This window comes from Ambystoma mexicanum, chromosome 6p, assembly GCF_040938575.1.
Source record: "Ambystoma mexicanum isolate Mex_15411 chromosome 6p, UKY_AmexF1_1, whole genome shotgun sequence".
Taxonomy (NCBI): Eukaryota; Metazoa; Chordata; class Amphibia; order Caudata; family Ambystomatidae; genus Ambystoma; species Ambystoma mexicanum.
Window position 1 is genome coordinate 1,223,162,349 of NC_090935.1, and position 72,089 is coordinate 1,223,234,437.

The following is a 72,089-nucleotide window of genomic DNA, read 5'->3' on the forward strand; positions in this document are numbered from 1 at the left end:
AAAAACAGTGTCCCACTCTGGTAGGTCTGTGGAAGCAGATGGAGGAACAGGCTAAGGACGGTGCCCCTGGACTGTTCAAAGTGTACTGGGAGTATGGACTCCTGTAAAGTGAGCCAAAGGATTCTGAAGGTGAGAACACCAGAAGGTTCGTAGTTCCCCAATGCCACAGGATGTTCCTTTTGGATTTACTCACCATATCGCTTTAGCGGGTCAATTGGGAGTGACTAAGACATCAGACCGATTGTATGCACACTTTTACTGGCTGCAATCCGGCGTAAAGGTTACAGAACTTGTCAAGCTTCTGGCAAGTCAGGTGGTGCCACAAATACCCCTTTAATTCCACTACCTGTGGTTGGGAAGCCTTTCAAGAGAATAGGCATAGATATTGTGTTCCTCAAACCGGCTCAGGGAACAGATATGTCTTGGTGGTGGTGGACCACACTACAAGATACCCTGAGGCAGTTCATCTGAGGAGCATCAAAGCCCCTGTGGTGGTGAAGGCTCTGATTGGGATATTCTCCCATGCTAGATTTCCCAAGGAAGTCGTTTCTGACAGGGGATCAAACTTCATATCAGCATATATGAAGGCTATGTGGGAAGGTGTGGAGTTACCTACCTGTTCTCTACCTCCTTCCATCCACAAACCAATGGGCTTTTGGAGTGGTTGAACAAGACCCTGAAAGGCATGATAGGTGGCTTGGAAGAGAACCTGAGGAGAAAATGGGATATTCTTCTTGCCTTCTGTTTACCTACAGGGAGGTGCCACAGAACAGAGTAGGTTTTTGCCCCCTTGAGCTTCTGTTTGGACACCCTGTATGAGGTCCCCTCAGTCTAGTGAAGGAGGGATGGGAAAGCAAACCCTCATCCCTGTCACAAGATATGGTGGACTATGTACTCGGCCTTCAGTCTAGAATGACAAAGTACATGGAACCGTCTACCAAGAATCTAAAGGCCAGTCAGGAGCTGATGAAGCACTTTCCCGACCAAAAGACCACAATGACAGTCTATTCTCCAGGCCAGTGGGTGTGGATTATGGAGCCTTTCAAACCCAGTGCACTTCAGGACAAGTGTACTGGGCCGTACTGTGTGCTAGAAAAGGTCAGTGAGGTGAAATATCTCATTGACATGAAAGGACCTAAACAGATGTGCAGGGTCTTTCACGTCAACTGACTAAAACCCCATTATAGTCAGATGACTTGGTCACGGTGTTAATGACTGACGAAGAGACTGAGGAGGAGACCAATCTCCTCCCAGACCTCCGGCATACTGAAGCCACAGGTGTGTCAGTTGAAGGTGTCAGCCTTGCAACGGACCTGTCAGAACAGCAACTGACAGACCTTCGCTGTTTACTGGGACAGTTTGCCGGTCTGTTTTCACTGACTCCCAGTCACGCAGATTTGTGCACCCATGATGTGGACACTGGAAGCAGTAAGCCGGTGAAGAGTAGGATTCACCAGTGTCCGCTCAGGGACACCATCAAGGAGGAAGTTTCCAAGATGTTTTCCCTAGGAGTGAAAGAGCCATCTCAGAGCCTCTCGGCTAGCCCTTTGGTTCTGGTCCCTTAGAAGACCAGTAATGGGAAAACTGAAGTTCGATTTTGTGTGGAATAGAGGAGCTCAGTTCTGTCACAAAGACAGATTCTCACCCCATTCCCCGGGCAGATGAGCTCATTGACATGCTCTGAGCTGCCAAGTACATGAATACTTTTGACCTCACAGCGGGGTATTGGCAGGTCGGCTTGACAGATGAAGCAACAGAGACGTCATCATTCTCAACCCTGAAAGGACATTCTCAGTTCACTGTGATGCCCTTCAGATTGAAAAAGCCCCTGACACTTTTCAGAGGATGGTTAACCAGGTTTTGTCTGTACTGGAAAACTTCAGCGTCCCCTATCTAGATAACATTGCTGTGTTCAGCCACACCTGGAAGGGTCATGTATCCCACCTGAAACAAGTGCTTCAGGTGATGCAGAATGCAGGCCTGACTATCAAGTCCACAAGGTACCAGATAGCACAGGGTACCATGACTTACCTAGGCCACTTGGTCTGTAGAGGTAAGAAAAACCTCTAGAAGTAAAGGTACAGGCTGTGAAGGAGTGTGACATCCCAACCACACAGATGCATGTGAGAGCCTTTTTAGGTCTCACCAGGTACTACCGATCATTCATCAGAGGGTATGGGACCATTGCCATGCCCCTGAATGATGTAATGTCCAAAAATATGCCAAAGAAGGTAACTTGGACCCCCGCATGTCAAACCTCCTTTCAGGATTTAAAAGATGCATTGTGCAGGGCCCCTGTTCTGAAAGTGCCAGACTATGGTCAGGAATTCATTATCCAGACAGACGCCTGTGATTTTGGGATTGGAGCAGTGTTAGCACAGCTTACCTCTCAAGGGTTAGAGCAACCTGTCACCTACATTACCAGGCGGTTGACAAAAAGGGAAAGGAACTGGGCTGTCATTGAAAAAGAGGCAGATATGGTCATGTAGGCCATAAAGAAGCTGAAACACTACATCTTTGGGTCTCCCTTCATGATCCAGATGGACAACAGGTATCTGGAACGGTTAATGGCCATGCAAGGGGAGAACCCTAAGCTTTTGCGGTTGGCAATATCCCTACAGGGATTAGATATGGATTTCCAGCACAGGCTCCAAACATGAAAATTCAGAAGGCTTCAGCCGTAACTTTCACCTTGATGATGAACCAGACCCTCAGTAGGGTGGTGGTTCACATGTTGAGGCTGGGGGGCATGTGAGGAATTTGACCATCCACACAGGGAGAGTGCGTTCACCTGTGATTTTTAGTTTTTTCAGTAATGAAAAGGAATGATGGGAATCCAACCTCCGAGTACTGTGTGAGGCGTTTCCACACAGAGTCCATCTTCCTGTCTGGAAGACACAGCATACAGTTTCCATTTACCCCTGTCATATTCAGCTGGAATGTGACAGCCCTGGGTACATCATAGCATAGGAGAGTGAAGGCACACCTTCCTCCAGCATGGGGAGCCTTATTTAAATATCAAAGGACCCATGGATCTACTTTCCTTTGTCTTCCGGCTGGTGGCAGTGCATACTAATGAGAGATAACTGTAGCAAGCCTGGACAGGCTTGGTTGCTGGAATAGACAACAGGAAAGGTGGGGCTAACACCCCTTTGGTATGCAATTTGTCAACTTGAAGTTAGTTCCCACCCCTTTGTATGAAAGGATTTGAAATGCATGTCTGGGTCCACTATTTACTGTAGGAAACCTCCTGCAGAGCTGAGCCTTTTCAGAGGGAAGAAGTATTTGGTTTGGGGGAGACAGGAAGTCTGCACCCAGCACAGACATCCCCGGAAATATGCACTTTATTCAAGAATCACAGAGGGCTCAGTTAACCTCAGAGACACTTTGATCTACAACAGACAGGGCGATGGGTGGGACTTAGGTATATGTTGTCACCCCTTGCCTGTCCTTTTGAAGAACACTCTTGTCCTATCCTCATGCATAATAGAAGATTATTGATGGGGACCCAGGATTAGTTCATTAAGGTGGGCTTTTAGCCTGCACCAATCACGGGGGCCCTTTTGGCTTTAAAAGAGGGCTGAACCCTTCACTTAGCAGATCATCTGAAGACTTTGAAAGGAGTAAGAAGAAGGACTCATTTGGACCCGATCTAAAGGTACAGTCTACCTTACATGTTCCGCCAGTGAAGGAAGGCCAGGAGTTCCAAGAGGGAAGCAAGATCCCTCCCCTAAACATCTTCCAGGGAACAGAGGGAGATACCAGACTCAGAGGACCCATCCAGCAGCTCCAGAACCGGTACCTAGTCAGCTCACAGATTGCGGTGCTAGGTTCTGCCAGAAAGATTCCTAGGTGGGAAGTGCCAGAGAGTATCTGAACTAAGGACAAGGTTGTTGCCTGCAAACACTCTCCTGAGCGTTGAGCCATCTGCTTTGAAAGGACACAATCCCTGTGAATAAGCTAGGAAGAGTGCCACACAAGCATCATACAGCATTTATCTTTAAGGACATTTTTGAGACAGTCGGGTTCTCAAACTGCATCCGGCTGCACTGCTGATGTTGTCATGCCGCAGTCCCAGAGAATTATACCATTCTCAGAGCTGACAGACCAGACTCGCGCGGTGGAGGAATTGCAATTATCGCCAAATCTAATCTCTCTATGAGAATCACACCCACACCCTCCCTCAAATCCTGCGAGCTTCTCTCTATCAAACTACCGACTGCAAACTCCCAAACACTAAATATCCACCTTATCTATAGACCCCCTGGCCCCGTCAGCACCTTCACTGAAGACATCACCACTGTTATCTCTGAGAAGCTAAAAGAATCCTCCCAAACACTAGTACTAGGAGATTTCAATCTAGGGCTCAACGATATCAACGACCATCATGCTACTGCCACAGGCAATACTCTGTCAGTGCTAGGCTTCACGCAGTTCGTGAATACTTCCACACATATCAAGGGAAGAACACTAGACTGGATTGCCAGTCACAACTGCTACCCCTCTATAACAGCCATCACCCCCCAAATATGGTCTGACCACTACCTTATCTCTTTCACCCTCAACACCAAAAGACCCACAGTCTTAACACCCACGCCAGCCACACCCACCTTAACGAGAAACAAGAAAAACATCACAGCCGACAATATTCTGCCCCACATCCTACCCAAACTAAATTCCCTACCTGACCACTCTGACCCAGGCATCCTAGTGGATGCATTCAACGCAGCCATGTGCTCTGCTCTTGACAGTATTGCTCCATTTAAACTTCGGATCAGTAAACCCAAAAAGCATTTGAACTCATGGTTTACACCCCACCTAAAAAACCTAAGACTACAGAAGAGAAAATGCGAAACAGCTTGGAACCGACATCCGACCGCTGAAAATAAAACTAACCTAATTAACATCTCCTCGCAATACAAAAGAGACATCATCCTGGCCAAACAAGAAACCTATAATAATAGGATCTCCCAATCCAACTCCAGCATGAAGGAGCTATTCTCCATCCTAAAGGAATTGGAAACTCCTATCACAGTACAGGATGACTCCATCAAAGACAAAACTTGGTGCACAGACATACAACTGGCACTAACCAACAAAGTATCCAACCTCCAAACAAAAATTGCCCTAAAGAAAGCCTCTCTGCCAACTCAACCTCTGATAGTCAAAATTCCCTCATCCAACAACCCAGAATCCACCCAATTCCGTTTCTCCAAGGTCTCAGTAATTGAGGTAGAGAAGACCATTTTGACTCTCAAACCTTCTAATTGCAAAGGCGACCAATGCCCCGCACAACTGATCAAGGATGCGGCTAGGGATTTAGCCCCCTTTATCACAAAACTTATCAATGCCTCCTTTACTACGGGCACCATCCCCCACAATCTAAAGGAATCTTGGGTACTCCCCCTCCTAAAAAAGCAAACATTGGACCCCAACATTCCTACTAACTACAGGCCCATCACCACGGTTCCCTTCCTACTAAAAATATTAGACAAGGTAGCATACACCCAAATCCAGAACTTCCTTGAGATGAACCATCTCCTCGGCACCCGCCAATCCGGTTTCCGTCCGCAACACGGCACAGAGACTGCCCTTATCGACCTAAAAGCCCAAATAGATTCACTCAGAGACGAGGGAAAACTAGCTCTCCTCCTCCTTCTAGACCTCTCAGCCGCCTTTGATCTGGTGGACCATAAAGTCCTATGTAATCACTTGGACTCGGCTGCCCACTTCTCAGAGGAGGCTATAGTCTGGATTCAATCATTTCTTAGTGACAGGACCATGAGGGTGTTCTCCCCCGCAGCGGCAGCAGACCCTATCCCAATCACCTGCGGAGTGCCCCAGGGATCCTGCGTCTCGCCGACACTCTATAACATCTTCACCAAGCCACTCTTTGACGATCTTGATAATCTGGGTATCACCTACACTAACTATGCAGATGATACTCAGATTCTCTTACCACTTACTGGGGATTACGTCGAAGATCTGGCTCTGGTGAATAGAGTCTACAGCATCGTTCAGGCATGGATGGCCAACCATGGCCTATGCTTGAACGATGACAAAACAGAGCTCATCATCCTGGGCACGGCAGCCCGTATCTCCAAACTTAACCAAAACTACTCCGCCTTCATCATCGATGGCAACACTATCAAGGTCGCCAGAGAAGTAAAAACCCTAGGTTTTTACCTTGATGCGACACTATCTTTCACCAAACAGGTGAACTCACTGTCATCATCCACTGCCTATACATGCAAGTTAATACGAGCTGGGAAACCATTCCTTTCAGAGGACAGCTGTCTTATTCTAGCTAGAGCCCTCATTTTATCGAAACTAGATTATTGCAACACCCTCTACATAGGGACTACCAAACAAATCATCCACAGAATCCAAGTGCTCCAAAACAATGCACTTAGAGCGGCCCTAAGTATCCCTAGAAGTGCACACATTTCAGAAATAAGACGAAAACACAAATGGCTTTCCACCCAAGAAAAAATCAACCTTAAATCTGCGTCCCTTATCCACAAATGCCTAAACAACAAAGCTCCCCGATACCTCTCAGAACGCTTCAACAGGAAAAATCCAACGAGACTCACAAGGACAGCCAGCCCCAACTGCCTCCTAGTGCCCAGATTCAAACTAGCCACCATTGGAGGTTCCAGCTTCCCAGTTAAGGCAGCACAGTTATGGAACTCCCTACCCCTTGCACTCAGATCTGACCAAACCTTCAATAACTTCAGAAAGAACACCATAAAATGGCTTATTGAGAATGCGACATAGCGTATGTCACTTTATACGTAACGTCTTCTTATAATGTTTGTACTAACCTGCTTTTACTGTTTGATCGCCATAGATTTGACTGTTTAGCTACGCCTTATCTGCACTTGCACTTGCCCTACCCTGCAGATTCGAAATGTCCACTATGCCTGTAACCTGTAACGTTAACTAATCTGTAACCTGTAAACGTTAACTAAGCTGTAAACCTCCTTGTTCTCTTGCGCCCTGCTACCCTAGGGTCTGGTGCGCACAATAAATAAATAAACAAACAAACAAACAGAGCTCTCCGATCCGCCTTGACCAGCATTCCAGATCCGCAAACCAGCACATAGACAATGTTCCGATCCCTTCTGGTGTACTAGTGTGGAGTTGATTGATGATTTAGAAACCTATATTGATCCCTGGACCACTGGTGCCACGGAAGTTGGTTCGTCATAGTGAGCTCCACCCACTACACTTCCCAGCTGTCACCCAATGGCATGTGTCTCATCCGCTCCCTTCAAAGAGAAACATTAACTGGTGTGTCACCCACCTTAATGAATCTATTCTCTTCCCACCCATAAAAAAACAGGTGAGCATGTCCATCCCAGAATATGCCCTTAGTGATTGATAGCCCTGACCTCCCCTTCTTTCAGCTGTCAACTTGTAGCAGGAGTCTTGTCCATTCACTTTGAAAGCAGATGCAGACTGGTGTGTCATCTCATTCCCTGAATTTGTATTGCTTCCTCCCAGAAAAATCAGTTGAACGTGGCACCCCACAAACTGACCTCAGGGATTTCCAGCTCCCCCACACCATCTCAATGGTGTTAGCCAATGGCATGTGCTTTGTTTAATCACTACAAGAAAAGGGCACCGACTGATATGGCACCCTCCTCCCCAAATCGATGATGCTTCTCATCCACTGACTTCAAGATACAAACACCTGGGTGCTTTGTCACCATCATCCCCTAATCTCTTCTTGTTCATTCCAACAAAATATGGCAAGCATGTCTCTCTCTCATGCTGCCCTGAGGGATTTATAGCTTTGCTGTGTCCTTAAAAAGTGTCAGACAATGGCATTCGTCTCATCCACTCACTTCAGAAGCTGGACAGAGACTGGTGTGTCACCCACCTACCAAAATCTCCCTCCCAGCAAAACCATGTTAACATGTCTCTTCTGTTCTGTATGGACTTCTGGCTCATCCTTCTCTCTGGTGTCATCTGATGGCCTATAGATTCTTAACTCACTTCAAGAAACAGTCACTGAGTGGTGTGTCACCCACTTCCCTTAATCTTTGCTTCTCCGTCCCAGAAAAATTAGGCATTTCTCTCCACCAAGGATCATCTCAGGGATTCCAGGACCCTGCCTTTCCTCTGAGGTGTCACCCAAAGGTAAATATCCCATCTATGCACCTCAAGAGACAGACACTGACTGATGTGTCACCCACTTCCACAAATCTCTGCTACTCAATCCCAGACAAATTAAGTAATCATGTACCAGACATATGCTGCACGCAGTGATTCCCAAATCCCCCCCAAGGTGTCACTCAATGCCATGTGTCTCATCCACATACTTACTTCAAATGAAGGACACTGAATGGTGTGTCAGAATCATTTGCAAGTTTTTGCTGCTTGCTCTCAGCAATACTAGGTAAATGTGTCCCTCCCTCAAACTGTTCTATGTGATTTTAGGCTCCCCTCACTCCTCCTCAGAGCCTTCCACTGATGGCACATGTCTTTCCCACTCATTCCAAAAGACACACACTAATTAGTGTGTCACCCAATTCCCCAAATCTCTGCTAGTACCACCCAGCACAATCAGGTGAGCATTTTATTCCTTCTTGCTAGCCTCAAGGATTCCCAATTCCTCTCTTCCTAAGTGTCCCCCTAATGGCAGGTGCCTCATTCACTCACTTCAGGATTAGACACTGGCTTGGGTGACACCCACCTCCCAAAATCTCAGTTGATGGCACTTGTATTGTTCACCCTCTTCAAATCATTGAATGCATCACACATTGCTGTGTAAGCAAAAGCAACCCTAAACCAAACTCTCTGACCGTGTTTCCAGTCACTCACTACCTCTCCCTTACCCTTCTTCCTACTCAAATACACTAAATGCACTTAAGTTTATTAACCCCTTTTTTATCGTCCTAGGTCTGCCTCCAGCAATGAACTCTTGCCTCCCTGAAAGCATCCTGAGATTTATTGGGAGTTCCTACAACGTGTCCCACTTTAAGTCATGTGGTTAAATGGCAGGCAATGTTTTCAAACTGTTTGTCAGAGGTTCAACCTGGTCAAATCACCTGAAATTATTGTGATTCAAGGTTTGTGAAGCGAAAGTTTGCTTTGTTGAATCCTACTCCTAAACAGCTTTTCACAAGTGTCAGTTTGTGAGCTGCTGGAAACAAGTTCTCATCAGATCTCTCCTACAATCTGCCCTTAGAGATTCTCAACTCCTCTTGATCCTCCACCCCAGTGTCATCTGATGGCAGGCTTGTCCGCTCAGTTGAAAAGGTGGAGACTGAACAGTGTGTCAACCATCCCCTACATTCTCAGCTTCACCCGCCCAGCAAATTGAGGCAAGCCTGTCTCTCCAACAAGCTTACATCAGGAATTTTCAACTCGCCCTGCTAGCCCTAATTGGGGTCAACCAATTACATTTGTCCTTTACATTCACTTCAAAAGATGAGCATTCATTAGCATGTCACAGACATCCCTAAATCTCTTGTTCCCTTCCAGCAAAACCATGAGAACATGGCTCTTCCTCTATCTGCTCTCAAGAATTATGGGCACATCCTGCTCCTCCTCATGGGTGTCACACGATGGCCCATAACTTGTCCACTCACTTCAAGATACACGCACTGGCTGGTTTGTCCACCACCTCTCTGGGTATCTGCTACTCCCTGCCAGCAAAATCAGGTGAGCATGTCTCTCACAAGCCGCTGGCTCCTGCTGTGTCTTCCCCAGGTGGAATTTGAATGACATGTTTCTCATCTATTCACTTAAAGATCACAGACTGCTGTTTTCCCTACCTCCTGAATCTCATCTGCTCCCTCCCATCAACATTAGGTGAGAATGTCTCTCTGACATTCTATACAGAAATATTCATTTCTCCTCTCCCCCTCCTCATCTCAGGTGTCGAATTGTAGGGTGTCTCTCATCCATCCATCTTAAGAGACATACATGGACTAGTGTGTCACCTGCTTCCCTAAATTGCTGCTGCTCCTCAGAGAGAAATCAGGTGACCATGTTACCTCCACTATATGCATTCACGTATTTCTGTCTCCTCCTGCTTCTCCCACATGTTCTCGGATGGCATGTGTCTCATTTACTCACTTCAAGAGACGGTCACTGATTGGCTTGCCAACCAGCTTTTGATTCTTTGCGGACCCCTTCCACCAAAATTAGGTGAGCATGTCATGAGGAGCTGCTGTCAAGGATTCGAGGCTCCTACATCTCCTTCTCCCAAGTATAAACCCATGCCACATGTCTCATCCACTCACTTCAAAAAAAGGACACTGGCTGGTGTTACCCACTTCCCTGAATATCTCCTGCTCCCTACCAGCAAATCCACATGAGCCTGTCTCTTTCTCAAGCTACCCTCTTCAGGTCAGCTTCCACTCTTCCTCATTTGTATCATCTGATGGTACATTTCTCGTCCACTCAATTCAAGAGACAGTCACTGACGCCTGTTCCTTATAGTGCAACCTGATGGATTTTATCTTGTGCACTCACTCTATCAGATGGACACTAGCTGATGTGTCATGTACCTTCCCGGACGTCTGCTGCTCCCTCTCAGCAACTCAAGGTCAGGGTGTGTCTCCCAAAAGCTAACATCAGAGATTTCTGGCTGTCCCTACTCCTCCTTCCAGGTATCAACTGGTGACACCTATCTCGTACTCTCACTTCAAGAGACAGGTACAGAGTGATGTGCAACCCACCACCAGGAATCACTGCTGCTCCCTCTCAGCAAACAACATGAGTGTATCTGCCCCTCAAGCTGTGTCCAGGGTTTCAAGGCTCAACCCACTCCTCCTCCATGTTATCAACCAATGGCATGCATCTCAACCACTCACTTCAAGAGATGGACACTGACTGGTGTTTTAACCAACTCCCTGAATCTCTATTGCTACATCCCAGAAAAATCAGACGAGTATGTCTATCTCACAAGTTGTTCTCTGGGATTGTGGACTCTCTTTTCTCTCCCTAACTGTCATCCAATGGCATGTGTCTCACCCACTCCTTTCAAGAGATTAACACTGACTGATATGTCACCCACCTCACCAAATCTCAGTTGCTCTCCCCTAGATAAATTATGTGGGCATGTGTCTCTAAAAAGCTACCTTCAGGGATTCAACTCTCTGCTTCCACCTTCCATGTGTCAACTGGTGGCACGTGCCACACCCACTAATTTTAATAGTCATACGCAGAATGGTTCTTCCCAAAATTGCTGCTGCTCCCTTCCACCAAAATCAGCTGAACGTGTCTCTCCCACTTCCATGGGGTTGCCAGATGACTTGTGTCTCATCCACTCACTTCAAGAGATGGACAATGACTGGTCTGTCATCTGCCTTGTCAAATCAATGATCCCCCACCCAACAAAATCAGGTGAGTGTGTCGCTCCCAGAAACTACCTCTAAAGATTCCCAGCTCTGCTGGATCCTCCTTCCAGTAGTCAACCAATAGCATGTGCCTCATTCACTCCCTTCAGTATAGATAAAGTCACTGATTGTTGAGTCACCAGCTTCCCCAAATATCTGATGATTCATTCCAGCAACATTTGGTTCGCATGTCTCTACCATGAGCAGCCCTTAGGGATGTCCATCTATTCCCTCCCTTAAAGATCCAGACACTGACTGTCCTGTCACTTGCCTACCTAAATCAGTGCTGCTCTCTCCCAGCACTACACTGCCCTCAGCAATTCATAGCCATTCCTCATCTTCCTCCAGGTATCACACAATAGCATGTGTCTAAACCACTCACTTCAACAGCCAGATACTGACTGGTGTTTCAGTTGCCTCTCTGAATCTCTGCTGCCCTCAGGGATTCCCAGCTCCTCTTGCTCCTGCTCTCAGGTGTCACCTGATGGTGCATGGCCTGTTCACTCACTTCAAGGGCTAGATACTAAATAGTGTGTCACGCCCGTCTCCAAATCCTGCTGATCCCTCCCAGTAAAATAAGGATAGCATGCCTCTCCCACAAGCTGCCTTCAGGTATTCCCAGCTCTTCCAGCTCCTTTGGCCAATTGTCATCCGGTAGCATGTGTCTTGTTCACTCACTTCAGGAGGCAGAGTTGTGAACCACCTACTTCTTTGAATCTCAGTTTCTCCCTTGACGCAAAATCAGACAAGATAGCCTCTCGCCATTCTGCCCTCAGGGTTTTCCACCTCCTCCCGCGTCTTTTCCCGGGTCCACCTGATGGCATATGCCTTGTCCACTCACTGTCTACGCGACATCAACTTTAAATATAGCACTCTGTAAGGGTCCACAATCAATTACTATATCTCCCTAACCTTCTGCTCAACTACACTCAATGCACTTAAATTTTTTGAACAACCTCTTGCCCCTCTGAAAGGAACCTGAGAGAGAAAGAGAGCTTCAACCACATGTCCCCATTTAAGCCATGTGTTTAAACTTCAGACAAACTTTTCAAACATTACTTCCAATGTTCAGCTTGATCAAATCACCAGAAATGTGGGTGATTCATTCTGGAAAGTTAATCCAGGCCTACTCATGAGCAGCCTGTCTCATGTTGTTTTGTTGTAAGTGGACAGTATCAGATGATATTGGATTTATTAGGTGCACATTTGCACTGAGATATCTTGGCTATAACAGGAGTCATTTTCATTAAGCATTTTTGAAAAGCAAAGTTTAAAGAACGTTAACTGGAGAGACTTAGAGGCTGTGCACATATAAAGCGTGAATAGTCGGAGCACATGAAAAACGCAATGCTTCAGATTATAATTATCTGAGGCTCGTCAGCCAGCTGGGGCCACATCTAGCCCTCTGAACTGAATCCTGCTTCCATAATCTCAAGTCTGGTCCATAAATTGGGTTTCAGTTTTGATAACAAACTTTCCACCATCAAGCAAATCAATGCTTTGATTAAAAGCTGTTTCTTCCCTCTGAAAATTCTGAGGGAAGTCCTTCCTTTTTACGCCTTATATCTTCGCATGTTGAGCAGCATTTACTTGTAATTGTTAATGCTGCCTGTCATGCGTGCAAGGTAAGCAGCATTCATAATTACAAGTAAACGCTGCATGGCATGCGAGTATGCCAGGCAGCGTTTACTCACTTTAAGGTGAGGTGCAGGACAAATGGTGGCATGTACATATATGCAGCATCATTTGCCCAGCACATTTGCACTATGGCATGCAAATGATGAAAAATTGTCAGCAGGTAGCAGGCTCCACCTGCGTTCAAATATACCCAGACCCCTCTACCAAATTGCGAATAGCACCACAATGAGATTGTCTGTATGGTCCATTGCACACTCCATGGAGTAGGCACTTGTTATTTTTCTTCCAGGATCAGACCTCATGTTCCTTGCCATCGCATATGCTCCAGTACCTTCTCTCTTCTGGCAGTACTTTCTTTCATGTTTCCTGAAAGGGAGGTAGGTCCTGTTCAGTTCTTACTCCCATCTGCTGGAACAATCCACCTGTCGAAATTCGATTTATTGATGATGTTTTGTGCTTTTGCCATGTTCTCAAAACTTTTTCATGTCCTGCTCGTCTGTACCCGCAATTCACTCCCAGTTAGTGCCAGGATGCATTTTGGCAATAATATGCTGAACGAATTCCACAATCATTGTCAGTAATGCCCCTTTGAACCACAATTAAAACAAATAAAGTGTGTAGTTACAAGATTATGAAGAGTTTGAAAAATGTTCAGTGCATCCTTCCCAAGTTAAGTGCATGTCACCTGGAGCTTTGAGTCCCTTACTCATCCTCCATTTGTTTACTAAAATAGATAGACTGTTCTACCGCAGCAACAAGAACAGAGAACCCCGACCCTAGCATATCTGGCACTCACACTTGACATCCTTAATGATACACATGATGTTAAACGGAAATCATATAGTGCCTCCTTTTGATTTATATTGGCCTAAGCCTAGTTGCTCTATGGGGAAAACCGTGTTACAAAGTTGCAATTTTGGATCGACTTCACCGCCATTTTAGAGTCATCCGCCATTTTTATTTCTGTTCGTATGATTCTCTGTTCTAAAATGGTGGACTGTGTTTTCAACTTGCAACCCAGCTTCCCGACCTTTGAGTTCTGTTAATGTTTAAGCTATCCAAGAGCCGACTGTTTAGACTAAGTAATGAGGTCTTGTACTACACATGAACTGTTGTCCTAGCATTGTCTACGCTAACCAGCCTCATCCTCGAATACACATCTGGGACAATGCAGAGTAAATCTCAAGCGTGGACACAGGCTGAACTACATTGTGAAGGGATATAGACTAAGGCTTACTGCGAGATCTGAGAATATACATCACCATTATAACTTGATGGAAATGCAAACTCATGTAATCCTTCTGCATATTATTGTGTAAACTGTATGTGAACTAGGCACGAACTCTAGACCACAAATTATTAACATGTAGAGGGGCTGGACAATATTTCTAAAAACTGCATAAAAGTACAAATGTTTAGATGTCCAGCACTCTCTCTCCTCTCTTTGACGGACTGGTTCTCATTGTGGGGTGTTGAGAGACAGATAGCTATCTGTACCTATGTTTCTTTGTAAACTGTGCAGAATAAAAGATCTGTGAATCTTTATAGCCTGTGTTTGGTGTATTTCCTTTGTGGTACTCAGCCTCGATATTTCTTTTGCTTTTACAGTTGACGACCCGAATTGGGACCCTCAAGATCGATGCCATCTCGTTGAAGAGTTGACGCGGCTATCAGACCGGGATTGGACGGTGAGAAAGGGGGCCCCTTCTTGGATGAGATGCGACACCTCAACCGTACTGCACAGTCCGATCCCCGGCCGTAGACCACGCGATACGAGACGGCATCTTGACGAGGGTCGATATATCGAGGCGGGCAGTTTTGCTGAAATCATCAACCACAAGGGTCCTTTGGTGTCCTTAGTAATCCGATCGGACCTCCGTTTGTCCTTTGATCATGTGAGTCGTGCCCCGATTCCTAAGTATCCTGATATTTGATTTGGAGCATTGTTCTCGCGAGTACAATTATTGACCAGGTAACACCAGTAATCTGACATGCCTGGGAAATTGTCTGCCTGTTTCAGGGCGTTATTCCGCAGAGACAGACAATCTTTGGAATTTGGCCGTCTGGCACCACAGGAGGGGTCGCCAGCATGTACTATGTACTGTAAGTACGGCATTGGTAGTATAGTGTTTAATGATATTTGGCACAGACAAACTAGACAGGGACAGTATGTTCTACAAGGTAATGTACCGTTGGGTCCTGTACACGTGAACCAATGTGCTTATTGCAGACAAGAGGGTCATTGGCGAGCACAATGCCCGATCCTCCAGCAGAGGTCAAATAATACATATGGTATCACGGGTAGATGATCCAGAGGCTGCCCTGGGGCAGGGGGTCCTGGTAGAAGTCAGTTTTCCTTTTCTCAAGACAATCAACCACTGAGTGTGAATAGAGATATTTTTGATCATCCTTCTACTGCTTATCTCACTGAAGACATTCCCTTTGATGATATATTGTTTCGCTAGGATTGCCTGAAGCAGGGTTTGGGACCTACACCTATTCCCGTTAATCAAAAAGGTCCCTACGTTGAAATGGTAGTGGCAAATAGGAAACATCTATTTTTGATAGATACAGGAGCACAGAAGTGTTCCATTGACCATTCATGGGTTCCAGTCATTCCACTGTCAGGGCAAACTAATGTTTCTGTAGGGTTTTCTTGTACGCCAGTGGTTAGTCCGGTTTCTTTGCTGGCACCGATTTCACTCGGTCCATTCATGGATCACTGTTCGTTTCTTTTGACATCAAACTGTGGTGAGAATTTGTTGGGGTTGAATCTGTTGAAGGGATTAAATGCGGTAATTCATTGTTCTTCGGATGGAGTGCGTTTGACGATTTCACCACAGCAATTTTCTGTCTCACAGTTTCTGCCTAGACCTTTGCCGCCGGAATTTAGTGACGTTCCGGAATGTATATGGGCAATTGACGACAATGATGTTGGTATTTTACAAATTGAGCCTGTTAAAATTGTTTTGAAACCTGGAGTAAAGTAGCCATGTATTCCTCAGTATGTGATTTCGATTGATGATGAGCAAACCTTGAAGTATATAGTTGCTGATTTTGTACACCGTGGGATAATTGAAGAGTTAATTACGGGTAGTTTTTGCAATAGTCTGATTTTACCGGTGTATAAGAAAGGGGATAATGCAATTACTTTCCGTTTCATTATCGATTTACGCGCTATCAATAAGATCGTCGCTCCACAATTTCCTATTGTGCCTGATGTGGCAGCGATATTAACAATGATCCCAGCTTCTAATACTCATTTTAGTGTCGTAGATCTTAAGAATGCCTTCTTTAGCATTCCTATACACAAGTATAGCAGATATCTGTTCGCGTTGACGCTAGGGGGACGCTTGTTTACATTCACCCGTGTGCCACAAGGGTACACGTAAAGTCCGAGCATTTACAGTAGGGCTTTGAAAGAACAGCTCGACACACTTGAGTTGCCGACTACTTGTATATTGCTTCAATATGTTGATGATCTTCTTTTGGCTGCAGATTCAGAAAGTGCTTGTAAAGAAGGCACTGTGTTGTTGCTTATTCATCTAGCAAAACATGGACATAAAGCTTCACTGAAAAAGTTTCAATATTGTTGACAGGAGGTCGCCTATTTAGGCTATCTCCGGTCAAAGGAGGGAAGAAGATTGACACCTGAACAAATTAAAATAATTTCTAGCATGTCTGTCCCAAATACGCAGAAGGAAGTCAGAGCCTTGATAGGAATGGCTTCTTACTGCAGACAGTGGATCCCGATCTTTTCGCTAGTGATCAAACCAATGTTGGCTTTGACCAAGAAGGGCATTTCTTTGCCATTGCCATGGAACTTGGAACACCAGAGAGCTTTTGATTTGCTCAAGACTGCGTTGTGTTCAGCACCGGTTTTGAGCACACCAAATTATGAAAATGCCTTTGACTTGTATGTGCATGAACGTGATGGATGTGCTTTGGCTGTATTAATGCAGGAACATGGAGGGAAAAATAGACTATGCGGTTACTTTTCCTCTACCCTTGATCCTGTTGCATGCGCTTTGCCGAGATGTCTGAGAGCTGTCATTACTGCTGCTGCTGCTGCGTCTGTAAAACAGAGCGAGGGAATGGTCCTAGGCCATGCTTTAACCTTGTTGGTACCTCACGCTGTAGATGTTCTATTAAACAGAACGCAAACACATCTTACCTCTGCACGATTAACGAGACACAAATTTATCTTGTTTGCACAACATATCCAAATTAAAAGATGTTGTGTATTGAATCTGGATGAATTATTACCTCTTCCGCAAGATATCGCTTGCAGTGATGAAACGTCACATGACTGCCTTTATGCCACAGAGCTAAAGGCATGATTGATTTGAAAGATACACCTCTGAACGATCCACAAGGAGAGCTGTTTTGTGATGGCTCTTGTTTCAAACTTCTGGATGGTACATCCACTGCTGCTTATGCCATCACTACATTAAGCACGATTGTGGAAACCAAAAGAATTTCACCTAACTCTGCGCAAACCGCAGAGATTATTGCATTGACCCGAGCTTGAGAACCTTCCGAAGGGCTTAGAGTGAATATATACACTGATAGTTAGTATGCTTTTGGGTGGTTCACAACTTTGGTAGACTTTGGGCAGAACAAGGTTTCTTGATCGCACATGGAACGAAGATTCAATATGGCACTTTGATAGTTCAGTTACTCTCAGTGCTTGCACTTCCCACTCAGCTAGCAATTATGAAATGCGCGGCATATCGGAAAATCATAGACGATGTAGGAAAAGGAAAAACTTTTGCTGACCAGATAGCCAGACTGCTACTGATCTCTATTCAGATATGTACACTACAAAGGAAGCCACAAACGTCTGTACTATAGAGGAAGGAATTAATTCCATAAAGAATATCCAAGCAGATGCCACTCTAGAGGAAACTAAGTAATGGGCTGAGGGCTTGGCGAGGTTGGATGATGATGGGTGTTGGGTGGACAACTTAGAGGGAAAATTGATGTTGCTAGACGCGTACATCACTATGATGGTTTCAATGGCTCATTGTCCCTCTCACATATGTGCTAGGTAAATTTGCAAAATGTTAGAAACTGTCTGGGTAAATGTTAACATCCCAAAAACTGCAGAGCGTTTTGTCCAAAGTTGTATGGTCTGTCTACAATACAATGTAGGAAAGGGTATATCAACACCAAGGGGTAGTTTTGGTCCACCTTTTGTCCCTTTCGAGGTAATTCACTTTGATTTTATTGATATGGAGCGTTGCAATAACCTCAAATACGTTCTGGTAGTCATTTGTGCTTTCAGTAAATGGGTTGAAGCCTTCCCTGTAGAAGATGCCACAGCAATGACAACGGCAAAAATCATGCTCAAGGAATATTTTCCTAGGTTTGGTTTGCCAAGGTTTATCTGGTCGGAAAATGGTCCACATTTTATCGCTGCTCTTATCCTACAAATATGCGCGGGATTACAGATCGATAAACGGTTCCATTCGGCCAGATATGCTCAGAGTGCTGGATTGGTAGAGCGGCACAATGGAATTTTAAAGAACAAACTCGCTAAGACATGTGCGGCACCAATTGGAAATGGCTGGACGCCTTACCGATAGAGTTACCCTCTATGTGCACCACCCCGCAGACTAGGACTGGGCTCTCCCCATACGAGGTGGTGATGGGGAGGCCAGCTAACATTTGGAATCTTCCTAAACCTAGGGCTTTAAGGGATATAGAGCATGTACTTCTTTCTGAATTGTGAACGGTTAACTCAAAATCTGTATTTGATTCATCCACAGGTTCGAGAAGCCCTCCCAGCCAAATACTAGGGGCTAGGTCACAGCATCCGACCCGGCGACTGGGTGCTCACGAAAGCTTTTGAGAGAGCATCCTGTCTCGCACCGCAGTGGAGAGGGCCCTTTGAGGTCCTATTGGCCACACAGACTGCTGTACGAGTAGCTGGAAAGAAACACTGGGTGCATGCAACGCATGTCAAGAGGATACCTTTCCCTTTGCCACACAACAAAGAAGATAAGGAGAAACTTACTTGCCCTGTTCCCAACGATCGATCAGCATTGAGCAACACCAAGGGTGTTCTGGAGACACTCTCTGAGCCCACGGGCCTGAGGAAATTGCCACTTCGTCTCCACAGTCCTCTACAGATCCTTTTGCACCTTTGTCTGGTCTTGCTGTAAATTCATCACTTCCATCAGGAGGCAACAACACACTGTTCGCAGATCACACTGTACCAGGAGTCACAAGGTACAATCTGCATCCGCGGAGCTAGACTTACTGCACGGTTCGGCTGTGCCTACAGGGGAACAATTGAAGGGCTTGTCCTTCGCCACATCTTTTGCATCTGAAGGAAAGTAGGTGGCTGGGGATAGGGAAAGACTAAGAAAACATGTGATCAGGAGATCACCAGCAAATGGACTACAGAGCTTTTCGCAGGAATCTTTTCAAAAGAAAAAGAGAACAGCTTCAAAGGAACAATATCTGTTATCACCCCTACTCGTGCAGAACAAACAAGTGGCCAACAATGACAATGGACGATCAAATACATGGTCTTTTAAAATGTGTTGTTTTCTTGTAATTGCGTTAACCAGTCTCACAGTATTAGCTGCCTTAGGATTTTGGTATATGGAAGAAGTACGCCCATTTGAAACATTCTTGCCTACTGAGAATGTTCCTACTGTATCTACACCTTTCGTGCACCTGCACACTCTATCTCCTAGAGACTCTCAACATAGACAGAGCTATCATAATAATACATTACTGCTTATAATGAACGCAACTCATGCCATTTTGAATAGGACAAACTGCTGGGTTTGCTCTCATTTACTGCAACATGGGGAAAAAGGGTTGGGCTGGTATATTCCTCCTTTGCCTTTAACTACTGCATGTTATGCTTCTCTACAGGCATTATTCTTGGCCGGTGGAATGATAGTATCTCAGAGACTTTTGATGGCACAAATTTGAACGAATTTGAAAGGCGAGTTTTAACGCCTCTGGGATGCTCACTCTTTGCAAATAGGAGCAAGCTTAATCTTGCTTCTGTTAGGCCATCTGATAGATTTTACCGACCTTTTCAATCTCTGATTTCTTATAAAATGGCTCATGTAGGTAATAGGGATGCCACGCTACCTTCTTATACTGTTAACTATAGCCCCAACTATGTTTCTTTCTGCATACAAAGGAATGGTACTCAATGGGTGATTTCAAGGGCTGCACCAATGTTGCAAACTTGACCAGTGAGGACAGACCTTTGTATGTAGGTGAACCTGTCTACTTCGTTTGTGGTAATGAAGGTTTTCCATGGCTACCTAGGGGTTGGCAGGGAACCTGTTATTTGGGAATTCTGATACCAGGGGTATATGTAGCTAGTACCACTGAAATCTCTAGGGCTCATCCAAGGCGGGACGAGAGCGGAGATACTCCTCCACAAATTCTGGGTGATGTAGCAAAATCTTTTGTACCATTTTGGGGGCAGATTATGAATTCCGAGGACATTAGGAGGCTAGCGAGAGTACTGGAGAAAACCATCAACCGGACCACTGACATATTCTATAACATGACTCTAGAGCAAAAGGCAATCATATTAGTGGCGCTACAAAACCAGATGGTACTAGACGTCATCTTGGCTGAACGTGGTGGAGTATGCAAATTAGTGGGGTCCGCTTGCTGCGTTTTCATACCAGATTCCTCCCCGACCATCTTTAAGGCAATACAAAATCTGCACGTCTTGAGTCTGAAGTACATGTTCCCGAGGGGAATTGGGATCTTAGTACTTGGTTCTGGGACTTCTTACGATCTCGGGGTTGGAAGCTTCTCTCTGTCTTCTTGATAATCCTGGGTATTCTGCCGTTTTGCTGTTGCTGTATACAATGTCTTCCTGCCGTATGTTCAATGTTAGGGGGGTTTTGTGCACAGACTATGGGAACATTAGGACCAAAGGTAGATGCACCGGGTAGAATAACCAACGAATTTGTAATGAAGGACATTTCTGCCACAGATCTTATGGCAATTGATATATCTGATGAATGTGATTCAGGATGTATGGATATTGAAACGTGGAGTTACTTGTGAAGCAACTAATTTCTAGTTTAGCACATGGCTTAGGCCAAATGGATGGTTTGTTAAAGGGAAATCATATAGTGCCTCCTTTTGGTTTATATTGGCCTAAGCCTAGTTGCTCTATAGTGAAAACCGCGTTGCAAAGTTCTGATTTTGGTTCGACTTCGCCGGAATTTTAGAGTCATCCGCCATTTTGATTTCTGTTCATATGATTCTCTGTTCTAAAATGGTGGACTGTGTTTTCAACTTTCAAGCCTCCTGACCTTTGAGTTCTGTTAATGTTTAGGCTGTCCAAGAGCAGACTGTTTAGACTAAGTAAGGAGGCCTTGTACTAAACATGAACTGTTGTCCTAGCATTGTCTACGCTATCAAGCCTCATCCTCGAATACACATCTGGGACAATACAGAGTAAATCTCAAGCGTGGGCACAGGCTGAAGTACATTGTGAAGGGATATAGACTAAGGCTTACTGCGAGATCCGAGAATATACGTCACCATTGTAACTTGATGGAAATGCAAATTTGTGTAATCCTTCTGCATATTATTGTATAAGCTGTATGTGAACTAGGCACGAACTCTAGACCACAAATTATTAACATGTAGAGGGGCTGGACAATATTTCTAAGAACTGCATAAAAGTATGAATGTTTAGATGTCCAGCACTCTCTCTCCTCTCTTTGATGGGCTGGTACTCATTGTGGGGTGTTGAGAGCCCGATAACTATCTGTACCTATGTTTCTTTGTAAACTGCGCAGAATAAAAGATTTGTGAATCTTTATAGCCTGTGTTTGGTGTATTTCCTTTGTGGTACTCAGCCTCGATATTTCTTTTGCATTAACTATGAGACCTTGTGCAACCTCACGCCCTTCAACCAGATTCTGAGCTTCAAGCCTCCAGTCAACAGGCCGGCAGTGGCAGATGAGTCCTATACTGATCCATACATTCCAATGGGGACAAGATCCCATCCCTAAAGAGTTCCAAAGTTCTCACCCAATGGTAGTGTATAGTGCATTTTGATGGTAGGTACACTATGTATTAAGTTTGTGTGTGCCTGTGTGTTTGTTTTTCCTGCATTGAGGCAGCACCAAATGTTTTTATTAAAAGCCAAGGTGTATTTGTACTTTTTTACAGATTTTATTCCGGAAGGGCCTACAGGAAACTCACTGATCATTTGCCCTAACCCTTCAGATCCACATGTTTAAATGAGGCTGTCAGTTGCCCTGCCTTCCGGGTCTACGTGGGAAAATACTCCCCTTCACACATGGTTAGTAAAATGCACATAAATCATTAATGTACATAAATACTGTACACACAAACTACCCATTCATACTTCAGATATGTTTTCCAATCACCTAACCAATTGTAAATTGTGTCCAGCTTGATGCGTACATTACACTTGTCACAGGAACTCATTTTATGCGAAGACGTAAATGCCTGCTTGCATTTACACTTACATGCCAAAGGGTCCCCTCCAGACAATTGTTATCATGTGCAATACAGAGGACAAAAGAAAACTGTAAAGTGACAGCAGAAGTGACGTTACACTTCCATTTTGCACTCTGTAGTGCAAAATGAGTAAACGCTGCCTGCCATTTACACATGGTAGGAAGTCTTTACAATGAATTCCTATGGAATACACCTGCTTTTGCTGCTTTTTTGCCAACATGAAAATGACATGCTGGAGTAAAACCAAGTTGTTTTTGAAAGTGCGCGGTAAAAGGCAGGCGGAGTAGCAACTCCCATTCCGCCCGACCTTGAAAAACAGCAAAAATGCCCCAGAGCGGGAATCAAAGCATTTAGACGCCGGTCTTTTGCACCTTCATTTACGAACCGGGTACTTTAGTGTATTCAATTGGCGTATTCCATTGTGCATTCCCTTGGTGTGTTTGGCTATACACCTGCATGAAAATGTCATGCAGACGTTAGAGCAAATGTTCTCCAGAGAAGGAGCGCAAAGCTCCACTTTCCTGCTCTCGTAGGCCTCATTATGTCTGTCAAATGAGCTGAAGCTTAAAAGGAAAGCTACGGTTTAGAAAATGCCTGCTAAGCATTGTTGGTCCCCTGCATGCAATTTCCATTTTTTTACAAAATGACCCCTATCTTAATGAAAGGATTAAACCTACGGTCATGGTTATGTGCAAACAGGTTCCTATGAGCAAATGTCATTTGCACTCTGGAGTGCAAAAGAGAAGAGTAAAGAGGCTGCAAAGGCAGCTTTGCACTTCTCTGATGTGCTCTGCAGTGTAAAATGAGTAAAAAACGTTCGCCATTTACACATGACATGCAGAATTTACAATGATTTACAATGTAATCCGCTGAAGCAGGCATATTACATAGAAAATCATAGGTTTTATGCAAGCATGAAAATGTCATGTTGGCAAAAAAACCTAGTTGCTTTTGAAGCCGGAGGGCAAAAGGGAGGTGAAAATGTTTCTCCTGATCTTCTCCGCCCTAGGCCTTCAAAAACAACGGAAATGCTGTGGGGAGTGAATAGAGGCGTTAAGTCAGGCCTAACATGTTGACGCCTGCCTTTTACACCACCATTGATGCTGGAGGGACATGAGAAATTAGACCCTACGGAGCTCATTTTCGAGTTCCGCAACGATGAACTGTACACTTACAGTTTTTGTGTAAATGGGTCCCTGTGGCCGAATTTTTCTCATTTGCATCGAGGGGTGCAAAAAGAGAGAGTAAAACGGGAGCGCACACGGTTGTACGCCACTTTTTGCGCTCTGCCATTCAAATGAAGCAAACACTGCCTGCCATGCACGAATGGCAGGCGCCATTTACAATGGGTTTACTGAGGAGTCTGTCTGCTATTTGCGGATCCACAGTATTTGTGCCAGCATGAAAATCCATGGCAGCACAAATGCTGTATTATTTGTATGGCATCGAGGAAGGGAGCGGCGTAAACATAAGTTACCATCTTGTTGCCCCGCAAAGAACTAAGGCTTGGAGGGTTGCCCAGAGCAATGCCAGAGGTAACATCAATTCAAAATGTTCCTGCCATCACCCATTTGTTTTGCTGCTGCTCCTATCTGCCACAAAAATCAATACAAATTAACTGTGATATGAATGAATGGCGAAAAAGCCTTATGCAAGTCTTTTTACACCATTCATTTGAGTGATGGGGCTCATGGAAAATGAGCTCCATAGCAGCTCATTTTGAATGAGCCCATAATTTGGTGCCTCCTCCACTCTGCCATACAAATGAATGAAAATGTGCTGTGGCGTGAATGAAAGGCATAAAAGCCTTACACAAGGCTTTTACACCTTTTCTTCATGTTACGCCACGAAGCAAAATGAGCTCCATAGGGGCTCATTTTATTCAACCAAGTAATTCGGCGGCAGGCACCCCTTACATGTAGACCAGCACTAGCCATTGGGATGGATTTTCCTGGGGTCTGAGATCCAACAAAAAAGGTCTCCCCGATCCAGGAAATCTATTTGCACCCTTTAATGTCTTTTTGTGTTGCTGAAGCCCAGATTCGAACTTCAAATGTCAGGACGAAAGTTGAGAGATTTACCCACTAGTCTACTGGAATATTTTGGTAAAAACACGTGTTGATATGCTTGCTATTTTGCACTCTGCAGAAAATAAGTATTTAAGCACATCTTTGTACGTTAAAAGATGTGCACCTTTTATCATTTGCATGCAACATAATAGGAAACGCTCCTTTCATGTGCTATTTTCCAGTTGTTAAAAATGTATTAATTAATCAAAAGGAAATGCTTTTGTGGGGTTGAGGGGCTGAGAAAAATCTGTGTCCCACTCCTGAGCCTAACTTACAACCCCCAACCCTCCTGCTCACTCGCCCAAACCTCCCACCTCGGCTGGTGGGATCCTACAGTTAATTTTTTCAATTTACAGCACTGCATACCTATACGTAGGTGGGTACTTCTGCCACATTTTGGTCATTTGCAGATCAGAGTTCATAAGTTCAGAGCTCAAAGTAGCGTTCAAGCATGTACACCGCATTTTGCCCTGCGCTTTTGCACTCTGACGTGCAAATGAAATAAACGCCACTTGCCATATGTACATGGCATGCAGCGTTTACAACAGATCCCTATGGAATCTGCCTGCTTTATGCTATCTTAGACTGTGGTGTTACTTCTGTTGCTAGCTTGGAGGTTGATAGGGAAGACGTGTTTCATGCGTAAAGAGCCAGGTTTTCAACTTTCTTCGGAAGGTCCAGAAGGAGTCTTCTGAATTAAGATTGGCAGGTAAGGTATTCGAGTGTCTAGCAGCTAAAGAAGGGAAGCTGCAGCCACTGGCTTTCTGTAGTTTGAATCTTGGTGTGGAGAGCAAGTGCAAGTGAGCAGAGTGCGTGGGTTTGTTAGATTGGGATCTGGAAACTTTTTTTATTTTTTTATTTATTTGCATTTTTAAAGCTCTTACACAGCCCCCGGGCATCGAGGTGCTGTTACAGGAATTGTTTTTTGTTTGTTGTGTTAGTTGCGTATTTATAACACGCTTAAACACCCAGAGGTTTCTAAGCACGGACCCGGGGATCGAACCAGTGTTGCTCCGTGTTGTCTTGCTTCCAAGGCACGCACGTTGCCGCTGAGCTATCCTCCCGGAAGCCAGGTAGGTAGGGGCAGAGTTATGTAGGCATTTGTGGGTCATAGTAAGGGTTTTAAAGAGGATGCGTTCTTGAACAGGAAGCCAATGGGCTTTTCTTCTTGTCGCAGAGATGTGAGAGTTCTTGGGTAGATTTAGGGTGCCCTGAGGGCGTTGTTTTGAATCGCCTGTAGCTTTTTGATGTTTTGGGTCTTAGTTCCGTCGTAGAGGGCATTACAATAGTCCAATCTACGCAGGATGAGTGCTTTGGCTAAGGTGATGCAACTGGCAGGGGAAAGAAAAGGTCTGCAAGCATTGATCAGCTTGTATATGTATGCAGCTGCTGACACTGTGGCATTAACTTGTATGGTTAAGGTCGGGGCTGAGTCCAGGTGAAAACCTAGTGTTTTACTACCTTAGACACTTCAATAGTGTTGCCGTCCATATTGAAAGCTTTAAAGGAGTCATCAAGTTTGTTAAGGCGGAGTTGCGACCGTAGGAGGAGGAGTTCAGTCTTTTCATCATTCAACCATAAGCCATTGTGGGCCATTCAAGCTTGGATCATCTAATAAATAGGGTTGAGAAAGGCTGAATCAATATCATGTGAGCCAGTAATGGGGATGAGGATTTGGGTGACATAAGCATAGTTGGTATAGGTGACACCCAAATTATCCAGGCGGCCAAATAGCGGTTTTGTAAAGATATTATAAAGCGTTGGTGAGACACAGGAGCCTTGAGGAACACCACAGGTGACTGGGCTTGATTGTGTTTCTGCACTAGGTGAGAATACTCTCATCAGTCTGTCTGTTAGGAAGGATTGTATCCATTGGATAGCTTTCAGTGAGAAATTGGCTGCTGAGGAGAGATGTTTACAAAGTATTTTATGATTGACCAAATCAAACGCCGCCAAGAGGTCAAGTAGGCGGAGCAGACCCAGTTTGCCTTTATCTTTGAACTCGTCCATTTGAATTTTCAAATCTAGGAGTGCTGTTTCTGTGCCATGTCTAGGACGGAAGTCTGATTGTATGGCATACGACTCAGAAGTAAATCAGCCCCATAGTGTTTACACCCGGCAGGCATAGTTGTGTAAATCGTCCCGTCATGTCAGGTAGTTTTCTTTCCAGTGAAATTGCTATGTATATTACATGGCCACAGTAGTGGCCATGTAGTTATGGTTAAGTTGCTGTTTCCATAGGAAGAGCACTTTTTGGGTGGCTTATAACTTCGCTCTCCCTGGACGGATCCTCACCAAACTTTGCAAAAAAAAGTATTTGGGTCACTCTGAATTTTTTTTTTTGCAAAGTTTGGTGAGGATTCGTCCAGGGGGGGCAAAGTTATAGGGGGGTCCCAAAACTTTTTTTTTTTCCCATAGACTGAATGGGAAAAAAATTTTGCTCGCGCCTACAGCCTAAACTGCTGGACGGATTTCCACCAAATTTGGACCAGGAGCAGCGGCTTGGTCCCGAACGCGTGCTTTTGCAAATTTGGTGAAAATCCGTCCAGTAGTTTTTTTTTAAATGACCAAAAAGAAGGTCAAAAAAAATTAGTGATATCTGTGTTCGGTTCACGGACACACTTCCCTGTTCGCTCCGCGGACAGTGTCCTGATTGGCAAATCATCTTGCGTGATGTTCGCGGACATGCAATGTGTTCGCTGATTGGATGGTGTGGAGCGTGAAGCGCGTCAGATTTTTCGGTAGCGCCCGCCATCTTGGATTTGCGGACGTCCGCGGACAGCGCGGTGAAACTTTGTTCAAAATGTGTATTTTGTAGAGTGTGTTGGTGTGTAGGAGTGTTTGGGGAGGGTGGGAGTGTATGAGATAGGATGAAAGTTGTGTTTTTTATGTGTTAGACGTTCTTTTTGTGTTCGATTTGTTTGCGGACATCACGGGTGTTCTGAAATGTTCTAAATAAACTGACTAGGGGGTGTTCTAAGGACTCAATGGCCCTCATTACAACTCAGGCGGTAAGGGGTTTACGGCGCCGTAAACAGCGCCGACCCTTACCGCCTGAGTACGAGGTCCCTTAGCGCCATGGCGGACTTAACACCTGCTTTTAGCAGGTGTTAAAATCCATGGCGCTAAGGGACCATGGAGTTAATTACGCCACCGTAATTTACGGTGGCGTAATTAACGCCTTCCCCACTCCCATTATGCCCTATGGGGCAAAAATGGGAATGGGGAAGGGTAAATGGGGATTGGGGACTTACCACCCCGGCAAGGTCGGAATGGGGCGGTAAGTCCGCCAACCACCATGGCGTAAACATAGTTTACGCCATGGTGGTAAAGTCACGGCCCAGGCGGTAACTTACCGCCTGGGTCGTAATGAGGGCCAATTTGTGTCCATTTTGTTCGCAAGCAAAGTGAAACTGTTCTAAGAACACTCACGGTGTCCGGGGAGTGTTCGTAGGGGGTGTCCTGAGGACGCTGTCCGTATTGTTCTCTGTCAAGTTGAATGTGTTCTAAGAACACCCGCGGTGTCCTGAAATGTTTGCAAATAAACAAAATGGGGGTGTTCTGAAGACGCTTCTAAGAACACTCGTGTGTCGGGGAGTGTTCGTAGGGGGTGTCCTGAGGACGCTGTCCGTATTGTTCTCTGTCAAGTTGAATGTGTCCTAAGAACACTCGCGGTGTCCTGAAATGTTCGCAAATAAACAAGATGGTGGTGTTCTGAAGACGCTTCTAAGAACACTCGCGGTGTCCGGGGAGTGTTCGTAGGGGGTGTCCTGAGGACGCTGTCCGTATTGTTCTCTGTCAAGTTGAATGTGTCCTAAGAACACTCGCGGTGTCCTGAAATGTTCGCAAATAAACAAAATGGGGGTGTTCTGAAGACGCTTCTAAGAACACTCGCGGTGTCCGGGGAGTGTTCGTAGGGGGTGTCCTGAGGACGCTGTCCGTATTGTTCTTTGTCAAGTTGAATGTGTCCTAAGAACACTCGCGGTGTCCTGAAATGTTCGCAAATAAACAAGATGGTGGTGTTCTGAAGACGCTTCTAAGAACACTGCCGGTGTCCTGGAATGTTCGTAGGGGGTGTCCTGAGGACGCTGTCCGTATTGTTCTCTGTCAAGTTGAATGTGCTCTAAGAACACCCGTGGTGTCCTGAAATGTTCGCAAATAAACAAAATGGGGGTGTTCTGAAGACGCTTCTAAGAACACTCGCGGTGTCCGGGGAGTGTTCGTAGGGGGTGTCCTGAGGACAATGTCCGTGTTGTTCTCTGTCAAGTTGAATGTGTCCTAAGAACACTTGCGGTGTCCTGAAATGTTCGCAAATAAACAAGATGTTGGTGTTCTGAAGACGCTTCTAAGAACACTTGCGGTGTCCGGGGAGTGTTCGTAGGGGGTGTCCTGAGGACGCTGTCCGTATTGTTCTCTGTCAAGTTGAATGTGTCTTAAGAATACTCGCGGTGTCCTGAAATGTTCGCAAATAAACAAGATGGTGGTGTTCTGAAGACGCTTCTAAGAACACTTGCGGTGTCCTGGAATCTTCGTAGGGGGTGTCCTGAGGACGCTGTCCGTATTGTTCTCTGTCAAGTTGAATGTGTCCTAAGAACACTCCCGGTGTCCTGAAATGTTCGCAAATAAACAAGATGGTGGTGTTCTGAAGACGCTTCTAAAAACACTCGCGGTGTCCGGGGAGTGTTCGTAGGGGGTGTCCTGAGGACGCTGTCCGTATTGTTCTCTGTCAAGTTGAATGTGTTCTAAAAACACCCGCGGTGTCCTGAAATGTTCGCAAATAAACAAAATGGGGTATTCTGAAGACGTTTTTGAGAACACTCCTGGTGTCCTGGAATGTTCGAAAGGGGTGTCCTTAGGATGCTGTCCGTATAGTTTGTTGTTAATTGGAAAGTGTTCTAAGAACTATCGCGTTGTTCTGAAATGTTCGTAGGGGGTGTACTGAAAACGGTGTCCGTATTGTTATCTGGCAAGTTCAAAGTCTTCTAAGAACACTCACATTGTTCGCGGACATTAAAAGTTTCCCATAGATCATAGCTGAAATGTTTGACTCTATGGATGTGATATGCTGCGGTGGTTGTTGCCAGGGCATAGAGTCTTGGGTGCATGGCCATTTGGCCATGCACCCAAGACTCTATGCCCTGGCAACAACCACCGCAGCATATCACATTCATATTTGCTTATAACTTTGGGTGAAAAACACATGTATAAGGAACAAAGGTATTAGATACTATGGATGTGATATGCTGCTATGGTTGTCCTTATTATTGTATACTTACTGTTTGGTCTAGTAATGGGAGTCCATGTTTTTCTTCTTCATTTCTGTGATAAAAGAAAATAGCATGTTAGTATTAGTATTTTGTAATGACTTATTACATTGTATAAGCAATACACTTTTATTTTTTTTCGACCCTCATATTTAGTAGAGTACAAATCAGAGTACTGTGCAATTTGCTCAGTTTCTGTATTTGTTGCTAAAATCATTGGGTCTGTGGGAGAAAAAAATCCATGTTGGATTAAAAAAAAACCTTTTTCTGTTATGCTACAGTCTATTTGTTTGTTTGTTTTCAGTGTTCACTTGTTGTTTCTGGCTAATGCTTTATACTTTGCTTTGTTGTATTTTTTTTTGGAGCAGTAACAGATTCTTCATTTGTTTTGATATTATAAAATTTTGGAGCAGTTAGATACCAATTGGCATATTCTAACTGTCTATTTTTTGTTAATATATTTTAGTGGTTTTGATTTATCTATTTGGATATTGTTAAATTTTGGGACAGTTAGATACCAATTGGCGTATTCTAACTGTGTATTTTTTGGCCTAATTTAGTGGTATTCATTTATCTGATTAGTTGTTGTAGAATCTTTGAGCTGTTAGATAGCTTTTGGAGTATTCTAACAGTTTATATTATTTTAACACAAATTTATAATTTTGGGACAGTTAGATACCAATTGGCGTATTCTAACTGTGTATTTCTTGGTCTAATTTCGTGGTATTCATTTATCTGATTAGTTGTTGTAGAATCTTTGAGCAGTTAGATAGCTTTTGGAGTATTCTAACAGTTTATATTTTTTTAACACAAATTTACTTAAAGGTTTAAATACAGTTTATTTATCAAATTTTGGTTTTAAGAACATCAAATAAGAGTTTGTAAGATTTGCTGGTAATCTCTGCTTTAGAGTAATGGTACTATCATTACATTCAAACCATCCGCATTTCTTTTTTATATATGCAGTGTAGTGCCCTGAATTGGTTGTAGCTCCTGCGTGGTAGATTATACCTATTGTTGTGAAGGTTTTCTTACCAAGTGATATTTGACCATGTGTGAATCCAGTCAGCTTGCAGTTGTTTTCGGTACCATCTGCATTGTAACGTAGAAGCATTAGTATTACGTATTTACTATGTGTTTGTATTACTAACGTGGAGCGATTATCTGAATTGCAGGTAGAGCATAATCTACCATGGTTTGCATTTTGTACAAGTTGCTGAAATGGAATGGATTCACAATTTGGTATTGATATATATATGAAGCGTTCATTGGGGATTTCTTCTTGTGTCACATTGTTGCAGAGAGTGCATGTATGTTTCCACATGTATGAAATCTGAAAGATTTCATTTATAGGTATTGTTTTGTTTTCCAGTATTGTAGTAAGTACATTAGAAATTCTTGTGGATCTTCCTGTGAGTTTATAGTGAATTTCACCATTCCAGCACAGTAGTCCAATTGTCGTCTTATTCCAAAAACACTATATGTGTTGTCAGGATTGTTTGCTGCATTTCTGTGAAGTACTAACATTTGCAAACACAATGGGTCTGTACCTTGTAAGTAAATGTTGTCAACAATTGGTGGTAATTGAAATAGAATATTCATTGCTACATTTGCATAGCAACTTACACTAACTATATTTGAGAATTTAAATGGTCCAGGTAGTTCTGTATCTAACTGCTTTTTTTGGAGTTTGTCTTCCTTCTTTAAAGAAGTACCTGGTTTACTTTCTCTAATTGATTCTTTTTTGTTTGTGGTACTTGATGAAGTATTAGTTTCTTGTACTCTCTTTGGAGGATTTGCAGTGACGTCCTGTTGCATTTCTGTTTGATTTAGTTTTCTTTTACAACGTTTTAGTTTTTGTGAAACAGAATATGTGTTTAGATGGGGAGTGTATAGTGAGCGAAGTCTATTATATTCTAAAATGCAAGGAATATCAGCGTTTTACTTTACTTGCATCAAAGTTGATTAGAAATAGACCGTCAAGTGTACGTAAGCATGATAGTGCTACGTAGCTCATGCCTTCTTTAAAGACTGTGTTACCAATATCTATCATTGCTTTGTCTCGGGTAAGACCTTGTGATATATGAATCGTGACTGCGTATGCAAGAGTTAGAGAAAATTGTTCTCTGCGTACATACATATCTTTGAAGAGAAGGAATCTAGCTGTTGAGTGTCCTATCCGTTTTACTTCTGAAAGTTTGTCAAAGAGTATATTGACAAACTGAATTTTGTTGTCACGTGGGTATGTTTGAAAGCCAACAACTGTACCCAGTGCTCCATTAACTAGTCCTTGGTCCACGTCAAGGTTACGTTTAAGCATTAATCTGCAATTTAAGGATAATTTTAACATCTTTTCTAAACCTGCTGTGTTTGAGATTGATTTTTCTAAATTATTTGGTCTTGTTGTCGCTTGGTCACACATGGATAGTGTCATACCATGTACATCTAGTTTGTCTGTGGCGCTAATTTCTATTATTGGTTGCATTTCTTTACTTAACATTATTTCATTGAATTTGAGACAGCTTGCCAGAGTTGGCATTAAGGCCATACAATTGACATTTTTGTGGGTTAATTGTTCCATAACATCTGTAGCACATGAATTATCGCCATAAAGTGCATTAATGTGCTGGGTCTTCAATGTTGCTTCTGCTTCTTTAGAAAGTATACCAACTCTCAAACTTTTTAAAATGTTGGCATAAGTTAGTTCTGCAGATTGGCGCATGTTTTCTGTTAATTCTCTGTATTGGAAATGTTGCCAAAGGTTGACATTTCCAATGCTGCCAACAGTTTTAGGGCAGCGTTTGTGCCCTAATATTTTAAAAATAGGTTCACCTTTTACTGGTGTTAATTGAAGCAGATCTCCAAAAACAATAATGTGTTTTCCTGCAAAGAGCTCTTCATAGTCTGTTTTGAGTACTTCTTGTAATCTGAGGTGAATCAAAGCTAACATCAGGTTGGAGACCATGCTCACATCATCTATTAGTAGCATTTTCATTTGTTTCAATACTCAGCGTAATTCAATTGCAGCTTCTGCAGAAAGTTTGTAATAGTCTAATTTGTTCTGGTGTTCTACTGGTAATAATAGTAATCGGTGTAATGTAACACCATCTATGTTGTAGGCAGCTAAACCTGTGGGGGCAGTGACAACAGCTGACAGTTTGTTGTTTGTCAATTGTTGAAGGAACTTACTAATGATTTTGATTAGGAATGTTTTGCCAGAACCAGCTTCACCACTGACGTACAGTAGTATAGGTTTATAATTATGGCAGAACATTCTTTATTTTCATGTTTTACACCATGTGCAATTTGTTTTGTTACTTCTTGAAAAATGCTACTTTGCTCATGGTTTAGTTTTGATTGTAGTATAGTTAAGTCTTCCTTATCTTCATACTGACACATGGAGTTTTCTACTTCTATCATAGCTAATTCTGCCTCATTTGTTATTAGTGGTTCTCCCAGTGGTTCTTGGCTTCCTGTTACAGAAGGTTGACTACTGTCAGGAGTATCCTTATCTAGTTGGGCTTGGAGTTCTTCTTCATGTTGCTGTTCATTGTGCAACATTGTTTTGTACTGTGTAAAGTTTACATCAGTTATAGTGCTTTCATTTGCTTTGAAAGCATCCTCATATGAGTCATAGTTATCTAGTAATTGTTCTTCTTTTCTCCATGGTTTGAAGAGTTGTAGCAGGGACATGTAATATACTTCTTTATGTTGAGGAGTCTTCAATGACAATTTGATATGATTAATTAAATTTGGTTTAGTGAGTTTAACTAAGCTGCCTTCACAGTCTGTCACTCTATATTTACCTTTTTTTTCATCAGGTTTCATATTATTTTTGTATGTGTAGTTTTGGGCTATTTGGTATAGACACATGTTTTCCAAAGTATTACTTCCGTTTGGGTAGTATGTGTCCAATAAATTGTTTTTTAAAATGTCTTGGCTGTTGGGATCATGTTTGGCTATTTTTTCTATATCTTCATATGATTTTAGAACTCTTTTTCTAGATTTAGCTGGACCAAGACTTAGCCATACTATATTTTCAGATTTACCATACAATGAAGTACCAGTTAAACGATCAGCTGCTTCATAAGATCCACATTCTCTATGGGTGAGCATTTTTATGCCCAAGTGTATAATTTCTGAGATACTGTTTTATCTGATGATAGGTCATTCCAGAGGTTTTGGAGCTCTGTCTTTTCTGCTTTAGTTAAGTATGCTGTGACATATCGTGCAACTGCAGTAGAATTGTCTGCAATGTACTGCACATCTATGTTTGCATTCCATAAGAGGGCAATGATTGCATTATAATCATTGATATATTTTTCTTCTTCTTTTCTTTTTATGTAATATGTATTTTTAGGTGACTTACCTTTAACACTATGTCTAACTGAAGACATGAGGTTGTTTACTTGATCTGTATTTGTAACTGGTCTAGGGAAACCAAATCGGCATTTGGTGTACTATTTGCCTTTGTTTTTGTATTTGCGACGACAATATTTTCCACATTTGTGTCTTTGAAATTGTAAAATTTGTGCACGAAGATCACGATTTGTGGCTTCTGATGGAATTTCACAAGTGACATATTTTTCAATAAACTGTAAAACACTGGCATCACTGTCTTGACCAAATTTAGGAGCATCTTTAATCCATAAAAGCATGTGGATATGTGGTGCTCCTCTGGCTTGGTATTCTTTTCTCCAAAAGAAGTGTTGCACTTCTCCAAGGGGAGGAACAGTTTTATTACAAATAAAATGTAGCATAGCAATGAAGCGATGGTGAAAATATCTTGAAACATTAACAGGATCCAAAGAACAAAGTTCTCCAGGTGTTAGAATATCTATGTTTGTTTTGTTTTTATTTGATATGCGTAGGAAATCATGTAAATCTTCCCATGCATATTCTGCACAACTTAATGTAACAAACCAAGTGGGTGGGCCAAGGTTTCTGATCATACAACGTGCATCTCCATGGCGTTGAAACCAGTACTCTTTAGTACCACGCATATTTGCTAATAGATTTGTAATATTTGATTGTAAAACCTCATCCTTTTGTTGCACTTTCTCTAATAATTGTGTAGCTGCCATATTTTGAAAGTGTGATCCTGATTTTAATATGTGTGCATCTCCGTAACATAAAGTTGCTAGTTCACTTTCAAAGAGTAGGTGGAATATGTATTCCACATTTTGTATAAATCTGGGATATTCAGAATACATCCGTAATGAGCGGTATTCTGAAGCTGATATTTGAATTTGTCTATCGTCATACCTTCCTCCTTTGCCAGTAGGAAAGAGGAAAAGCATGTGCTTCTATACTTTTTTCCCATATACTGATTGGCGATCCTTTTGTTTGACGAATTTGGTAAGTTTCCAGTACATCTTGCACGGTGTCATTACAGAGCAAAGGATGAATTGTATAATGGTCTAAAGTATTTGATATTGTAGCAGGATCTAGTAGCTCAAATTGACCAGCTTCTTGTGTTTCTTGAATTATTTCAGTTGTATCTATCAAGTTTTCTTCAATATTAATTTCTTTGTAATATTCATTATTCTCTTTAAGATATTGGAAGGCTTGTATAACATTTTATAAATCTACCAGCTGTTGCCATATTTTTTTGTCTTTTGTAGGCACTCCATTTACTAATATAATTAAAGATTGCTGCATTGGACGTTGCACTCCTAGAGTATGCACATTTTCTTGATTTAATGGTAAATAAACTACTTTTCCATGAATGCCTTTTACCAATTCAGAGGGAGGTAATTTTGCTGTTTTTGGTTGGAGGCGTATTATTGCTTGAAATGGGTGTACTGTTTGAATTAAGTATGCTCTCATATAAATTAAGTTGTTGTAGAGGTTTTGGTACTGGGTATTATTCCAAATTACTTGTGATAGAATGTGAAGGAGTTTGGTTGTTGTCAAGTTTTGTAGTGCAATAACTGCAAAGTATTAAGGGCTCAGTTATTTCATATTTGTTTTCTGCTACAAGGTAGAGAGCTAATTCAAACCATTTAGAATCTTCATTGTCTTCTATTTTGTATGATAGGTCCACAGTTTTTGTGTTACTTTTATAAACAATTCTACGGCAACATACACATACATGGTTTGGTACTTCAGCTGATGTACTTTTAAATTTTAGTATTTCTTTTTTGTATGTGTTTAGCAAAAGGTTGCCATGTGTAGAATTGTTGCTTAATTGGTTTAAAGCTATTTCATTCTTCCAAAATATTTTTTCTGGATATAGTGAATTTCTTCAAGTAGGTCTTTTGCTGTACCATAGCATAGTACAGTTTATAGACTAGATTTCTTATAGTTGAATGATGTGTTGATATCCTTTTTGATATCATGGAAAGTGGTTTTACAAGTAGGTCCTGTAATGCAGGCTAATGAATGTCCTTGTAGTCCTGTGTACTTGCGCACTGGACAGGTATCTATATTTTTCAGTAATTTAATTTTGATTTTGTCTTTGCTTTTTCATATTTACTGAGGAATTGGTGTAAAGATTTGAAACATTGTTTGGGAATGTTACACATTGACGTGCATGGCCATTTGTACACTAGACGTTCTGATTCAGTTGAATGGAGGGGTAATTCTAAGTTTTCAGGGCATATTTTTGTAAGGAGTATTTCTTGTTCCTTTATGGTATTATTCACTTTTTCATAACCTCGACCACTGCTATTTATGGCAATTGTATTCGTTTGCTTTTGTTTGTACGCTTCTTCATTAAAATACGGTTCTGTGCTCGTAGTGTGATTCCATTCACCTCCGCAGATACTTAAGAAGTTCTTTCTGTTGAAATTTCGCTTATTGAGAAGTCTTTTTTGTAATTTAGTTATTAGTTTTGTTAGTGGTTTCATTTTGTTTAACAGTAAAATAAATACATTTCTTTTGAGAAGAATTGCACTGTCCATCAATGCTTCTAAGATTAATTTCCTACAATAGGTTTTAAGCTTTGAACCTGATTTCTCTCCTGTTTTTATACGATTTTGAAGGACTTTGTGACGGTATATTTTGGCTAAAATACTTTTCTTGGTATGCTTACTTTGCACTATATTAAAATTTGAAGAAGTAGTTTTATCTGTACTGATAGCTGATTTTCTGTTAATTGTTTTTTGGTTTGTTTTACATTTTGATAGAAGAAGCGAAGTTGTTGTACTTGAAACTTCTTGTGTTTCACTAAATGATTGTATTAGCTGTTTTGTTTCAACTTGTTTTACAAATTCTGCTAGAGATGGATGCTTATGTTGGACACCTTTATTTTCATTTGCTCTACTTTTGCGTTGCTTTCTACAGACTTGACTTTTGGTAGGCATTCTTTAGGCTCTGTTGAAAAAAATAAAGAAGATATGGGTTGGGGTGTTCTGGAATGTATGTGTGCTGTGTGCATGAGTGTTTGAGTAAGATGATAAAGATGTATGTAATGGTGTGTGATTGTGCAGTGGAAACTAAAACTAGTAGGGATAGGTATTCTTGAATTTATGTGTTACTAAACTGGGGTTCAGATGACAAAAAAAAAGTAAGCTAGTGATGTGGAAAAGTACAAATAGTAAATCTAATGTATACAATTAAAACAGTTGTTTGTTCTATAATATGAAAATTGTAGTGGTTCAGTTGGCTAATTTGTGTGTCCAAAAATAGAAATTTGTGGGCCATTCTGGCTGTAAATCGCTGTTTAAGACATGGAAATTTTTGGACAAAATGGTACAAAATCTCTATTTTTAGAAACCAAAATAGCTCGTATTAATGTTATAGTGTATTTGATTAATAATACAAATATTATGGTGATATTTTACTTACTTTTTTTAAAATTAACAGGTAACTTCTTAGTTTTTCTTTCTTCTTCGAATTTGGCTGCTTCCTTTCAGGAAACTGGTCTTCACTGCAATTGTAAAAGCTTCAAATTAGTAACTTTGTTTGTATACAGCACTGTTTTTAATTTAGATATTGATTTTTTTAATTGAAATCCTCAGTGCCTTCTGTAAAATCATTAGACTAATTTATTTACATAAGATACATTGCATCAGTTCAGTACATATGATATGTTCTTAATGAACAAATTGTATTGAATGACTAACTGTAGCAAAAAATATCTTTACTATGTCTTGTGAAATTTATAATATATTAGTGAATACCACTATTTCTGTAAGTAAACTGTTCTAGGTAATAGCGCCTCAATGTCATGTCTAATTTAAAGTAATTAAGTAAATAAATAAATAAAAACAAAAAATATGAAATTGTATAAATATTTTTATAAAGGTTTAAACATAGATTGTGTTTGCATGCAATTTTGTTAGAATATATGTAGTCTATATATTTCATTGAAAAAATGTTAGTTTAACATGATTTGAGTGTGTGTGTATAAAGAAAGTAAAAAGTATAAAGGTTTATTACTGATAGTTGATTTTAGGAAATTGAAAAAAGTACAGTAAATTCATTTTACAGATTTTACAAGGTAAAAGTCTGTTTGAAAATGTGTTCATCTACTATACAGAAAATATGCATACCTGAAGTTTGTGTTCATGCATATGGATATGCATGGAGCTGCAAGTAGAAATCTTGAAGACTTGTACAGTATTTCTGGTAGATGCTGCTTGCCAATGATATGACACTTGTACTCAGAGAGATTCAGAGTACATTTGCAGTGCTGATCTATGATGATGCAGTTAGATGTAGAGGTCTTGAATGTGATTCGTGCATGGTCATGTGATTTTTGAGGTACATCCAATGAGGGAATGGCAGAGAGAGTGTAATGGAAATGGTAGAAAGGCTGTTCATGTTACGATATGTCCGCGGACATGGCGGTAGTTCGAGGACATCGGGAGTTACATCCGGGGATTTTTGGGTTCAGAAGTCATGCAAATGAGAATAAGCACTGAAAGGGATTGGTCAGGAAAGTTTGGTGGGTGTGTTGTGCCAGGAGAGATTTTCTCAGATACTCTTTTTGCTGAGAGAACAAAAGATAGCTATGGCTGTGTGTTTCAGAAAACAGATTGTTTGGATTTTAGGAGATTTGTGGATACATTGGTTGAAGGTGCATGCAGAAAGCTGTGGAGTAGCTGTAGATCTTGGATTCCCACATGTGGAAGTACACTGGCATGGAGTACTTGGAATGAAGTGGTTGGACTTGCTACCTCTCTGTGCTGCTTTGGAGACAGAGCAACATCCAACATAATTGTAATTCATTGTGGAGGGAACAGTTTAGGACATGTGACTGGAATTTTTTTGCAATTTGCTATGAAAGAAGGACTTAGGAAGGTTATGGACATGTTTTCTAATTCTCAAGTGATATTTTCACAGATTGCGCAGAGACAAATGTGGCTTCGTTCTTCTTCATTTTTGTCCACAAATGGAAAAAGCAAGGCGCAATGTTAATAAGGCTGTTTGTGGCTTTCTAAGAGATTTTGGCATGTATTCTTTTCACAATGAAAATAATATGTTTTGTAGTACATACATTTTTCGCAGAGATGGAGTCCATCTTACTTATGCTGGCAATCAGATTTTTCTGAGAAATGTACAAAATGCATTGCAAACTTTTTTGGAATTACAACAACGATTTTGAAGTAGATGTTAAGCATTTACAATTTTTTACTTACAAACACCACCCAAAGGCTCTTTTCAGAGCCACCAATTCTTTCCAGAGAAAATTACAATGTTTGTGATGGAGTAGCAACCCAATTTTTTTAATGTTCGTGAACTGTCCGTGGACTTCTAAAAAATGCAAAGAGCCCTGCTTCATTTATTTTCACTTCTATTTTTTAACTGGGAAAGACGGCTCTGAAAAGAGCCTTATTTTTTTTTTATTTTTGTAATTTTGTATTTTTTTGGGTTTTTCAGACACGACACACTAGGAGAGGAGGGTAAAGGAGGTTAAAAGGGGGGACACCAACCACAGGGATAAGAAAGGGCGAGCTGAGAGAGGAAGATGTAGAGTGGGTTTTATTTGGGTAGTGAGCAGGTCTTCTCGTGCTCTGAGACGATAGTCTCAAAAGCACTCCGAAGTCGCTCCCCCCTGCAGAGTACTGTGTCACAGTACATACATACAACTGTGACCCTCGAAAGGTAAGGGTCATCAGCATTCTGTATGGCCTGTGAGGCAGCTTGAGAAAGACGCTGTCCCACAGAGGTGGTCCTTGTAGTGACAGGATCAGAAACAGAGGATGAAGTAGAGGAAATCAACCTGCTACGTTCTTCGCAAGGTACAACCCTGCGAATAGCCCCAGAGTGAAATGACCTCAGGTGTCGCTTCATAGTAGTGGTCCCAAAGCTGTACTTACCGTGCTTTCCGCGACTGAGTATCATTTTGCACTCATTGCAGGTAACACGGTTCGCACGAGCCTTAGGACCATTCCCATGAATGGTAAATAACCGCCACACCCAAGACTCACGCCTAGTGCGGGTAGTAGGGATTTCCTCTACCTCATTCTCATCATCCTCTTCTTCCTCCTCCGCATCCTCACTCCTGTTCCCCTCTTCAGGCCCTTGGGGAGGTGGTGGTGGTGGAGGGGGTGGGGGTGGTGCTGAAGCAGGTGCAACACCAAGTGGCAGTTCAGCAGCCAAGGATGCCAACTCGATGATGGTGTAGTCTGCAGGTGGCAGCAAAAATCACTGTGTTATGAAGAATAGCCAGAAACACAATGGGAATAAGCTCTTGGGCGTGGTCTTTTATAGGGGTGCTTGTGCGCGGTCCGCGGACATGTGCACTGTCCGCGGACAGACCAAACACAAAAAAGGATCGGAAAGTTTCAAAAGGTATATAGAAACTCAAGATTGCTATTTGGGACTTGTGCCATGGTGAGATTTTATTGAAAAATATTATGGATTAACTGAAAATGTACTTTTAAATTGTTCGGGGACACGAACAGTGTCCGCATTTCAGGACACACGATGAGCGTGGGCGCGGTCATATGATCTGTTTGCGAACTAGTCCGCGAAGGAAGCGCCTGTCCGCAGGACACCAAGTGCACGGAGATTGGTTAGCGCATGCGCATTGATGTCCTACGGACACTGTTCGGGTTCTGAAGTAATTAAAAGTGCGTCACACGTGAAACGAACATTTCAGGACACCGCGTGTGTTCTTAGAACAGTTTAAACTTGGTAGCGAACAGTAAGGACAGATATAGTGTTCTTCAGGACACGTGTAATTTAGTTTATGTACGAACATTTCAGGACACCAATTGTGTTCTTAGAACAGTTTCAATTGGGTAGCGAACACTACGAACAGGTATAGTGTTCTTCAGGACACCTCCATTTTCCTTTACGTATGAACATTTCAGGACACCAATAGCGTTCTTAGAACAGTTTGAACTTGCTAGCGAACAGTACCGGACAGGTATAGTGTTCTTTAGGACACTTTAATTTTTGTTTGTTCACGAACATTTCAGGACACCACGTGTGTTCTTAGAACAGTTTGAACTTGCTAGCGAACAGTACCGGACAGGTATAGTGTTCTTTAGAACACTTTAATTTTTGTTTCTTTACGAACATTTCAGGACACCACGTGTGTTCTTAGAACAGTTTCAACTTGCTAGCGAACAGTACGAACAGGTGTGGTGTTCTTCAGGACACCTCCATTTTCGTTTACGTATGAACATTTCAGGACACCAATAGCGTTCTTAGAACAGTTTGAACTTGCTAGCGAACAGTACCGGACAGGTATAGTGTTCTTTAGGACACTTTAATTTTTGTTTGTTTACGAACAATTCAGGACACCGCGTGTGTTCTTAGTACAGTTTCATGTTGCTAGCGAACACTACGAACAGTTGTACTGTTGTTCAGGACACATCATTTTCGTTTATTTACGAACATTTCAGGACACCAATTGTGTTCTTAGGACAGTTTTAAGTTGATAGCGAACATTACGGACAGATATAGTGTTCTTTAGAACACTTTAATTTTTGTTTCTTTACGAACATTTCAGGACACCACGTGTGTTCTTAGAACAGTTTCAACTTGCTAGCGAACAGTACGAACAGGTGTGGTGTTCTTCAGGACACCTCCATTTTCGTTTATGTACCAACATTTCAGAACACTCGCACATAGGACTTATCTTACATTTGTGATGTCATCTTTGATGTCCTGGGTGTTAGTCTTAGCAGTGCACAGTGGTGGCGCGAGTTATGGTTGCTTAGCTTACATAACTGGCTAATTTCAAGGGTTTTTCCGTTTTACTTGGAACCACAACGTCCCTTTAACAAAGTTTTTTCACTGAATTTCATAGGTTTTTAGTAGCACAACTTAACCATAACGTCCCTTTGACAAAGTTTTTTCACTGAATATATATATATATTTGTTTGCTTTTTTTCTAACGAAGCTTCCCGTTTAAATTTGGCTGTGACAACTTACACTGGAAAACGAATGTGATTGTATATTCTAAGGAGCTGACAGGAGTATCGTTTTAGATTAAGTTTGATGGTATTTCAGGTCCACGTGCTTGCTGTGCACGAGGTCTGCTGTGTGCATCTCGTCGAATTATGTGTGACTATCCTGTTAAGTGAGAGGAAATGTGCGTGCCACCCATCTGCTGTTCACGTGATAGGCACTTTCCCGCTATGCCATTTCCACCAGCCAGACATAAACTGCTCCTGCCTCGCGTATGTGTTTATCGCGCGCTCTTTTCATTAACTAACCGCTTCTGTTTATCCACGTCGCTATTCAACATCTATCTTCGTGCGCCTATTAATTAGATACAATGTAAACAAAAAGCCTGGCTAATCAGCCTCCGAAAATACTAATGATGTTTGAAAAGCAAAAAGGAAAGGAAAATGCCGGGCAAATCCGCGAGAAGGTTATAAATCGACCTGACAGGAGATAAACTTCCTCGGCAGCGCAGAGGCAATGAAAACAGTGTTGATCTATAGAGCTTGCAGATGTGGCTCCAGGGTGCAATCTGTCCAGCTGCTCAATATCAGCGCTGCCACATGGGCGCTGCAACAGGGAAGATAAATAACAAACCTCTTAGTCAAGGAGATAAACGCATTCGGCTGCTGCGTGTTGTCGTTTTTTCTTTACACCAAAAGCTTATGGATTTCAATTGTTAGGCTGAGAAAGTGTTACAGAGAAGTATCCGATAAGCGCGCAGCGCGGAAATACAAGATGGCCTCGTCAGCGGCCTGAAGGTTGGGCCAGCTTGACATCTGAGAAGGCCTTATTACGGAATTAAACAATGTCAGATGTGTGCAGTATGCTTGGCCAAATCCGGAGCAGGTTGCTATTTTTACTTGCCATTGGTAATCCAGTCCTTGATCCGGATGGATCAGAGGACATGCTTGACAGTGGATGCCTCACGTTTCGCATGGTGGGCATCAGGGCCTGTGGGAATATTGCAGGTTGGATTAAAGCAAGACTGCAGGCATAAACATGGGTCTGCTAAAAAAACTTGGCCTTTTTCAGTTGTGCTCTATCAGGTGCATGTCTGCGCTCCCTAGAGAGTAATTGTAAGGTGTAACAAGTTCATGCCTTGCTTTAATGCTCTGGTGGGTTTTAATGTTGTTTTGCAGACAGATTCGGAGACAGAAGGGGATAGCGTTTCCACCTCTCTCCTTCCGACTCTGCCTGCTAAACCACTTTCAGAGTCGTTTTATAGCAAGTGATAATTGTATGGAGGGAAATCCTAGCGTTGGCAGCAATAGGTGGTCACTGTTACAAACATTTCTGAGGCAGTAAACCAGTCCAGCATAGTCCAGGTAGTGGCTGACATTACAACGATCGCCAATGGCCCCCAGAATGCTAATGTGTTTCAGACGAAACTAGACAATACTAGATGATGCTGATGGATCTACTAGAGTCTAATATATATAAAAGAGTGACTAAATGAAGGTGAGTCTGTTGTGACCCTGATCCCATACATATCTTCCATAATATCAATGATGACGCTGCTGAGACATGGATTAGGCCTTACTTCTTTTAATGTCTCATCTTAACTGACTTTCAGCTGTCCCCCAGCCCTACATTCCACATTCCATTCTCCAGACCCCCTTGCCTACATTCCACATTCTATTCAGCTACAACACCCCCCCCTTTACTTATCATCTGAGTTCCTCATACACATCTATTCAAGGTGTCCACAGTTCACAGTCTACTTCTGTTCACTAATAGTCTGTTCGAGAATACACAGGTTGTGCTTTGCAAATAGAAAACTCCATCACAGGCTGGCCTCTCACATTCCTGTGTCTTTGGACCTCTACTCCGTTATTCCCTTATGAAGTTTCCTTCTTCACCACACACATTGCAATGTGAAGTTAATGCCATGACAGTCAACCAACATTACTTCCTCTCCTAAGAACAGTGCATGTATCTGTCCTTCAGCGTGCTTCCACTGACAGAATGCCTAGCCTGTACACTTTCACCCTGGCATCCCTTTTTGGCTTGGTACCCTTTTACAGTACAGCATAGCCAGTGTGTTTCCCCTTTAACATGTACTGTGCTAGCATACCGCTTGCTTCTAGTTCTGTTTGCATTTTATTTCCAACCATGCAGTTCATGACTGATATTCCACTGTCTTTGTTGTTAAATTACATTAGCTTGCCCATTGCAGTTCATGCCTGTATTTCTCATTTTCAATTATTCCTTAATCTGCCTCCATTTCCTCCGCCCGGCTGGGTTACTGTACCTGGAATGTGTTGTGTTGTCATTGTTATTCAGTCATAATTTATCACACATCCTACTCTCCATACAATGTTGTGAGTAAACCTCCTACTGCAAGCTTCAGCAGTCTTCCTCTTGCACACTTCACACCTTCCTGTTGCACACTTCCCATTTTCCACTGCATTCTTCACTTCCTTCCCCCTTTTTTCTTATTTTTTTTTAACTTTACTTGTTGAGCTCTTGCAGGCTGCCGTTATTGCTTCCTTACATTTTGTAATCTCTTTGACGGCTTTCAATCATGAATAAAACTGTGACCTCTGTGACTTCTGTGTTGTCCTCACAAGTGATAAGACACTCTTTCAGAGATGAACAAACCAGTTGTGACATTCTGGCTGTTCTCTGTGCAAGATCTCTATGTTTCCAGCCATCAATCTAGCCGTCGTCATCTCCACTGCAGCACACTGTACTACTTTGTTATATTATGTTGTTATTTCTTTTCGTTACTCATGGTGTGCAAGCAATTGGACTTCTGATAAAGGCTTGTGACGTATGTCTCTTGGCTGAGCACAACATCCATAATCTCTTTTAGTTGTTCAGTGCATTTTGTTTGACAACTTTAAGGGAGCACCTAGCATGGCCTTGCCCTTTTACAAGTATATTGAGTAGTTAATGCTGAAAGAAGGAAGGGTAAAGAGAAAACCTTATTACTTCAGTATCTGTTTAAGTTGTACTCCCTGGAAAGCAAAATGAGAAATATTATAAGAATGTTTAAACAGATGCACAACTGGCAAAGGATGTATGTCTTTCACTTTACCATCACTTATTTTGTCACATTTACTTACCCATTTTCTTTTTCTACATTCACTTCAGCAGACATTTTCTTTGTCATTGCAGGGTCAGACCTCCTGGACCCACATTTCTTTTCTGCCCTATAATCTCCACACTCTGCGCCTTGACCCCAAAGGTAACGATATGCTATCCCTAACCACATCCTTTACCACCACAATGTGAAGATGCAGACAAAGTTAAGGCATGACAAAGAATATGGCTGGCGAAGTAAATGTATGACAAAGTAAGCGCATGTGGCAAGCAAAGGGGTGATACCCTGTCAAATTGAACCGACTTGCCCTAGCCTATATGGGGGACAAAATCAGCCAACACCCACCCACATGGTCGTTAGGTTCAGGAGATCAATTGTTTTTGACAATTCCATCCTCTTTATGTGTTGTGTTTCAAGGTGAGATAGAAGGTTTGCCGTCTATAGCCCCACACTCTGGAGCAGTCTCCATCATGAAACTAGAGCCACTGACTCTCTCTATTAGTTCTGCAAGTCCCTCAAGAGCTACCTCTTCAAATAAGGGGAAAGTGGTGGTTTTGGAGTCTTTATGGTTCTCTGTGAACTGGATCTCCGCGCTGTCGCCTGTTGGTTTCTTTCTCTTGTGTATAAGCTGCACCTTGATTCAGTTGAATTGGTTCTGTACGTATTATAAATGCTCGAAATCAATCAATCAAAAAGCAAATTGTATCAGCCAAACCAATTTTTCACCTGTAGAGCCTATGTCAGCAGATGCAGTGGATTGAGAAAATTGACATATCTTGATGCATAGCTATTCAACAGACAACTCACTTGTACAGTACAGGATAGCTGGCTTACATCAGGCAAGCTGCTGAATCTATGCTTGTTTATTTTCAAACCCTTTATGTCGCACATCCAGAGAGAGAAGACATACTTGAGATGATGGAAAATCAAGTCCAGTTTTTAAACCCACATGAACAGTGATGTCCTGAAGCTGGCAAAATCTGGAGGCAGTTCCACAATCGTAAGAAGGCAGATGTGGCTGTGAAATTGGAAGGCAGATACTTCTAGAAACACTTTGTTCATGTAAACTATGATTTCTGAGTCCTTGCCTATTTGTTCGAAAACTAGAATCCTTCCTGTTCAATTGTTCAATGATAAGTGATAAGAGCTACGCCATTTATTAAAGGGGAACGTCAAATTCCTTACCATCAAAGGGGACTCTGCATACTGCGCGAGTCCCTACTCCTTCAAATCAATGCTCCCTTTCGAGGTAGATGGAAGAATATCTCTACCAGAGGCAAAACCTCAAACCAGAGCCAAAACCCTCCTCAACCCAAAATTCATGCTATTTGTCAATGTGCCCAATCATGCCAGTAGGGTGCCGGATCAGCCACTGCACTAAAGACTTGGTGGATGTGCCAGATAAGTGAGTGCAAACCATCTTCCGAGGGGATACAGCTCTGGAAACTGGCCCTCATTTGACCCATCTTCCTCAATCATCAGCAAAGAGGTGGGCAACGCAGATGGAAATACAGAGAAGACAATACCCAAAGTAGAAATTGTCTGTCCTCTGCATTCCTTTACAGGGTGGGTTGTAATTTAGTAGTCTTGTTAGACTGTCTGTTGTGATAATAGTAAAGTTGATGTTTGTATACAACCTTGACTAGAAACTCCTTTTATCATTGTGTTATAATTGTATTTTCGCTGTGTTGCAGCCAAGCAATGATCCACAGCATTTAGAGGAGACAATGAGGTGTATAATTTTAATTGTATGCTTGTTTATTCCACTCTTTTCAGATCCATTCTGTTTTATTAGAGGTATGACATTGATTGATGGTTTAGAAACAAATATTCACCCCTGAACCACTTTTACCCCAAAATTTGATTTGTCACATTGGTGGCAGTTGTGGGATCCAGTCTGAGCCTTGCACATACTCACCCAATGATAGAAGTATGGATGCAGTCAATATTTATAACACTGCCAGGTATTTTTTAATAATCATGGATCTTGACATAGAGACTGTGAAAGGCATGAGCAAAGATGCCCAATATCCTAGGTCAAGAAAGGGGACTTCCCCACAGCTCCAGGATTATTAAACCTGAGCTGCTGATCAGCCTCAAAGCTTGGGTAGACACTAGTGTGGCTGGTGAAGAGACCCCAAGGGACGGGCTAGACACTGAGTACCTGAATGAAGAAGGCCTTCCAGAAGGGGCGATAGAAGTTGACGATGAAGACATCATGAGCAGAGTTTCTCACCAACTACCTGTCAGGGATGTAAGTTTGTTTTTTCAACACTCCAGAGTGTCAGGGAGGTCTGGGGCTAATGCAGCATCCCACAGGTACCAGGCCTCGGCACAGCCTCTAAGTGGCTCGGTAATTTATCCAGCTGTAAGCGATGTAGTGGCTAGAAAGCTTCTGTTGGAACAGAGGATACTAGCACTGTAGGAACAAAAACAGCGGGACAAGGTCACCATAGAGCGGGAAGCCATCACCCTAGAGCTCCATAAACTGGCACTTGAAGAGAAGAAGGAGGAGAATAGATCCACCTCTACCTAGGGCAGAAGTAGTGGCTCAAACCAAGGTGCCCAGGACAAGCCCAGGTGCTACATCCCCAAGGATTTAGTACAGGCTTATGAAGTGGGGAAGAACCTCTGTGATTGGTTTTAATTGGTCAAGCTTGCTTTTCAGCTCCCGGGGGTGGAGGAGGTACTGTGAGGTGCAACCCTGATGAGTCACTTACCGACACAGAGGATTGATTCAATTTGTCAGTTAACTCCTGAAGAAAGGTCAATTTATGAGAAAATGAAGACAGCCCTTCTGGGGAAGGTCTGTAAAAACCCAGAGCAGTATCTCAAGCGTTTCACAGAGCTCAGAAAGAAAAGCATCCAGACATTTGAAGCCTTCACACATTTGTCATTGAAATATCTGAGCAAGTGTGTGTCTAGTAACAAAGTTGACACATTTAAAGGGATGGATAATTTGATTGTGTGTGAGCATGTCTTGAAGAATTGTGAGTTCGACCTACACTAGCATCTTTTGGTCAAGACTAATTCAGACCCTCGGGAACTTGCCAAAGCTGCCGACAGGTTTGTCAGTACTCGAGTTCAGCCAAAAGCTCAGGCGAGCACTCCCAAACCAGATGAGAAATCTTCGGACAAGAAAGTTAACACGGAAGGGAAGGACAAAGGTCCAACCCACTTCTCTTCTAAGTCAGGTCCCCAAAAGCATGAAGGGAAATCCCATTACTTTAGTTAAGCTGTACACTCCGAAAGGAATGAGCATGCACCCCTAAGACTTGGAAATCTGCTTTTTCAAAATCCAAAGGTTGTTTTGTGTGTAGGGAGCTGGGCCATAGGAAAGGGGATCCTGCTGGCAAGGGCTTACTCAAGCAAGCCATAGTGAATGTTGGACTCATCGAGGAAGCAATCATTAGTATGGGCCTCCTAGAGAAGGACTTCTCACTACGCCAAGGAGTGTCTGAATGTGGACTGGTTGCACTGTGTGGGAATGGAACTGGATCTCCAGTAGAGGTCCCAGTTCCAAAAAATTCTCAACTGTTCTTAGAACAGATGTATATCAAAGGACACACAACTCCTGCTGCTAGAGACACCATGGCTAGCATCACTGCTGTCATACGGCAGTGGTACAGCCAGGACAGTATGTTGCTGGGCCTGATTGTCAAGTCAATGGGTTTGACGAGTAAGTGCTCCTTGACAATAGTAGAGTTCAGTTGGCAGGGTGAAACTACCCAGTGCCATGTAGCAGTGAAAGACTCACTCCCTCTCCCAGGTATGTTGGGTAATGATCTTCCTCACCATGAGATAGTCATGGCAGTGACCAGATTAAAGGACAAAGAGGGTGCCAGATTGAAAATTTACAGACCCTTAGGGCTTGGAGTACTTCCAGAGGGCATGTGTGAGGGACCGGCATGGCTGGTATCTCTTAATCCAGTTCCACAGACTTCTGGTTAACCTACTCCAGCAGGAGAGGGTCCAGTAGCCACTGAGAACCCTACTTTGGTAGCAGGTTACTCAGTGACTTCAGAGTTGAATGGCACAGCACAGGAACCTAAGGTGGAGGACCAGGTGGTTTCAGATCTGAAGTGGCTGCCCAAGCTGGATGAGTTTACATCAGCTGGGGGCCCAGATCAGACTGACTTCTTTAAAGGCCAGAAAGGATGGAAGTAGGCAGAGGAGAAGGCTAAGGGCGAGTCCCCTGGACTATTTAAAGTGTACGGGGAGGATGGACTCTAGCAGCTGTTAGAAAAGATTTCGTAATTGTAGGGAATTTTCCTTCCATGTGGCAACCCCTAAACTTTTTGCTATTGTTTTTAACCTTGTTCTTGACTTTGCCAGAGAAGTACAGCCTTCTGCCGCACTTCTCTGGGCTTTCGCTCCTTTCTTACGGGGAAACTGACATGCCCTTAAGACAGTCAGTACCGGGGAACGCTGTTTCCCGTAGTTTCTTTTATCATGTTGCGGCTTTAGTGCAACATGACACAAGAGGGCACTGTAAGCTAAGTTACAGCTCTCTTGGGTCTCTAGCCTTCTACAGGCCCTAGATACTCTTTTAGGATGGTATTTTGATCGGTGCAAGTCATTCAGGGACTGGAATGGTGGCAGCGATCGTTTTGTTAATTTGAGCTCCTTTTGGCGTTCTGAGCACGTTTTTCGCACTGAACCCAAAATGGTGGCCTGGCTCCCAAAATGGCCAGACCACGAGGCTCCTTTGTCCTGTCCACTGACCGTCTTGCTCCCTTCACCTTCCCCAGGTCGGGCGACCCGGGGCCTTTCTTATTTGGGCATGTACTTTCCCGCGAAACGTGGTTGCTTTCGCGGGCTTCTACATGTCGTTTGTGTGCCTCACAAACGACATGTTTGTGAGGCTGGGATGTCTGGTCCCAATACACATCCTGGGTGCCAGAGAGTCTGGAGTGGTGTGAATGCCTGGGACCACCGTGGTCCGTGATTGGTCCACGTATGGTATGTGTGTTGATGAGCGGATCTCCCATTGGCTCCCCTCCGTTTTGGCGCGAAGGGAACCGTGGATAAGAGGGAGCTGGAAACACCACTACCATGTAAATCTCCTGAGTTCTCACGAACGAAGGAATACAGGAGCCAAGTATCCTGCAACCAAGAGGCTGGACCGAGGAATCGCTGGTGACCCGCTGAAGGAATCCTCCTGTGCACTGCTGTCGTCCTGTGAAACCCTTTCCTCCTTGGATCGAACCAGAAGGCCTGTACTGGTGCTTCGACCTTTGGAATAGCAGGAACAGCTATTCCCGGCGACTTCATCATCTCCTGCCAAGTAAGCCTTCGGAAGTGTCTCTGGGCCATCCAGTTGACTGACCAGCTTACAAGGGAGTCCTGCTCTGTAACTGCCGCCAGGTTGTGTTGTATTTCGAGTCCTGGTCACTCTCCCACGCTTCGTACACTTGGCGTTCCCAAGTCTGAAGGGAGGAGTGTACATTTGGCTTGAATACACACGGCCGCTCCGTTGTCCTGCTGCGGCAACAAACTGTGCTGGTTTCGTCGATTGGGACGTCTTTTTGCTCTACACGACTAGGAGGTGTTCCCTGCTCTTCTGGACCTGCCAGCTGCTGAAACTAACGTGGAGAAGCCTGGGTCTGCTTGCTTCGGGGACCGGTGAGTAGTTTAGCTAGGATCTGGTCTCCCTCCTGCAGTATCCCATTGCTTTTCCCTGCTGTGTAAAAACAGCACCCTTTTGGCCGTACTCGCGCTCTGCTTCTGCCCGCTGGGGAGGCTGCGCTTGAGTTGCGGAACCTGTTCTCCTTCTGCTGTGCACTAACCCGAACTGCCTGACTTCCTCCGAAGAGCTTCCCCTTTTGCCCGTTGGCACCGGCGTGGCAGGTACTTTGAGCACAAGGCTCCACTCTTCGCAGGGCTCGGACTTCTATCTAGTTACGTGCCTCTGAAGGCGAACTGAGTCTAAAGCGTTATCGCACTGCCTGTTTTCCTTTCCTTTCAGGTGGACTACATATTTCGTGCTTTAAACGCTTGCGACTGTGTATTTGTATATATATTGTGTTGATGTGGTATGTGTTGGTTTAATATTGTGATATTGTGATTTTCTCGCTACGGTCATTATTTTAAAGGCCTTAAAATAAATGTGTATCTATTTTTGATATAACAACTGTTTGGAGTAGTTTGTAAGCTGTCTCTTGCTTTGTGTGCTCATTGCGGGCTTTCAGTCACCCTCACCCCTCTTGAGACCTAGTCTTGACCGCCGCGATCGCTACCTTGATTGGTCTGGCTTGTCCAGAGGTTACCCTGTTCCAAGTAATTAGGTTGGCCTTCTGAACTTCTGCGCCACCAGGACAGAGTTCAGAAATCCGTCTTAACAAATTGGTGTACAGCGGTGGGATACGACTGAAGGTATCCAGTGTTGCGCTCAAACTAAGGCATTTCATGTTATTCCAAACAGTACACGTAGTGAATTGTTGTAATATAACTTTAAAAAGGCCATAGTCCTATCAAACAGTATGGAAGCAAATACCTTGTTAACTTTAAATGCTTCCAAATCAGAAACGCTGAAAAAGATGTGTGCGCAGAGAGGTGTTTCCTCTCAAGGCACAAAATTGGAAATGATCCAGAGAATCGTGGCGTGGCAAGAAGCGCAGCTTGACGCTATAACTTCCGAGGACAGTGCAGAAGGTGGTGGGGCTGCTCTCACTGGCAGAACCGACGGTTCTGCCGCTGCACTGATCCATCGCGACCACGAGGACAGGGAGGATGTAATGTCTAATGTTTCCTCTGCCAGTGTTGATGGGGAGGCTATGCTTGAATTCGAGAAGCAAGAGCTGCGGTTTAGGCAGCAGGAGCTTGAATTCAGCATAGCCAAACTAAAAATCGAACAGGCAGAAAAACAGAAAGACAGGGATCACCAGTTGGAACTGGCCAAGCTTCAGGTTGCAAATGGATCCAAGGGTCCTAGACATGGGTCTGGGGCTTCCTCTCATCCACGGTTTCCGAAAGATCTGCTCAGTGTGTATGAAGAAAGGAATGACATTATGGACTGGCTGAATGCGTTTGAGTATGCATGCGAGGTTCAAGAAGTTGACAATGCTGATAAGATTGCGTGGTTGCTCAGTAGACTGCCCCATTCTGGCTGCAGTGCCATTATGGAAATGTCGAAGGCTGAGCGGGCTGATTTCGCAATGTTAAAGCGAACTCTCATTTTAAAGTTTGGGAAGACTCCGGCCCAATATTTAAAGCGTTTTCGAGAGTATAAGAAAAAGGAAGGTGGTACTTGGGTATCTTATGTCGCTGAATCTTTGAAAAACTTAACTGGCTGGGTCGAAGGTTATAAGGTTTCTACCTTCGAAGGCATGATAAATCTTGTCATGCTGGAACATATTTTTGCTTCTTCTTCCCCGGAGCTTAAGCAGCATTTGGCCGATTCGAAGGAGATAGATCCTAAGAAGCTGGCCATTGCAGCAGACTTATGGGTGTCACATCGAGTGTCCCATAAGGACAAAACTCATCCTGGTAAGCAGGAGGAAGGGAAAAAGTCCAAAGATATGGAGGGTGGGGAATCTGCTAAATCTTCTTCCCATAAGGGCCACAAAAAGAAAAACAAGGGTAAGACACAAGAGAACTCACAGGGTAGTGGAGGTTCGCCTCCGAAACAGAACTCTGGTTACAATAAGCCTCCCTACGTAAACAGACCCACTGGGGCTTGTTTTTCTTGTGGAGCAACTGACCATGTGAAGGGGGATCCCCGTTGTAAGGTTAGACCTTTGGGGGTCCACTCCGCTAATCTGGCCTTCTCCTCCTACGAGGAAGAAGAGATTACAGGAGCATCCTTCTCCTCAGACTCATTTCCCAGCGGAATAGAGGCTGAGGTAGTTTTAGTGTCCCTGGGTTCCTGGGAGCCTAAAGTCGCAGAGGCTTATGCTAGGATTCCGGATAATACCAAGCACTACTTTAAAGACAGTGTGCTGATCAATGGAGTGGATACTCCAGCTCTTAGGGATAGTGGGTGCAGTCGAACTGTAGTGGATTCTACCTTGGTAGACTCAGAGGAAGTTGCCAGAGCTACTCTGATGCCCACTAAGTTGGCTGACGGCCCCCTCCGTATGTTTCCCGTGATCCCTGTAAATCTTACTTTAAATGGTACAGCAGTCAGGATTCCAGTGAGCATTCAGAGAAACGTCCCGGGAAAGGTCTTGTTGGGTAATGATCTCAGAGCTTTAGGGCTTGTAGGAGACACTGCCGAAAGACCCTACACACGGTCTCAAGCACGGGCAGCATTGGCCAAGTCCAATACGCCGCCCCAGCCGAAGGGGAAACCCAAGGCGAAAGGAGTCTACAAGTCAAAACGAGGGAAAGAGAATATTCCCCCGAGCTCGCCTACCACTGCGGTGGAGGAAGTTGGTCAATCGCCCGGGCCTGACGAGGAGGTGGCGATGCCTGAAGTATTCGACCCCAACGATCATCCTGAACTAAAAGACTTGTTAGTTGAAGGAGGTCCTGATAGGGATGAATTCAGTAAAGGCCAACGTGAGTGCCCATCTCTGGAAGGCCTAAGGAGACAGGCCTGCTCCCAGCTTGAGGGTGAACCTCCTGGGAAGCATAGGATTTATTGGGAAGGTGGACTCCTGTATAGTGAGCCCACAAAGTCTACAGAAGGAGACCATAGGAGGTTGGTGGTTCCCCTTGCTGTTAGGCCCTTCCTCCTGCAGTTGGCGCATGAAGTTCCCCTTGCTGGTCACCTTGGTATGAAGAGGACCAAGCAAAGGTTATCCATGCACTTCTACTGGCCCAAGATGGGGGTACAAGTAGAAAGTCACTGCTGGAGTTGTGCCTCCTGCCAGTTGTCTGGTAAGGTTGGCGCGACAATCCAAGCTCCGTTGGTACCGCTCCCAGTTGTGGGGGTACCATTTGAAAGGGTAGGGATCGACATCGTTGGTCCCCTTGACCCGCAAACATCCTCGGGCAATAGGTTTATCCTGGTGCTGGTCGACCATGCAACCAGGTATCCTGAGGCCATCCCATTGAAAACTGTAACTGCCAAGTCAGTTGCAAAAGCTTTACTCGGCATATTTACTAGGGTTGGCTTCCCTAAAGAAGTTGTGTCAGACCGTGGCAGCAACTTTATGTTGAAGTATATGCAGGCTATGTGGAAAGAATGTGGGGTCACCTACAAGTTCTCTTCTGCATACCACCCCCAGACCAATGGTCTGGTGGAACGTTTCAACAGAACGTTAAAGAGCATGATTGGGGCTCTGGAGGAGCCTCAGAGAAGAAAATGGGATCTTCTTTTACCATGCTTGCTGTTTGCCTACAGAGAGGTACCACAGGAGGGTGTTGGCTTCAGCCCCTTCGAACTTCTGTTCGGTCATCCCGTACGGGGACCCTTAGCCATCGTCAAAGAGGGATGGGAGATGCCCACTCCCCCTGTTACTACCAATGTAGTTGATTATGTGCTAGGGCTCAGAAAACGGATGGTACTTCTGATGGGCTTGGCTAGTGATAAATTGAAGGCAGGGCAAGCGCTGGTGAAACATTGGTACGACCAGAAAGCTTCCCTCATCAACTTTACACCTGGTCAGCAAGTCCTGATCATGAATCCAATAAGGCCTCGAGCTTTACAGGACAAATGGTCAGGCCCTTACACAGTGGTGGAGCCCCTGGGTGAGGTGAACTATTTAGTGGACCTTGGAAGGCCTGGACAGGCTCCAAAAGTGTTCCACGTGAATAGGCTGAAGGCTTTCGTCCCAAGAGTCGAAATCGCAGCACTGCTACTGGCGTCAGACGTTGAGGAAGAGGAGTCTGAACCTCTCCCCGACCTGTTCCAGAGCGGTCCTTCAGATAGCTCCGTTGAGGGTGTCCGAGTGGCCCCTCACCTGACTTCTGATCAGCAGGCTGAGGTGAAAAGTTTGCTTAGGCAGTTTTCCCCCCTGTTTTCACAGTCCCCTGGTTTGACACCTTGGTGCAAACATAACATTGACACAGGAGACAGTGTACCTACCAAAAGTAGGGGATACAGGATGTCAGATAAAGTACGGTCTTATATTAAGACCGAGGTCAACAAGATGTTAGATCTTGGGGTGATTGAACCCTCTAGTAGTCCTTGGTCCAGTCCTGTGGTGTTGGTTCCAAAAGCAGGCACTTCTGAATTGAGGTTCTGCGTGGATTACAGGGCTCTGAATGCTGTCACCAAGACAGATGCACACCCCTTGCCTCGAACAGATGAGCTGGTGGATACTTTGGGTGCCTCCAAGTACCTCAGCACGTTTGACCTCACTGCTGGCTATTGGCAAATAGCTTTAGCAGAACATGCCAAGGAGAAGACAGCATTTTCTACTCCAGACGGCCTTTACCAATTCCGGGTAATGCCGTTCGGGTTGAAGAATGCACCTGCCACTTTTCAGAGGCTTGTGAATCATGTGTTGAATGGGTTGGACGAATTCTGTCTTGCATATCTAGACGATATAGCAGTTTTCAGTGCCACCTGGGAAGACCATGTGAAACACCTCAGGATTGTGCTCCAGGCTCTTTAGAAAGCCCACTTGACCATAAAGGCTAGTAAATGCCAGATTGGACAAGGCTCAGTGGTTTACCTTGGACATGAAGTAGGTGGCGGGAGGATACAGCCTCTACCCAGTAAAGTACAAGCAGTACAAGACTGGCCTACCCCCACTACGCAAACCCAAGTGAGAGCCTTCTTAGGACTCACGGGGTATTACCGCAATTTTGTGGCAGACTTTGGCACCATAGCTGCTCCTCTGACTGCCCTCACAACTCCGAAGAAACCCAAGAAGGTAACTTGGACCGACGAGTGTGAGAAGGCCTTCAATGGCTTAAAAGACTCCTTGTGCCAGGCCCCTGTGCTCAGGGCCCCTGATTATCAAAGACCTTTTATCGTGCAGACGGATGCCTCTGACACTGGGATAGGAGCTGTACTATCACAAGTAGATGAGAAGGGCAAGGAACACCCTATCGGTTTTATTAGTCGCCAGCTTAAGGACAGAGAGCTCAGATGGTCCACGGTAGAGAAAGAATGTTTCTCTGTTGTGTGGGCCCTAAGGAAGCTGAGGCCCTACCTCTATGGGACCCACTTCACTGTGCAGACTGACCATAAGCCGTTAAAGTGGCTAATGAACATGAAGGGGGAGAATCCAAAGTTGCTTAGGTGGTCCATAAGTCTACAAGGCTTCGACTTCACTATTGAGCATAGGCCAGGTGTCCAACATAGCAATGCTGATGGGTTGTCCAGAATGTTTAACCGACCTGAACAAGACACTCATCCAGGGGTGGATTAGTTCCCCCTGTCCATAGTCTGGGAGGGGCGAGTGTTAGGAAAGATTTCGTAATTGTAGGGAATTTTCCTTCCATGTGGCAACCCCTAAACTTTTTGCTATTATTTTTAACCTTGTTCTTGACTTTGCCAGAGAAGTACAGCCTTCTGCCGCACTTCTCTGGGCTTTCGCTCCTTTCTTACGGGGAAACTGACATGCCCTTAAGACAGTCAGTACCGGGGAACGCTGTTTCCCGTAGTTTCTTTTATCATGTTGCGGCTTTAGTGCTACATGACACAAGAGGGCACTGTAAGCTAAGTTACAGCTCTCTTGGGTCTCTAGCCTTCTACAGGCCCTAGATACTCTTTTAGGATGGTATTTTGATCGGTGCAAGTCATTCAGGGACTGGAATGGTGGCAGCGATCGTTTTGTTAATTTTGAGCTCCTTTTGGCGTTCTGAGCACGTTTTTCGCACTGAACCCAAAATGGTGGCCTGGCTCCCAAAATGGCCAGACCATGAGGCTCCTTTGTCCTGTCCACTGACCGTCTTGCTCCCTTCACCTTCCCCAGGTCGGGCGACCCGGGGCCTTCCTTATTTGGGCATGTACTTTCCCGCGAAACGTGGTTGCTTTCGCGGGCTTCTACATGTCGTTTGTGTGCCTCCAGGGTGTGGGCTGGGATGTCTGGTCCCAATACACATCCTGGGTGCCAGAGAGTCTGGAGTGGTGTGAATGCCTGGGACCACCGTGGTCCGTGATTGGTCCACGTATGGTATGTGTGTTGATGAGCGGATCTCCCATTGGCTCCCCTCCGTTTTGGCGCGAAGGGAACCGTGGATAAGAGGGAGCTGGAAACACCACTACCATGTCGATCTCCTGAGTTCTCACGAACGAAGGAATACAGGAGCCAAGTATCCTGCAACCAAGAGGCTGGACCGAGGAATCGCTGGTGACCCGCTGAAGGAATCCTCCTTTGCACTGCTGTCGTCCTGTGAAACCCTTTCCTCCTTGGATCGAACCAGAAGGCCTGTACTGGTGCTTCGACCTTTGGAATAGCAGGAACAGCTATTCCCGGCGACTTCATCATCTCCTGCCAAGTAAGCCTTCGGAAGTGTCTCTGGGCCATCCAGTTGACTGACCAGCTTACAAGGGAGTCCTGCTCTGTAACTGCCGCCAGGTTGTGTTGTATTTCGAGTCCTGGTCACTCTCCCACGCTTCGTACACTTGGCGTTCCCAAGTCTGAAGGGAGGAGTGTACATTTGGCTTGAATACACACGGCCGCTCCGTTGTCCTGCTGCGGCAACAAACTGTGCTGGTTTCGTCGATTGGGACGTCTTTTTGCTCTACACGACTACGAGGCGTTCCCTGCTCTTCTGGACCTGCCAGCTGCTGAAACTAACGTGGAGAAGCCTGGGTCTGCTTGCTTCGGGGACCGGTGAGTAGTTTAGCTAGGATCTGGTCGCCCTCCTGCAGTATCCCATTGCTTTTCCCTGCTGTGTAAAAACAGCACCCTTTTGGCCGTACTCGCGCTCTGCTTCTGCCCGCTGGGGAGGCTGCGCTTGAGTTGCGGAACCTGTTCTCCTTCTGCTGTGCACTAACCCGAACTGCCTGACTTCCTCCGAAGAGCTTCCCCTTTTGCCCGTTGGCACCGGCGTGGCAGGTACTTTGAGCACAAGGCTCCACTCTTCGCAGGGCTCGGACTTCTATCTAGTTACGTGCCTCTGAAGGCGAACTGAGTCTAAAGCGTTATCGCACTGCCTGTTTTCCTTTCCTTTCAGGTGGACTACATATTTCGTGCTTTAAACGCTTGCGACTGTGTATTTGTATATATATTGTGTTGATGTGGTATGTGTTGGTTTAATATTGTGATATTGTGATTTTCTCGCTACGGTCATTATTTTAAAGGCCTTAAAATAAATGTGTATCTATTTTTGATATAACAACTGTTTGGAGTAGTTTGTAAGCGCTCTTGCTTTGTGTGCTCATTGCGGGCTTTCAGTCACCCTCACCCCTCTTGAGACCTAGTCTTGACCGCCGCGATCGCTACCTTGATTGGTCTGGCTTGTCCAGAGGTTACCCTGTTCCAAGTAATTAGGTTGGCCTTCTGAACTTCTGCGCCACCAGGACAGAGTTCAGAAATCCGTCTTAACAGCAGCCAAAAGACTTTGAGGGTGAGGATACCAGGAGGTTGGTGATTCCCCAATGACACAGAAAGCTCCCTATGGATTTGGCTCACCAGATTCCTTTAGTGGGTCACTTGGGAGTGACTAAGACATCAGATGTGTCCGGTCTTGCCCGAGTTGTCAAGCTTCTGTCAAGTCAGGCAGTGCCACAAAGGCCCCTTAATTTCACTACCTGTGTTTGGGTGGCCTTTCTAGAGAACAGGCACAAACATTGTGTGTCCTTTTGTTCCCTAACCCAGTTTAGGGAACATATGCATCTTGGTGGTGGTAGACTAAGTACCTCCGAGGATGTCCCTCTGAGGAGCATCAAATTCCCTATGGTTGTGAAGGTTCTGATTCAGATATTCTTCCAAGTTGCTGTCCGCAAGGAAATCATTTCTGGCGGAGGAACAAACTTCATATCAGTGTATATGAAGGCAATTTTGGAAGAGTGTGGAGTCACGTACCAGTTCTCCATAGCCTATCACCTACAAACCAATGGCCTTATTGAGCGGTTCAACAAGACCCTGAAAGACATGATAGGTGGCTTGGCAGAGCACCTCAGGAGAAAATGATATATTCTTCTGCCATGCATACTGTTTGGCTACAGGGAGGAGCCACACAATGGAGGAGGGTGCAGCTCCTTTGAGCTTCTGTTTGTACACCCTGTACAATGTCTCGTGAGAGAAGGATGGGAGAACAACCCCTCCTTCCCCATTCGAGATGTGGTGAACTGACTATGTACTTGGCCTTTCCTCTAGAATGACACATTTCATGGAACAGTCAACCAAAAATCCAAAGGCCAGACAGGAGCTGATGAAGCACTGGCAGGACCAGAAGGCCACAGTGACAGTTTATTCTGCAGGCCAGTGGGTGTGGATTATGGAACTTGCCAAACCCAGTGCCTCTCAGGACAAGTGAACTGAGACTTACTGTTTGCTTGAAAAGATCAGTGAAGTAAATTATCTCATTGACGTGAAAGGACCTAAACAGATGTGCAGGGTCTTTCACCTCCACAGGCTAAAACCCCATTCTAGCTGTGATGACTATGTTATGGCATTAGTGACAGATGAAGAGACCGAGGAGGAGACCAATGCCCTCCCAGACCTCTTGCACACTGAAACCACAGGTGGGTCAGTTGAAGGTGTCAACCTTGCCACTGACCTGTCAGAAAAGCAACTGACAGACTGTCACTGTTTACTGGGACAGTTTGCCAGTCTTTTGTCTGACTCCAGCAGGTTGCATAGATTGGTGCACCCATGATGTGTACACTGGAGACAGTAACCAGATAAAAAAAGGAATTCACTGGATTTCTGATAAGAAAAGGGACACCGTCGAAGAGAACATTTCCAAGATATTGGCCCTAGAAGTGATAGAGCCACCACTCAGCCCCTGGGCTAGCCAATTGGTACTCATCTCTAAAAAGATAGGTGGTGGGTAGACTGAAGTCTGCTTTTGTGTGGACTACAGAGGGCTCAGTTCTGTCATGAAGACAAATGCTCACCCCATCCCTCAAGCAACAAGACAATATTGTTGAAAAGCTTGGCACTGCCAAGTACATGAGTACCTTTGACCTCGCGGCAGTATACTGGCAGGCCGGCTTGTCAGAGAGAGCAAGAGACAGGCCGGCAGTTTCAACCCCAGAAGGATATTTTCAGTTCCCTGTTATGCTCGTTGGCTTGAAGAATGCCCCTGCCACTTTTCAGAGGATGGTTAACCAGTCTTTGTCTGGACTAGAACACTTCATTGTCACCAATTTAGATGACATTTCTGTGTTCAGCCACACCTGAAAGGACCACTTATCGCAAGCGTTTCAGACTCTGGAGAACACAGGTCTTACTATGAAGTCCATGAAGTGTCAGATAGCACAGGGCACAGTGACTTACACTAGGACACCTGGCCAATAGAGGTAAGAAACAATATCTTGAAACCAAAGTGCAGGCTGTGAAGGACTGGGACATCCTCACAACACAGACACAGGTGAGAGCCTTCCTAGGTCTCACTGGGTACTTCCAGTCATTCATGAAGGGTATGGAACCATTGCTATGCCCCTGAATGTTGTAACTTCTAAAAAAAGATGCAAAAAATGCACCATGGACCCCCACCTGTCAAACCTCCTTTCAGGAGTTGAAGGATAGATTGTGCAGGACCCCAATTCAGAAAGTGCCAGACTATGGTTATGAGTTCATTATCCAGACAGACAGCTGTGATATGGGGTTCGGAGCAGTGTTAGTAGAACTCTCAAGTGGTAGAGCAAACTGTCACCCTCATTAGCAGGCAATTAACAAAAAGGGAAAGGAACTGGGCCATTGTGGAAAAAACGCTTACTTACGCATTCATTTGTGTGGTGAAGAAACCAAAACCCTACATCTTAAGGTCTCACTTCACAGTCCAAACAGACCATCTGCCTCTTAGATGGTTAATGGCCATGCAAGGGGAGAGCCCTAAGCCTTTGTGCTTGGCCATATCCTTACAGGCATTAGATATGGACATTCAGCACAATCCAGTCTCCCAGCATGGAAATGCAGATGGCCTAAGCCAGTACTTTTGCCTAGATGATGAACCAAATCCTCAGTAGGGTGATAGTTCACATGATGAGGCTGGGGTGCATGTGATGAATTTGCAAATCCACATGGTGGGCATGGGCTTGCCTGGGATTTAAAAAAATAAATAAATCAATAAATGGAATGATGGTAGACTGACTTCAGGAAAATGTGTTGGGCTAATTCACACACATCTGCCTATGCTCACACAATAACAAAAACATAGACCTATTTACTCTGGCATGGACAGAGCTGACAGGCAGTCTGCCCTATCATATTTAGTTGGAACTTGAAAGCGGATGAGGGCACAATGTCATCCCGGGAAGGGGTTGTCCAAACTTCCCCCTGTATTGATCAGCCTGATTAACTGACAAAGGCTCCTTAGATCCACCCTGCTCTTTTCTTAGGCCCTGCAACTGGTGGCAACAATTAACATACCAATAAAGGGTACTTCAAACAGGCCCCCAGGGGGGCCTGGCTGAAGAGGATAACAAAGGAAACAGGAAACCCAACAAGCTTTCATATGTAACCATATCCACCTGAAGTCAGCTCTGGCCCTCAGTATCAATGTCAGTGAACTGACATGTCTGGGTCTTTTGTGGTAGTAGGCCACCCCCGCTAGGGGGATGCCATTTATAAGATAACAGAATATGGTTTGCGGAAACTAAAGGCCCTTAGAGCCATGCTAAGACCTTTTGTCCCTTTTGCTGAAACCAAGAAACCATTACAACCTATAGTGGTTATTAACCATACCAACTACCCTCCTGTCAGTATTCAGACGGCATGCCTTTTCCTTCATACAAGCTGTCTGTCCTCTGCATTCCTTTACAGTTGGGTTGTAATTTAGCAGTGTTGTTAGACTGTCTGTTATAACAATAAAGTAGATATTGTTATACAACCTTGACTGGACACTCCTTTTATCATTGGGTAATACATGTATTTTCTCTGTGTTGCAACTAACCAGCAATCCACAGCATTTAGAGGAAATAAGCCTGCCATTCCGTCCACCTTATCAAAGTTGGACAAGAAGGTTTATAATTTTAATTGTATGCTTCTTTATTCCAATCTCTTCTGATCCATTCTGATGTACTAGAGGTGTGGGGCTATTTGATAGTTTAGAAACCGATATTCACCCCAAGATCACTGTTACTCATGAATTTGATTTGTCACATCCTTTATGGGCTATCAAATGCCCCTGATGTCATCACAACAATAGTGGAACGCTAGGTGGGACACCTTCGCTTAGAGGGAACTGTAGCCCACTCATACCTAGATGGCTGGTGCAAGCATTCACACAGCATAAAGCAGTGGTTCGTACAAGCTGATTCTGCAGGATCCTTCAGATCCATGGGATTATGGTGAATTTTCTGAAGTCCCATCTCACACCTTCTTGGGATCCTCACTTAATAGGCATTAACTCCTAGACAGCAGTGACAAAGCATGTCTGCCGACCTCCAGGACGTCAACATTGAAGGCCCAAATGATGGAACTAGTGAGCAAGATACATGTTTCTGCTTGACTGCACCTCCAAGAGGACATGGCAGCATGTACAGCTTCAGTTATTTGGGTCAGGAAACCAGGCCCCTCTAAGGAGATACATCATCATGCATTGGTCCCCAGCTGCTTGACAAAAAAACATCTCATTGCAACAAGGGTCTGCAACCTCATATCACCAGATGCTTTGGACTATGACTCTGATGATCCCTCACTATTGACTATTCTAACTAGGGATGATGGGAGTTGTAGTCCAAAACACTGGAGAGTCAAAGGGTGCCGACCCCTGTATTACTGGATCATTAACTCCCACACATCAACTAGAGTGGTAGTTCTAAAAAGACTATTTACTCCAAGGTGAGGTTTTGGAGTTGGTAACCCCAGCCATCATAATAGCAGTGCCAACATGATTGGTTAGGGAGCAACCATGGAAGGCAAGATTTCACTTCACAGGGAAGGTGGTCATGACCACAGTTGAAACAATGGACTTCATTCCAAGTGTGGCGGTCCATAAACAAGGGTGCCAGTAAGCTTACAGGCACTCTTGTTTCCGGACCTCCACACTATGACTCTGCTGCAGGGGCCATTGAGCCCGGCATGGTCGGATCTGCAAGGCACAATGGTCCCTGCAGGCAGACTTTTTTTGGAAGCACCGGCACCGTTAGCAACAGTGCCAGTGCTGCCATTTCCCCACTCCCATTGATTCCTATGGGACTCCACGGGAATGGGGAGTTACCAAAACTGCCGCCTGACTTCTCATGCTGCTTGGACTTGTACACCGGGAAGTCAGACGTCAGATTTGGTGTTTCCGGGTCAGTGGAACCCCACCGTTGGTACTGGCGGGTTACCTCCGACCTCAGAATGATGCCCTATCAGGTGATGTGAGGTAAAAGACATCAGGCAGGCTACAAGCCTTGGACCCCACACAAACATGTTCTGGTTCACGTGGATAATTAAGTCACAATGTTTTATTTGAACAGGCAGGAGGAATACGATGTATTCCTCTGGAGTAGGCTTCAACTGCAATTGGCAGAAAAACACCTGCACTTCCTTAAAACAATGTATAAACCCACGGCATAGAGAACAAGTTGGCAGACAAGTTGAGCCAGAAATTCCTATCAGCCATCGGCTACTGCCTTAGCTCTCAACCCTTCAGAATTTTGTCACAGAAATGGGGTGTATATTGTCTGCTGAATTTGTTCATGATAGAATCAATCTCTCTCTCGCGGTGATCCTGTTCCCTCAATAACCGTCTTGGTGCATGATGTGCTGTCCTCTTCCTAGTTTAAGGACTGCTGTATGAATCCTCACTGTTTACTTACTTCTCACAATTGTTTATTTACTTCTCAGAAATATGAAAAGGCAAAGGACAAAGTGGCACCTGGTGGCCTCCAACATGAGCAGGACTATTCATGCAAAACTAAAACCTGTATTATTTTCATGGGTTTGCCTTGGTTGAACTTTAGGGGTTTCCCATGAGGACCTACATAAGATATTCTACTGGGTTTGACATTGTGTCTCAGTGTATCGCTAGGGTCCATATTGCAATGTTTGTTTCTTGTTTCACTGGGGTGCTGCCAGGCTCCCCCCGTAGGAGTAGTTACCTTCTTTTTGTGACTGGTATTTTTTTTACCCTTTGTAGCACAAGCCATGCTCAATGGAGTGCTGTGGGGACACTTTGTATCCCCTTAACTTTGTTGTAAGTGACAAAACAGTTACTTTTCAGGCATCCTCTGAACAGAAGGGGCCTCATTACGAGAATCACGGGAAAAACACAAGGCCTCATTCCGACTCAGGCGTTAAGGGGTTTACGGCGCCGTAAACGGCGCCGACCCTTAACGCCTGATTACAAGGTTCCATTTGCGGGATGGCTGTTTAACGGCTGCTTTTTGCAGCCGTTAAAAGCCATGCCGCAAAGGGACCTTGGCGATAATTACAGCACCGTAATTTACGGTGCCGTAATTATCGCCTTTCCCCATTCCCATTATGCCCTATGGGGCAAAAATGGGAATGGGGAAGGGGCCATTGGTGAATGGGGAATTACCGCCCCACTCACCTTGGAATGGGGCGGTAATTCCGCCATCCACCATGGCGGAATTGCAACCTTAGCGGCATGGACCATGGTGCTAATAGCACCATGGTCCTCCGCCAAGGTTGTAATGAGGGCCACAGTCATTACCAGCATGGTGTTATTAGCGCGTCTGTGTACCCTTGACGCCGCTAATAGCGGCTGATTACGAGGGCGCGAGCACGCACGAACGCCCATGCCGGTAATGGCTGCACTGCCATGCCGCTAAAGACCTCCCAACTCCCTGATAGCGCCATGACGGGACCCGCCAATACCGCCTCCGCCCAGGAGCAACCCCTTAATAACGGACCTGGTAATACCATCATGCAAATACCGGATTTGTAATACCGGACCCGGAAGTAAAGTCATCGCGCCGGAACGGGAAATGCGCCGGCAGCCATCTTTAAAAACACCATCCATTGCAATCCCCATACCACAGCACTGTTAGAGAGTGGAGAGCAGGCACAATTAACCCATCATGTCCAAGGCTACCCTAAATCCACCCCCCGCATGCGCAAGAAACGCTTCTCCGATGAGGAGCTCAACATGCTGGTGGATACGCTGGCATTTCATGTAGATGAGGTGTTTGCCAACAACTTGAAACACGAAGCCCAACTGCGAAAAATATGGGAGGAGGTGGCACGGAAGGTGACAGCGGTCAACACCACCCCCCGCACGGTTAAAGACTGCAAAAAACAGTGGGACGACCTACCTGTCTGGGTGCGAAACATACTATCAGCAAACCACAGGGAGGCCATGGCTACAGGCGGCGGGGTTCACTCACCCACCAAATTGATGCGATGGGAGGAGACGTGCAGCACCATGATGGACATGGAATCTATTGAGGGCATTGGAGAAATGGAGACAGGTGTGCCGTCATCAGGAGATGGAGGTGAGTGTCCCCACAAACCCCAGATAACCAAAGCCTAACATAGCACAACAGATGTGAAAGTGAACCAAGCCAATGCATGGGCATCATACACACATATACAGATCCATGTCCAGATGGTGGCCCTAACCCTGGCACAATGAAATGCGTGCTGCGTGCCAATCCCATTACCAACAGACACCCAACACACAGGGATCAATCACATGTCACACATCACACAAACCGCAATACAACGGTATGCCACCTTGTACACATCAGTACAGAATGGAGAGCCCACAGTGTATGCCAAAATGCCCCCCCATTGAAAGTACCCTGTGTGTCACACCTACAAGATTGCAATGCATGAAACATGAAAAACTGAACAGCACAAAATCATGCATCCTGTATGAAACAGCATCACTGATGCCCTGCAGTTCTTGTTCCCCCACAGGCACAGACGCAGAAAGTGAAGGCCAGGATCCTACCACAAGGCCCTCGACAAAGGGATCCAGGCCAGACAAGAAGGCACTGGGCGTTCCACCTCCAGGGCAGCACCAAAGCCCAGAGCGCAACCCAGGACAGCAATACAGATCAGGTCAGCAGAGGAGGACACTACACCAGCCGACGACACTGCCACTACAGAGTCAACAACACTTGCAGAGGAAGAGGGTGATGGAGCGCAGTCCACTGCTACCAGTTCCATAGGGGAGGTAGCAGCCATTGCCCCCCTCAGCGACGTGGAGGGCCACGCTGAGGAATTTGCCTTCATCAACAACAACATCCATGTAGTATGTCCGCATACACCCAGTCCCCAGTCCACCCCCCTGCACTCCACCCAGGGCACACCAGTATGCCCCATGCTAGAACATGCCACATTACTGGCCAGTCCACATCTGTCCACCACTTCAGAGGGCAGTCCAGCCTTGGGCCACCCTGCCACTGCACCTTCCACCTCCACAGCCCCCACAGACATGGAGGCCCGCCTCACAAGGGTTGAGGCCCAGCAGGACAGTCTGATTGAACTGGTGCGCCAGTATGTGGCGGAGGGGGAACTGACCCGCCATGAAATCCGGGAGGCAAATGCAGCTTCCATCAGTGCCATGAATGCCAACACCATAGTGATCAGAGACAGCTTAGCTGCAGTTACTCAGGTCCTTTGCAGGATTGAAGAGAATATGCAGCAGCAACCAACTACGCTGGCGGTCGCACACCCATCAACCTCCATCCCATCCACCACACCTGCCAGCTCGACTCCCTCAAGTCCTGTGTGCATGACCAGGCACAGCACATGCCAAATGGACATTCTTCCCCCAGACCCAAAGAGACTCCGGAAGCAGCAGGACCACTCTGCAAGTGCTAACTGCCACCTTGCAAAACTCACAAATGGCACATCGTGTGTGAGATGACAATGGGTGTGGGGGGGAGGTGGTGTTGGGGGTGTTTGGGTGTTGGGGGTGGTATGGGGTGTTGGGGGTGTCTGGGGCGGGGGGAGCTTGGAGGGTGTGTGTGAGGTGGAAGGCTCTAGCACTATATTGTTAATTTTCCAATACACCAGTTGTGTTAAAAATCATATCAGGACTAGACAATGTTCATTACGTGTGTGTTTATTCAATTCCTGACAGCGCACAGTGCCCAACTCCCCACACACCCTGTGTCCATATCCACATGATCCCAGTGCCCAGTGTAGTGCTGACACAGACCCATCAGCATCCCTGTGGTTCAGAAGAAATAGTCAATCAGTGATTGGCGCACAGCACGGCCATCATGTGCATCGGGAACTGGCAGGGGTGCTGCTCCTCCTCCATCATCATCCTCCTCACCCGGTGCATGCAGGTCAATGTCAGCTGGCATGGGTATGTTTCTCCAGATGCACATGGTGTGCATCATGGCACAGAACATGGTGATCTTTGCCACCTTCTCAGGCCCGCAAAGGAGTGCTCCACCAGACCTGCTGAGACAGCGGAACCATGTCTACCATGTTATACCGACACCCATCTTGTCCCAAGGGCATACCTATTACATCCTAAGGGGTAAAAAGCCCTCTTAAAGATAAAATTGTGTACCAAACCAGAATACCAGGAAAATTGATCTCTTCATTAAGCCCTTTAGGGGTAAGGGTTCCAAGGCGGTCTATCCAAAATGAACAAGAGCAGCGAAGACCAGATGGAACGAGCATCGCTCGTGTATCCGAACACATAGTAAAACTTCTGCAGTGGCACGGCACTGGGATCACAAAAAACATTATTTGTCCCAGATAAGGTTCCAAATTTTAGAGGTAGTTCAAAAAGAGGAACCTCACATGAATCTACAGCAAAGACTTGATCAAAGAGAATCATTTTGGATAAACCGCCTTGGAACCCTTACCCCTAAAAGGCTTAATGAAGAGATCAATTTTGCTTGCTTTCTCTAATGTAATGCATGCACTAAATGTAACAGTATTCTGGTTTGGTACACAATTTTATCTTTAAGAGGGCTTTTTTCCCCTTAGGATGTAATAGGTATGCCCTTGGGACAAGATGGGTGTCGGTATAACAATTTAATGATAATGTAATGATTATCGACAGGGAGATTCACCTTGCAATGAGAGAATCACAAACAAATACAAAGTGCCGATTAGTAACGAGATGCTGAATGTATAATTTATAATTGCCTTTATCTTGACATATTGCATGGATGGAACCACAGTGACAAACAGCAAGGTATGCAACTATATAACACAGTTCGTGACTCTTCCCATCTCCGCACACACCCAGAGGGCGCACTCACGGCCTGGTTACATGCACAGATGAAAGCCACACGACAGTATAACTTTCATACTGCCCAATGTAGATCTGATGATGAAAATGCATATGTGGACCTTTGTACCTGGTGTAAATGTTTATTATGGATTAAAAGTAATCTCGCAATGTGATGACGACACGTTACCCAGGAGACGTATCATCCCGCCCCCACGCTTACGCGAGGAGGTGGGGCCGGATGCACGTCAGTCTTGTCCAATCATGGACAACAGGCGGCGCCGGTATCTCCTTGGTGATGAGGTTACTAAGCCGCGCACAGTCATGCGCAGCTGCAACCATTTCTATGAACAGTTGGATTGAGAGCAGAGTCAAGGTAACAAGTTTTGCCGAGTCATGGCAGTCCACGCTAGTGGCTAATGTTACTAAACTAGACAGTGAGCTTAGAGTATTTTCTCTTCTCTTAACAGAGACACTGCATTGACATATCTACATTTATGAGGCGTTCACGCGCATACGAGACAGCTCAGCCCCGAAGATGGTGCTAGACACCGAAATGCATTGGCAAGAGCTGTGATTTTGAGTAGAGGGATTGGGAAAACGCCTAATGCATTGTGTGATTTAAACACAATCTCCTGAGTAAAAGCTTTGATAAACCAAGTGGCTAAAATCACATTTTTTGAGAGAAATAAATCAAATAATTACACAAATTCTTCAAAAACCAATTAACTAATTTAACAAAGAATGTAATTGAGCTTCAAGTACTGAATATAGCCTCATGATACGAGGCAAATAGCGAGCGCTGGGTGCTACAGGGTGGTTTCCACTCTGTTTTTCAAATCACCTTAGTAATCACTAACATGGATGCAGCTATTCAGTGTTGAAATGCACTTGTCTCTGGATTCATGCCCACAGGTTCATTTGACGCAATGTGTATGGTAATATGTTCTGCTGGTGTGGATTGTGTTGACCAGCTGATGCAGGGCATTCACTTGCATGCTGATGTAGATTTACTGTGGATGCAGAACAATATTGAAACACCCATGTTGTTGATGTGCGGTACTCTGTATGTATTCCCAATAGCGGTATTACCACAGGTGTGATCATGTTGTGTCATCCATTGCTTGACATTCCCATGGTGGTCTGCTTGTATGTCTGGCATATTGTCATTGCTGTGCAGCATTGGTGTTATGTATGGTATTGATGTGTCATGTTCAGGTTGGGATGTTCAGGGCTACAGTGTTTCGCTGTATTGTGCATTGTCCACTCATCCCCCAATCTCACCCAGGTGGAGTATGCGTCCCCCCCAATCTCACACCCAGGTGGAGTATGTGCCGCCCCCAGTGTCACCCCCCTAACTGCACTGCCATTGGCCTGTCAGGCAATTTACCAAGCAGCCAGGCACGTCGTCCAGCATGCCGCTCCATGTAGCGGGGTAGCGTGGAGTTCCGCAACACCATGGCATCATGTGTGGATCATGGATATCAGGCACCACAATGTGTGATGATCTTGCTGGGGTCACATGCCATCTACACATTGATGGAGTGGTATTGCTTACGATTGCGGTACACCGCCTCTATGGCATGTGCGACAACCAATTCTACATGGGTGCAGTTGAGGGCACTAATGCAATTGGGCATGCCTGCTAGTGCGTGGAAGCCAACTTTAGTGTCAGCAAGATCCTGGGCAGTCCGTGGTAGGGATATGTGGCTGCTTGCATGCTTCAGGTTGTGATATGCAGCTGGCACACTTTGTGCTGGTAGGTGCCTGTGGCCAGGAAGTGGCACAGACACTACCTTCAGTAGAGGGGGTATGGCAGTGCGGATTTCTATCAGGCTGATGTGTTGTTGTGTATCATGTCCGCTATGTTGGTGAGGTGGCCCGGTCCAACTGGTACAGGGTGTGGATCTGCTCGGGGGTTAGATTGAATGGACTGGCTCTGATGCGAGGGATTGGTGGCTGCCTATGTGGTACCACTGGCTGCACTGGTGGGACTTGCTGGGCCTGTCTCACCCTCCTTCTCCTCCTGTGTCTCCTCTGTGCTGCCTGTTGTTGTTGTTGCTGGTGTAGCAGTACATGCATGTCCTCCAGCCCCAGGATTGCAACAGCTAGTGGAATCATTTTGGTGTAGGAAGGGGTGTGGGTTGTGGGTGTGCTCCTTTTGTCCTGGGACAGGCTCCATTGACTCCACCTGTGGTGATTGTGTGCACCTGTGGCAGTTGGCTACACTGCAGGTTGCTATTTACGGGTGGCCTGTGATGCCTGTATTGCCGCCATCATGCAGGCCCTATTTACCGTCTTGGGGATGCCGGTAAATGCATGCCCGCGTAACTTGTGATGTCCTCCTGTTAGCGGCATCCCAGTATTTCCACCGCGAAGGGGCGTGTGTACGAGCGCATGCTGGTAAGAAGGGGCACGGTACGGGCGGTGGCGGTATTGCCGGGTTGTCGGCTCGTAATGACCCGGACCCGTTAGTGATGCCGGTAATACCATTCCGCCTTCCTTTTTTATTACCTCCATGCTCGTAATGAGGCCCAAGGTCTCAATTGTTACTTTTTACTCATTTTTGCAAATGCATTCATTAAGGCAGCTGCTGCAGTTTCGATAATGAACTATAGGGGACTCAAAATGGCTTCCCTTGTCGTTTTAAACCCTGTTCAAGTTGTGCTGTCCTTTACTGGCCATCCTACTTGATCCAAGATGGGGAGGGCCCTTTCTGTATGGAATCCTCCAAGATTCCCCTTTGTGTGTGTGCTGGCAGGAAGTTGGGAGGAGTTGTCTAGACTCCAATATATATTCTTGTGAACAACCTAAATCGAACAAGTAAAAAGGAGTACTTGGCACACACTAACCTGCATCCGGTGCAACCACCAGTTGATAAGCACTGGGTACCTGCACCAGACAGCTCAAATACTCGCACTGTATCACAATGAGGTGTAGCAAAGAGAGACAAGGAAGTAGGACCAAAGACCAGAGAGGTGCACAGAACACCTGGTGCCATCTTGGAAGTAGCTCGCGAAACTACACCCACATGCCTCCATTTCCTCCACAGTGACCAATGTTGGGATTGAGGTATGACAGTATCCCCCCTCACAAGGGTCGCACAACCCGGTTAGCCGGGGTGCAATCAATGAAAGGGCGTCACCAAGTGAGGGGCATGCACCGATGAAGCCGATTCCCAGGTCTGATCCACCGGAGAGTAGCCTTTCCAGTCAACCAAATACTGGAGACGGTCCCAGAAATAACAGAAGTCACAAATGCCTGACACTTCAAATTAAGGCCCAGAAAAGGTGCGAACCGGAGGAGGATGAGAACACATATTTTGGAGAAAGGGGTCAGGGACATGTGGCTTTAACTGAGAAATGTGAAAAAATGTCAAAAGGCCCCAAAGTACCGGGGAGACAATTTGAATGGCACAAGATGTTGGTAGTAAAAAACAGGAAGACAGCCAAACCAGATCTCCCGGAGACAATGGTGGGGCACGCAAATGATGCCGGTCCGCAAATTGTATGACCAGTTCTTGTGCCTTCAATAGTGTGGCTTGCACCGAATTGTGTCCAATTTGGATATTAGATACCAATACGTCGATATCAGGAAACTGGGTGGAAGTTGGCGTCATTGTGAGGAAACAGGTAGGATTATGGCCGTAAGTGGAAAAGAATGGACTGGTCTTGAGGGCAGAATAAGTGGAATTATTATATGCAAATTCTGCAAGGGGTAGCAGCTCAACCCAGTTGTCCTGATCTGCCGAGTTGAAGCATCT